This window comes from Lithobates pipiens, unplaced genomic scaffold (genome assembly GCF_037356315.1).
Source record: "Lithobates pipiens isolate NorthernLeopardFrog02 unplaced genomic scaffold, aLitPip1_a1.2 Scaffold_8, whole genome shotgun sequence".
Lineage (NCBI taxonomy): Eukaryota > Metazoa > Chordata > Amphibia > Anura > Ranidae > Lithobates > Lithobates pipiens.
The window spans coordinates 619743885-619801648 of NW_027507903.1; the positions used below are offsets into that span (position 1 = coordinate 619743885).

Sequence of the window (57764 nt, forward strand, 5' to 3'; positions counted from 1 at the left end):
TTTGATATAAGCGCTAGAAGCTTCTTGGATGCAGTAATACCGCTTTACTTTCATGGACAAATATATTACATGTCTTATGCGTGTACACACGAGCATTTTTCCGTCGGAATAAACGGTTGTTCCGACGGAGTTCTGCTGAAACGGTCTTGCTTACACATGATCACACCAAAGTCTGACCATCTAGAACATGGTGACGTATGACAGGACTAGAAAAAGAAGTTCAATAGCCAGTAGCAATAGCTACCCATGCGTAGTTTTTGGTCCGTCAGAACAGCATACAGGCGAATGGCTTTCCCGATAGGAATTGATTCCATCCTAAAGATTTAAAACATGTTCTATTTCTAGGTCCGTCAGAATTTTCGAGAAAAAAAAAGTCCATTGCAGCACACACATGATCAGAATATCCGATGAAATGATTCCGTCTGACTTTTTCTGCCGGAAAGTCCAACCGTCTGTACACGGCATTACAGCATGGAGAAACATGAACAGGAAAAAGGATACAAGTATAAACAGAATGTACATCCTGTGACTACATTACCATAGAATAACACACTTTAACACTGCAGTGCCACCTGCTTCTTTCAACAATTGGCATCTGATCTGGAACACTGAATTTTAATTTCATAGATTTAACGTTATGGTAAATAGAGGGGTGGACTTACTTTTTCCATATGACATGACTAGTGTAGTCTGAATGTTCCCCTTATATTATTCCTTACCCATACCTTCCCCTATTAGAAACGAGACCACACCATAGGTTGGAGTAAACTGGCCACAACAGCCTTTATTAAACATAACTCAAAATTCACTCCAATAACTTGTAAATATGAAAATATCTAAATATATATAGATATATAAATATAAATAACTTTATTACCATTAAACCACATTAAATAACATTAGCTGCCCATTCTGGTGATCTCTGACGGTGACCCCACTTAAGCCAATACCAAATCACTGCGGTACACCTGACCAACTTCCCAAAGGCCTCCACCTGTGACCGGTCGGAGACAACTTCCGCCAGTGAACATAACCGTATTCCCTCCAACGTTCAGGAATACCCAGAGGGGCCGATCGTTAGATGAGCCCCCCACACCCTCAGATCCCTTCTGAGTACCTGTCTACCGTCAGAAACCACCAGAAAACACACCGCCAACACAGGAAAACCTTCAGCTGCCGTGACAACCGACGAAACCTGCAAAAGAAGAAAAGACCAGCAACAAACGACACAACAAAACAAACACATAACATTAGGGCGGGAGGGCGGGAAAAACTGCCTCCTCTGTGTCACGCTGGGATCCGAATGATCCCCTAAAGCCACACCCCTCCCTTTTATATGACCCCTCCCCTACACTGAACTTGCTTCCTGCAAACCTTTTTCCTCAGCTCCACCCATAAAGCTTAACCCTCTGTGTCCCTCATCCACACTGTCATGTCCAGCACTCCTTATATCATTGCATTCTTAATCCGTGCTTCTCTTGACTAGTGTAGTCTGAATGTTCCCCTTATATTATTCCTTACCCATACCTTCCCCTATTAGAAACGAGACCACACCATAGGTTGGAGTAAACTGGCCACAACAGCCTTTATTAAACATAACTCAAAATTCACTCCAATAACTTGTAAATATGAAAATATCTAAATATATATAGATATATAAATATAAATAACTTTATTACCATTAAACCACATTAAATAACATTAGCTGCCCATTCTGGTGATCTCTGACGGTGACCCCACTTAAGCCAATACCAAATCACTGCGGTACACCTGACCAACTTCCCAAAGGCCTCCACCTGTGACCGGTCGGAGACAACTTCCGCCAGTGAACATAACCGTATTCCCTCCAACGTTCAGGAATACCCAGAGGGGCCGATCGTTAGATGAGCCCCCCACACCCTCAGATCCCTTCTGAGTACCTGTCTACCGTCAGAAACCACCAGAAAACACACCGCCACAGCCCGAAAGGGTGACCCCCTCAACCTTGAGGGCCACCCCACACCCTAAGAGCTTTTTTGTATACCCTCCTGCAGACCCAATGACCAAAGGTCAATACCCACGTCCGACCCCCATCCTGGTTTTGTTGATGCTTACCATGGACCTAGCCCACCTCCACACCGATCTGCCCACAATGTCCGACCAAACCAAGATGGTACCCGGGAAGCGGACTCGTAAGCGCAAAACATCCGCCCTAACATCAGCTAAGATGTCCCTTTCCTTCCGTATGCCCAGGTCGTTGCCCCCTGCGTAAATGACCAACACATCCGGGGGCCTGTCCCTCATTGCAAAGCGCTCAACTTCCTTCATCACACGCTCCCACCGCATGCCCGGGAATCCCAACCACATCAACCTAGCCTCCCGCCCGGGAATTCCCAATGGCCTGCCTGCCGGCCGAGCATCACCTCTCCCGGCCCCCAAGCACACGTCCGAGTGCCCTAGGATCCAAACGAGGCGTGAGGAACCTCCATCTGGAATGAAAAAACATAACACAGAACATATAACAACCAACCAACGTAATATACCATAACACCTGTAACTCCCAACCCCATACTGCAAAACACTCCCAGCCGCGCCCAAGCTCACCCCAGGATCAACTGCGGCCGGACATACGAACGGAACCTCTTAGATTCCCAACGACCGATCCGGCGAACAATCGACTCAGCCAGCCCACATCGGGCAGCCTCAGTGGCCGCCCCAATACGGAAGGAGTGCGACGAGTACTCCCGGTCGTCCAAACCCACAGTCCGCAGGCACCGTTGAAAACTGACACGAATTGCAACCTAGAGAGAAAAGAGCCCCCCGCATGCAGCCAGAAAGGCCCCCCCCTCCAGCCGCACCGCCCGAAAGGCCCTTACCGCCTCCACAGGGCACACTGCCGAGCCCGGCAAGGCAAACAGTATAATCACCACTCCCCTGCCCAGCTGGTCAGGCTTGGACCTCCGCCACCGTATACTCACCCGATCAGCAGCCACCTGTACATCCTGATCCAACAGCCCCTCAGCAACCCGTTTAGACCGACACACCAACTCCCCAGTCCCAAACGCCCCATAAAACGCCAACGAAAAAGCCGCTGTGAACAGGATGGCCTTGTAAGCGGAAGAACAAACTTCCACAAGCCGGGAACAAATCGCCACCAAGTTATCATACTTCACCAGCCTGCGCGCATCCCGACCTTTCCGTTCCCTCCTATACCCCTTCAAGGTTTGCCGCACCCAAAAATCCGCATTCCCGTCCGGCTCTCCCCACAGCTTAAACAAAAATGCCAACCCCGCCAATTTCCGATCAATCGACGCAGGTGCCAATCCCATCTCAATGTTCCGTGCCACCCAATACAGCACCAACCAGCGCTGGTCGGAGCCCCGACCAACCGCTCCAACCCAACCATTCTGACCACACCCTAGAATAGGCCGCCCACGTGGACTCACTCAAAGACCCCTGAATCCAACCTGCGGCGACTACAAGGGCATCCCCCACATCCACCCAGGGCAAGACGCCCTCGACTCCTCCGTTCTCGGCGCCAGATCCCGGAACTCGTCCCACTGAAAACGAGAGAGCGAGTTAGCCAAAGAATTCTCCACCCCAGGTATGTGCACTGCCGAAACGTAAACATTGAGCCGTAAGCACCGAAACACCAGCTGCCGTAGCAGCCAAATGGTTGAGGACCTGAACCACCCCCATGCCGTCTCAACTAATGCGCAACTTCATATTACGGAACTCCTCCCCCCACAGCTCCAATGCCAACACCACCGGGAATAGTTCAAGCAGAACCAGGTTGCCCAACAACCCCGCCACCTCTCAAGATTGCGGCCAAGGGTCAGCACTCCACCGTCCCCGAAAATACGCCCCATAACCCGCCGACCCAGCCGCGGCAGCGACCAATTCCACATCGAAATTGCTCACTGGCCCCGACATCCACATGTCCCGCCCGTTACAAGAGGCTAGGAATTCAAGCCACGCCCGCAAGTCTTCCCTGTGTTCCTTCCCGCAGACGCACAATATGGTTAGGCACACTCACCCCGGCCGAGGCTGCCGACAGCCGTCTGCAGAACACCCGCCCCCATAGGGATGATCCGGCAAGCAAAATTTAGCTAGCCCAACAGAGACTGCAGGGCCCTCAACCGGACCTTCTACTATCCTTGCATCTCCGCCAATTCCATTTTCAGATCAAGTAATTTATTCTCGGGCAATCGACACTCCATTGCCCTCGAATCGATCACTATCCCCAAAAAACTCAAGTCCGTAACTGGTCCCTCTGTTTTATCCCCCGCCAAAGGTACCCCGAACTTACCTGCAATGTGCTGCAACGTAGACAGAAAAATCGCACCCACACTGGAGGCAGGCGGGGCCCACGCACAGAAAGTCGTCCAAATAGTGGATGACCGACTCCAGGCCCGAAACGTCACTCACCACCCACTCCAAAATGAGCTAAACGCCTCAAAGTAGGCGCAGGAAATGGAACAACCCATGGGCAGGCACTTACTCATATAGAACTGGCCCCGCCAATGGCACCCCACATCTGCCTTGACCATAAGAGCCCCCGCATCCCGAAAGCCTGACCCACCTCACCGCCGCATCAAAAGACGTGTATGAGACCGTACACGCATCAGGGCCGATGAAGTCATTGACCGACCCCCCTTTAGGAAAGGACAAGTGATGAATCAAGCGAAATTTCCCAGGCTCTTTCTCAGGAACTACACCCAGCGGGGACACCACCAGGTCGCCCCACGGTTGCACTTCGAAAGGCCCACCCATCCGGCCCAACGCCACTTCCTTGCCCAAGTTTTCGCCTACCACCCCCAGGGTGTACCAAAGCCGATCGCAAGTTCCGGGCCACTGGGGGCACCTCCGCCAATGAACAAGGAATCCTGAAACCGTCCCGAAAACTCCGAAATCAACCCCCGCGCCGCCTCACCATCCGGATACTTACTTAGGAAAGGAAGTATCCTTTCCAGGGTTACCGGCGTCATCCCTTTCGTGAGCAACATCGCCGGAACGCTTTCCTTTCCTGAAACAGCGGGACAGTGCGAGGGTGCCGCCGCAGCCGGAGCACTCGTGCTTAAATCGGCACGCTCTCCCGAATTTACAAGCCCCCCGTTAAAGGGCCAGCACACACCCCACTTTTTCCCGGCCGGCAGCCCTGAGGACAACACACTCCCGCCCCCCCCTGAAGAAACGGAGCAGGAGTCCGAGCCGCAGACATAAGCCTCATCCAGAGGCTGATGTCCTTGTGGTCCCAGCGTAGTTCTGGCCGCACCGCTTACCGCTGCCTGAACTGTTCGTCATAACGCAGCCATGCCACCCCCCCATACACCCGATAAGCCTCTCCAGTCGCGTCCATATAGCAGAACAACGCCGAGCAATGCTCGGGGTTCTTCTCCCCAATCACGCTAGCTAAGCCAGCGAACGCCTGAAGCCAATTGGAGAAAGTGCGCAGAATCAGCCGATACCTACGCTGCTCCTCGTCGTCCTTTTGGAACTGTCCGGCTTGACCCTATCCAAGTTGAACTTCTCAAGGGGGAGCAAAGAGAAAATCTCCACATACTCACCCATGCCAATATTCTCCCGCACCTCCTGCTTCAGGCACGCCCCCACCGGGCCCTCGAATCAACATATACTTCGCACCGGGCAGCATCCGCAATCCTGACCACATCGGTCCACGCCCCATGTTCCGTGACCACTGGGGGGACCCCCGTGCCCCCAGGCCCCATGTCTACCACCCCCCCAGAAGCCGCAGTGGTCGGGGGGTCCACCACCGGCGTGGCCCCGGACCCCCCTCCCCCCGACCCTGGGCCCGCAGCCATCCAGGGACCCACTTGCGGCGCCCCCGAACCCCCGGCAAACTTACCCACCAGGGCCCGCAGCCCCTCCAAGAAGGTCCTGCAGCTGTCCGTGGGCCCCCCCAGGGCGACATGCCCCACCCCCGCCGACTGGCCCTCTGCCCCCATCCCCTTGCCGTTATGGGATACCGGGTCCCCCAGCAAATCCCCCAAGGCTTCCGTCAGAACCAAAAGATCACGTGACTTACCTGGCCGCACCGGGGCCTTGCCGACAGTCATGGTTTCGTGCGCTGCATGTGAAAATTCCTCCTCCTGCGACAGCTCACCCTCGGACTTGTCCTCCGCGGTGCGCGCTGGGGGCGCCGCCATCCCCCTGGGCGAATCGCAGACCTCCTGGTCAGCGCGTTCAGGCGCATCCCGCAGTGCCTGTGGCCCCCGACCACCCCCGGCATGCTGGTGTCCAAGACCAGCCCTGCCAGGCACCTCGGTGGCTCCCTTCCTCCCACCCGCCCCATCCCGGGAGCTGCGCCCCCCCGTGCCAACCCTGCCCCCCCACCGCGCGTGTCCCCATGCTGGAACCCCCAGTCCGAGGATCCCCCCCTTCCGCTGCACCCCCAAGGCGGCTGGACCCAGAGCCCCCCGCCCGTTCCCCCCCCCCCCCCCCGTTCCCGGGTGCCGGCCCGACCCGGAGCCGGCACCATTTTGCCGCGAGGCCCCGCCCCCCTCCGGTCGGCGGCGCAATGACCACCCGGACCAGGGAGAGCCAGGCACCTTCCTCTTCGCCGGGGGGACCGAGCGGTCGGCCCCCGGGCTCCGACAGTCACGAGGTGGACGAGGTGTAGGCCCTGGGGAAAAAACGCGCCGGAGGCCAAGACCTCCGCGCACGCAGCGGTGCCTCACCTGCATCACCGACATCCTCCGCGGCGTCCTCCAGGTCCCCGCTCGGTCCCGCAGCCACTCCGCTCCGCACGCCTCCGCCGCCCGTCTCAGCCTCTTGAAAATCCCATCCAGGTCGGCCATTACAGAGGAGCAGAGAAAAACTGCCTCCTCTGTGTCACGCTGGGATCCGAATGATCCCCTAAAGCCACACCCCTCCCTTTTATATGACCCCTCCCCTACACTGAACTTGCTTCCTGCAAACCTTTTTCCTCAGCTCCACCCATAAAGCTTAACCCTCTGTGTCCCTCATCCACACTGTCATGTCCAGCACTCCTTATATCATTGCATTCTTAATCCGTGCTTCTCTAATCTGCAATTTGGTGAAATCGGAGTTCCAGGAAAAAAGACAACTCGGTCTCAAACAATTGACCACCCCTTTTGTTTTTGGATTTTTTTTATAGTCCTTTTGGTACCTTTTCTGCATTTTTTTCATCTGGACTTCTGTCCTATGTGGCCGCGGCGAGGTACGTCACTTCTCTTTTCACATTAGAGTCCATCTTTGCACATCAGAGCACCCCCCATGTACACTGAAGCCCTTCCTTGTACATCAGAGATCCCCCTTCCCCTTCAAATCAGAGTCCCTCCTTGAACATCAGATCTCCTCCATGTACATCAGTGACCTCCTTGCTTACAGGAGCCCCCTTCAAGCACACAGTCCTCAGTCCCCTTCTTTACCACAGTAGCAGCATAGCGCAAGGCTGGAGGCCGAGCAGGTCTGGACGGAAGGCAGGAGGTGGAGCAGGTCCTCTACTGATGGCTAGGGCTGCCTTGGATCAGAACCAGAACCATGGCAATGGATGATGCTGTGTGCCCTGGCTGTTCAGCATTATTGGTTTGTGGAAACACATGATACTGTTTACCTGTTCAAGTTTCCATGAGGCACACTTACTTTTTCACATGACTGTATATACCAAAAGACAGTCTGATGGCACGTACACACGACCTTCCAGCAGACTAGCTCCGACGGTCTTCCCGACTGACTTTCGGCTGAGTTCCGATGGACTTTCTGAACGAACAGACTTGGCCACACATGAACGGACTAAGTCCATTCGTTTTGAACGTGATGATGTAAACAGGACTAAAAAAGGAAGTTCAATAGCCAGTAGCCAATAGCTTCCCTTGCGTCGTATTTGGTCCGTCGGACCAGCACACAGACGAACGGTTGTCCCGATTTAAGTCCGTCAGAATTGAGTCCGTCGGATAGGTTTGAAACATGTTCTATTTCTAGGTCCCTCTGATTTTTGTTTCGAAAAAAGATCGGACTAGGCCACACATGATCGTATTGTCCGACGGACTAATCCCTTCGGACCTAGTCAGCCGGAAAGTCCGGTCGTGTGTACGTGGCATTAGGCAGTGATGGCAAACCTTGCACCCCAGATGTTTTGGAACTACATTTTCCATGACGCTCAACTACACTGCAGAGTGCATGAGCATCATGGGAAATGTTGTCCCAAAACATTTGGGGTGCCAAGGTTCGCCATCACTGATCTAAGGGAATGCTGTATACAAAACAGTTCATTTATTAGAAATTCAGAAATATATCAGGTGTAGAATAGAGCTTGCCATATAATGGTATGGTATATCCTGGTCTCAGTGTCCACCCTCCATATGTACAAGGTGAATGACACTCAGATCAATGCCTACTGATTGTTATCTAGGATTTTGTTTCCTGCATGGAATAGTTCTGATTTTGCTGTAAAAAGGTGAAAAGAGAAAAAGAAAAAAACATAAACCTTGTTACCAATACAAGGATGAATGTTGCTTGATCTGGATGATTTGGGGCGGATTACGCTACCACTATGTCTGTGGGCACCTGTGCGCAAATTTGGATAAGAGATCTCAGGAAAAAAAGACAGAATACCTAGTCATTGTACCCATATCTGTATGTCCAATTTTCCTGTCCCTGTCTACCAGTTGTGGGTGCTCCTGCCCTTCCCCCGCCCCACCCACACTTTGTTTTTCGTGTTCCATTTCCTATAAAAATACATTTTAAAAAATGTATGATTAAGTCACCTTCTATATGCATAGGTGTGCAGTCTATTGCATTAGGTAGGGTGTGCACCAGGCATGTACTGGTCATTGGGACTACCGGGAGTTTCCCGGTGGGCCGATGGCTCAGTGGGCCACTCTGATGTAAGGGGGCTGGTTATGGGACACTCTGATGTAAGGGGGCTGCTGATGGGACACTCTGATGTAAGGGGGCTGCTGATGGGACACTCTGATCTAAGGGGGCTGCTGATGGGACACTCTGATGTAAGGGGGTGCTGATGGGACACTCTGATGTAAAGGGGCTGCTGATGGGACACTGATGTAAGGGGGTGCTGATTGGACACTCTGATGTAAGGGGGTGCTGACGGGACACTCTTATGTAAGGGGGCTGGTAATGGGACACTCTGTTGTAAGGGGGCTGGTGATGGGACACTCTGATGCAAGGGAGTGCTGATGGGACACTCAAAATGTAAGTGGGCCGGTCTGGATGAAGTCCAGGGCCAAATTTCTGTCCCAGTCCAGCCCTGGTGTGCACGCTGAAGCATAGTAAACTGTGTTTACAATGCTTTGGTTTTTGAATGAACACAGTGAGTGAGTGTGTTCACTGTATTTATTTACAAAAGGAAGGGGCCGGTTAATGTCATATCTACTAGCCCTTTCCCCCACTATCCATCCTGAAACATCCCCATACCTCCCAAGTTTTTGAGATGGGAACGAGGGACGCCTATTAGCAAATATATGTAGGCATAGGACACACCCCTGCCACGCCCCCTAAAAGGAGAATTCTACATAAAAAAAGATTAGTTAACCCACAAGTGCTTTTTTTAACTACTATTATTCCTTTATACTGGTGTAGCACGGGGCTCCTGAAGAGTTAATGTTTTTTGTCAATTTCATTTTTCCCAAGACCATAGTTGGGTTTTATGGTTAATTTAGTAAATTATGGTCTCGGCACCAGTTTGGCTGGATTGTACTATGTTCTGCCTGGTCATAGGTGTAGGTGTCACTTTTGGCAGTCAATGGAAAGCAGTCTGGTTGGACGCATTGGGTACCAATCTCTCTGAGCCAATCAGTGGGTACGTTGTTTCGCTGTGTATTCCGGGGGAGGGTACTTAAGGTGCTGAGGTCACGTGGTTCTGGGTTCCGGTCCAGAAGTATGTTCTGACTCCATGGTCCTGGTCCTCCTGACCACCCCTCATGGCCTGGGGTGCAGATCCATCCATTTCCGAGTCTTGGGGCTGGATAGCCAGAGGCGCAGTAACTGGAAGGAGGGTTCCAAGGTGGTTCGGTGCTGTCTCAGGTTTGGAGAGGCCCAGCAACTAAAAACGCAACCAGGGGAGGACTCCTCGGAAGAGGGCCACGCACGAGGCTGGCTACTTGGTAGGAGCCTGGAAGCTAAGCTGAAAGGACACCAAGTGAATCCGCGTTCTTACGGTATCACCGGACCGGCTGCAAGATACTGGTACCGTAAGAAAGTTCCTAATTTTATCCTTCAGTTACAACTAAGTTCCTGTGAGAGACTTTCTGTTCTATTCTAAAGTTCTACAACCAAGTCTGTGGCAGAGACTTTGCTATGCTTAAATCACCTGTTAGTTGCTAAATTCACAAAAGGGGATTTATCCGATAGTTGAAACATCCAGTTGCGAATGGCTATTCCCTGGATTACCTAGAAAGAGACATTTCAAGTGTCAGCAGTTCCAAGAGTACCTGAGCTTTACTACCCATACCCTCTATTCCCAACTGAGAGACTGAGCTCTGTTCAACGTTTCTTATGCAAATAAAAATTCCCAAAGGGATTCAAGTGTCGTTCTCTACAGTTTATTGGGCCATCAACCTCGGGAACTCCTAGACAAGAACGAGGTGAAGAAGGCAACGGTAAGCTCAGCAAAACCAGCCGCTCCTTCGGGGGTCAGTGCTACACTGGTTTTGAAATTTACAAATGTAGCAGTTACTTTTTGAAAGATAAAAAGTACATTTTATATACAACTATATAGATCAGACCAAAATGTGAAACAAATGAGGAGGAAAAAGGGACAGATGGACATTGTTGCGAATCAGGGACAGTCCCTCGAAATCAGGGACAGTTGGGAACTATGCATCCCCTCTGCAGCAGCTGATGAGGGGAGAGGAGAGAAGAGGAGGGAAGCCAGCAGCGCTGCAAGTGGGGGGGCAACATGGGGGGGAAAGCCCGGGCAGAAGGGGGAGTCAGCACCACACAGAGTGATTAGGGTGTGCTCAGGCACACCCGACACACTGCCTGCGCATGCCTATGTCTCCATGGATGGCGAGCAAGAGCTGAAGCCATCTTTCACCCATTTAATTCACATTTATGTTGCAGACACCATCTGAAATGCAGTCTTTTACATTCATAAATTCCCAGCTCCCTTACTAGCTAGCGTGTAACAAAACAAAATGAACCCTGTCTAAGGGATTTAGTTTGCACGCATTTGCAAATATATGTGTAAGGCATAGTGGCCATGTCAAGGCACCCAAGTGTACTGCAATTCCTAACTCTATCATTTTGAGAGTCTCCACGTTGGAGCACACATAAAGCATGTGTTTCCATGTACTCCTTGCTGTAAAAGTCTAGTTATAGGTTGGGGTAATTGCCATTTGGTTGTGTAATTGGTGAATTGGTGAGGGGACACACTAGATACCTTGGCTGTCATTGTGCTTTTGCTAGGTGTCCAGTGTCTCCCTATACCTTTAAGAAGAGACGAGCTCCTTTCAGGCAAACATGCCCTTGATCTATCCATTATTATATCTGTGTTCCAATTCATGAGACTCTCAAAATCATAGAGTTAGCAGTACACTGGGGTGATTTTATTATTTATTTATTTTTTACATGCATTGCCCTTCCATGTGCTCCTTGCTATAAAGGACAGTTCTAGGTTGGGGTGGTTGCCATTTGGTTGTTCTTTAACATGCTGCAGCTGGAGGTTTCTCTAGTAGGGGGTGGTGTTGGACGAACTGTTCAGGTTGAGCAAAAGTTGGGCCCAAATTTAGCCTGTTTCTGTTCACCCGCTGAATGCACAGTCAATATGTTGTTAAGGACAGGAGCCAAGAAGCCGGCCGCCAAGTCCTTAACAACAGATGAGTCATCAGATGTCCCCTCTGACATCTGAAAGAAAAGAAACAAATGCTGGTAAAATAAAAAAAAACAAAGCGGCATGGGGTCCCCTCCATTCCATATCAGACCCTTATCTGAGCATGCAGGAAAGGGGGGACGAGTGAGCACCTCCCCCTCCTGAACCATACCAGGCTACATGCCTGGAACATGGGGGGTAGGTGCTTTGGGGCAGGGGAACTCTGCTCACCCCAAAGCATCTTGTCCCCATGTTGATGGGAACAAGGGCTCTTCCCGACAACCCTGGGCGGTGGTTGTGGCAGTGGCGGCCCGTCCACACGGGTTCAAGAGGCACCGTCCCCCTAATCCATGTGCCTGAGCCCCTGGGCACCCTGGATGCATGGATTTCACCGTTTTTTTTGTAGAAGCGCATGCCCAAGGCTCTAATAGACTTTAAAAAAGGGTGGGCTTGGGGCTGTGGGTGCATTGTTTGCCACCCCCCCCCAAAAAAAATACCCTCAGCTGAGTACTTTAGTAAAAAAATTAAAAATAATAAAAAAACAATGTCCCCAATGTAGATCTATCATCAATCATGATGCACACCGCTCCGCTGGACCCAGAAAAAAAGCTCCACTGACAACAAAGGCTGACTGCCAAATGCCTCCTCCGCCAGATGACAGATCTTAAATAGGTAAGGGGAGGCCCACCTGGTGATATCACCTGGTGGCCCCATCCCCTTGTAACATCACAGACCGGTGCATGCTGGGTCGGTGATGCCACATGGGGCGGGGGCACCAGATGACGTCACCAGATGACCCCGTTCCTTACCTATTTAGGAATTGTCACCTGGTGGAGGAGGCATTCGGTGGTCAGCTGTCAACAAGTGCAGAGCATTTTTTTTTTTGAGTGAGGCGGTGGATCTACATCGGGGGACATTGTTTTTTTTTTTTTTTTTAATAAAAGACTTTTAAAAACGTGTCTATTTTTTTTATTTATTTTTGACGTTTTTTTGGTGAATAATTAGGGGTACAATGCACCCCATACTCATTCACATAGTGGGACGGGATCTAGGGGTCCCCTTGTTAAAACTTGTTAAAAGGGGCTTCCAGATTCCAATAAGCCCCTTGCCCACAGACCCCCACAACCACCAGCCAGGATTGTAGGGAAGAGGCCCTTGTTCCCATCAACATGGGGACAAGATGCTTTGGGGTGGAGGGGCAGAGTCCCCCCCGCCCCAAAGCACTCACCCCATGTTGAGGGCATGTGGTCTGGTATGGTTCAGGAGGGAGGGGGCCACTCACGCACCCCCTTCCCTGCATGCTCAGATAAGGGTCTTGTATGAATTTTGGGGGGGACCCCATGCCGCTTGTGACAGACCTAGCCGGGACAGAGGCTTTTGGAGAGGACTGAATGCTAGCATCTTGCTTACTGATTATGGGCCCTGGATTTTAAGGAAACTATACTCTTTCCAAGGTGAATGAGAAATCCAGTCTGATCTGTACTAATCTGACTCAATCTTGTATATATGTATATATTGTCATTTTATTGTGGACTCTTTGCTGTAATCGTTTGGGGTGTGTCTGTCTGCCTTGGATATTATTGTTGAGGGCATGTGGTCTGGTATGGTTCCAAAAATGTGTCAAAAATGTCCGATGGGTCCCCCACAATGTCGCATTCACAATAAAAATCGCTGATCGCCGCCATTACTAGTAAAAAAAAAAAAAAAAAAATTATGAATAAAAATGCTATAAAACTATCCCTATTTTGTAAACGCTATAACTTTTGCGCAAACCAATCAATAATCGCTTACAAAAATATGTAGAAAAATACGTATCGGCCTAAACTGAGGGAAAAAAATGTTTTTTATATATTTTTGGGGGATATTTATTATAACAAAAAGTAAAAAATAATGCGTTTTTTTCAAAATTGTCGCTCTATTTTTGTTTATAGAGCAAAAAATAAAAACCACAGGGGCGATCAAATACCACCAAAAGAAAGCTCTATTTGTGGGAAAAAAAGGACGTCAATTTTGTTTGGGAGCCACGTCGCACGACCGCGCAATTGTCAGTTAAAGTGACGCAGTGCCGAATCGCAAAAAGTGGTCTGGTCTTTGACCAGCAAAATGGTCCGGTCTGAAAGTGGTTAAGGACCGCCGCATGGCAATGTACGTCGGCACAATGGCACCAACAGGCACAAGCACATACATGTACGTGCTTGTCTTCCAGCGGGTGGGGGGTCCGATCGGACCCCCTCCCGCTGGCTGCGGTGGTCTGTTTCGCTTCAGGAGCGATCCGGGATGAGGGGATGGCCGTTGGTTTCTGGCCATCCCCTCTCGAGCGCTCCTGGTGAATGAGAAGCTTCTCCCGCCTGTGTAGTGTAAACACAGGCAGGGAGGAAGTGATGTCATTCTCCTTGGGGCGGTCTTTTTGACTGGACTGCGAGGAGAACAGAGAAAGTAAGTGCACCAAAACTACACTGACATGTAGGTACACATAGGCACACAAATCACCCCCCGATCAACCCCCCCCCCCCAGTCACAGTGTCACTGATTGCAGTGATCATTTATTTACTGATCACTGCATTTAGTGTCAGTTGTGACAGTAAAACTCTCAGAGCAGTTAGTGTTAGGTCCAGGATAGCCCCCTACCCCCCCATAAAGGTTTAACCCCCTGATTGCCCCTAGAGTTAACCCTTTCACCCCCTTTTGCCAGTGTCACTAAGCGATCGTTTTTCTGATCGCTGCATTAGTGTCACTGGTGCCGAAGGTAGTTAGTTATTTTTTTAGGTTCACCGCCAGTTTTTTATAGCGTTAGGTACCCCTATATACTACCTAATAAAGATTTTAACCCCCTGATTGAGTTAACTCTTTCACCAGTGATCACCGTATAAGTGTTACGGGTGACTCTGGTTAGTTAGTTTGCTTTTTATAGCATCAGGGCACCCACCATTTATTACCCAATAAAGGTTTAACCCCCTGATCACCCGGCGGGAGATATCAATTAGGTTTTAGGGTCAGGGTCTGCGACGCCCCAGGCAGCGCTAGGTTAGTGCCCGCACTGCTAACACCCACGCGCAAAGCATAACCTCCCGTAGTGGTATAGTATCTGAACAGATCAAAATCTGATCTGATCAGATCTATACTAGCGTCCCCAGCAGTTTAGGATTCCAAAAAAACGCATTGTTAGCGGGATCAGCCCAGATACCTACTAGCACCTGCACTTTGCCCCTCCACCCAGCCCGTCCAAGTGCAGTATCGATCGATCACTGTCACTTACAAAACACTAAACACATAACTGCTGTGTTTGTAGAGTCAGGCCTGATCCCTGCGATCGCTAACAGTTTTTTTGGGTAGCGTTTTATATTTAAATCCGGAAGGCAGTGCTTGATTTTCGGGGTCCCGTACCCGGCTAGGCTCCCAAAAAGTCCCCCACATGTGGTATCCCCGTACTCGGGAGAAGTAGTTTAGTTTAGGGTGTAATTTGACTTATGCCCATAGCATGTGTGAGCAATATATCATTTAGTGACAACTTTGTGCAAAATATAAAATATTTAATGGACTCAACATGCCTCTCGGTAAATAGCTTGGGGTGCCTACTTTCCAAAATGGGGTCATTTGGGGGTTTTATGTTATTTTGGCATTTTATGGCCTTTGAAACTGTGATAGGTAGTGAGGAATGACATCAAAAGTTTGCACCCTTAGAAATCCTGAAGGCAGTGATTGGTTTTCGGGGTGCCGTATGCGACTAGGCTCCCAAAAAGTCACACATATGTGGTATCCCCGTACTCAGGAGAAGCAGCAGAATATATTTTGGGGTGCAATTCCACATATAACTATGGCATGTGTGAGCAATATATCATTTAGTGACAACTTTTTGTAAACTTTTTTTTTTTTGTGTCATTATTCAATCACTTGGGACAAAAAAAAAATATTCAATGGGCTCAACATGCCCCTCAGCAATTTCCTTGGGGTATCTACTTTCCAAAATGGGGTCATTGGCCCCTGCTGCACGGCGATGGGCATTAACACGGTGAGTTCTCTGACTATACCACATGTATGGAGCCATGTATTGGCCCCAGGAAAGTAACATTTTAAGTTTCTTGATACCATTTTAATATTTTTTTGTCTTTTACATACTTCAGTATTTGGTAGTTTTCAGTATTTGCAGTTCATTGTTTTTAATTAGCATTAATTTAAATTGTCTTTTTCAAGAACTAATACTTTGGACTATCGTGACTTTAAGTCATATAAAATCATATGGTCTCATCAAGACTTTTCTGCATAATTTCAAATGATATCCTGATGATTGGGATGCTTTAGATTTGTATACAATATATAATTGTGGACCTTACATTTATCCTTTTATGTTTATTTTAATGCCTTTATATTTGTATATCATGTAGCCCCAATGAAGGGGTCAAAGTGTGAACTCCCCACCCCACCGAAACACATTGGTCTTTTAAGTTTGGAATTAAACCTCTTTTTGGATTTCAGCATTTTGGTGTGGCACTCTCGAGGTTTCCATGTACGGTGTATGGAAGCAATGCACATATCGTCCAAATTGCCCCATTGGGATATTATCAGTTTACCGTAGTTTTGAAAATATCAATTGCATAAACCAAGCAACATCTACTGAAGGTTCCAGCGCCATCATATTCACTAGCTCAATCCCTCTCGACTCTATCCTAAATTAAAATAAATAAATAAAAATGTTTTACCTTTAATTATACCTTAAATGGATAAGACTTGGGGAAAGGTCCATGTATTGCAGAAATGTTGCATATACATAAAATCTCAGACAGTAAACCTTTGGTTGACAGTCCCCAGCTTTTATTTACATTTACAGTAATAGCCGTGTTCGTATTTGCTCCAGGCAATTAAACCTTTTAGTAAACCTTTAACAATTCCAGTAAGTACCCACTCAATACCCTTTGGCTGACATTGTATCAGTGCTATAAATATGGGAATTCTGTAGAATAGTCTCAGAATATCTGGTCTACTCTGAGGAACCATAGTGAGGAAGATGCTGCCTAGCTGGATTGTCACCTTGATCCTCCTCCACACCACGCTGACCCATGGCAAAGATATTTATGTACGCAACGGTGGTTATTGGGTGACTGGGGATGGATGGATATGTGCCCACCTGGAACAGTAGCAACAGGCTTTGAATTGAAGGTAAGCCATCTCCAAATTTTCCATTTGACTGAAAGAGAACCCTGCCCCAAAATCTGAAGGTCCAATTTTAAAAGAGATGTTTGGGGGTTTTTTTCGTTTTTTTCTGGAATCATACTGTGTATAATTTCTATATACATTTTTTTGGTTTACACTTTGATTGGTGTTGTGCTGGCTGCTATTTGATTAGTTGGTCAGAGCGATATATACCAATTCTCCATGCGCACTGAAGCAATGGCTCTTTTGCGCCATTGCTTCAGCTAGTGTGCCCTTACCGCGTGCATGCGCCGGAGCCCACAATATCCGTAAGTAACTCCGAGAGCGATGTCGCCAGCTAGAGCTGTGCACTGGGACCACTGTGGGAGCTTCGATCTAAGGTAAGTATTTATAATGAGCTAGTATGTTATGCATACTAGCTCATTATGTCTTTGTCTTGCAGGTTTCTTTTTGTGGGTTTACAACCACTTTAACCACTACCATATTTTAGCTGTAGAGGCAGCAGCTGGGCATATTCACATGCTGCAGCTGCAATTATACCCCATGTTGCTTTCAGCAGGATTATGTCAGGGCTGGGCTCATCCGCTCCTTCTCAAAACTGGCCGCTCAGGTAATTGCAAGCTAATTTCTCTCCACAGTGACTCACCTGTTGATGATATCCTTCACTGAGCATAGACAGAATGTATATCCCGAGACTACATTACCATAGAATAACACACTTTAACACTGCAGTGCCACCTGCTGGATAGAAAGGTATAATGCATATATATAATTCACATTATTGAAAGCTACTTGCTGTTGCTTCTTTCAACAATTGGCATCTGATCTGGAACACTGAATTATAATTTCATAGATTTAAAGTTATGGTAAATGGACTTACTTTTTCCAAATGACAAATCTGCAATTTGCTGAAATCAAATTTCCAGGAAAAAAGAAAACTCAGTCTCAAACAATTGACCACCCCTTTTGTTTTTGGAATTTTTTTTAATTGTCCTTTGGGTACCTTTTCTGCATTTTTTCATCGGGACTTCTGTCCTATGTGGCCGCAGCGAGGTACGTCAATTCCGTGATTGCATCCGTCCCTCCTCCTTCCCCCTTCTGGGACCTGTGTGTCCCAAAAGACAATGGGACCATTCAGAAAGCGGCACGAGACTCACGCATGCGCAGTAGGAAACCGGCAGTGAAGCATGAAGGCTTAACTGCCGGTTTCCCTTACTTGCCATGCCGGCGCCTGCACCTGAAGCCGATGGATGGATTGGCTTGGGGTACTGACATGGTGGGCTCCCTGGATGGGTCTGAAGTGCCGGTACTCCTGAAGAGTACACGCTATGTTTGTAAATTTTGTTTTTCCTAAGACTATAGTTGGGTCTTGGGGTTAATTTCACTAAATTGTGATTCTGGCATCAGTTTGGCTGGACTGCACTATGTTCTGCCTGGTCATAGGTGCATGTATCATCTCTGATAGGCATTGGAATGCAGTCTGGTTGGACGCATTGGGTACCAATCTCTCTCTCTCTCTCTGAGCCAATCAGTGAGTGTGCTGTCTCACTGTGTATTCCGAGAGAGGGTACTTAAGGTGCTGAGGTCACGTGGTTCTGGGTTTTGGTCCAGAAGTAAGTTCTGACTCCATGGCCCTGGTCCTCCTGACCAGCCCCCAGAGGCCCTCATGGCCTGGGGTGTGGATCCATCTGTTTCCGAGTCTCGAGACTGGCTAGTCCGAGGCACAGTAACTGGAAGGAGGGTTCCAAGGTGGTCCGGTGCCGTTTCGGGTTTGGAGAGGCCCAGCAACTCAAATCGCAACCAGGGGAGGACTCTTCAGAAGAGGGCCATGCTCGAGGCTGGCTGCTCGTTAAGAGCCTGGAAGCTGAGCTGAAAGGACCCCAAGTAAATCCGCATTCTTACAGTATCGCCGAACCGGCTGCAATATTCTGGTACTGTAAGAAAGTTCCTAATTTCATCCTTCGGTTACACCTAAGTTCCTATGAGAGATTTTGTGTTCATCTAAAGTTTTACAACCAAGTCTGTGGCAGAGACTTTGCTAAGTTTGAATCACTTGTCGGCTGCTAAATCCACGAATCAGGATTTATCCGACAGTCGAGGTATCCAATTGCGAGTGGCTACTCCCTGGATCATCTAGAGAGAGACATTTCAAGTGTCAGCAGTTTTCCATGTGAGCTTTACTACCCATACCCTCTATTCCCTACTGAGAGACTGTGTTCTGTTCAACGTTTTATGCAAACAAAAATTCCTCAAAAGTGATTTAAGTGTACGCGGCATTAGGCAGTGATGGCAAACCTTGGCACCCCAGATGTTTTGTAACTACATTTTCCATGACGCTCAACTACATTGCAGAGTGCAATGAGCATCATGGGAAATGTTGTCCCAAAACATTTGGGGTGCCAAGGTTCTCCATCACTGGTCTAAGGGAATGCTGTATACAAAACAGTTCATTTATTTAGAAATTCAGAAATATATCAGGTGTAGAATAGAGCTTGCCATATAATGGTATGGTATATCCTGGTCTCAGTGTCCACGCTCCATATGTACAAGGTGAATGACACTCAGATCAATGCCTACTGATTGTTATCTAGGATTTTGTGTAAAAAGGTGAAACGAGAAAAAGAAAAAATATAAACCTTGTTACCAATACAAGGATGAATGTTGCTTGATCTGGATGATTTGGGGTGGATTACGCTACCACTATGTCTGTGGGCACCTGTGCACAAATTTAGATAAGAGATCTCAGGAAAAAAAGACAGAATACCTAGTCATTGTACTCATATCTGTATGTCCAATTTACCTGTCCCTTTCTACCAGTTTTGGGTGCTCCTGGCCTCCCCCGCCCCACCCCCACCCACATCTTGTTTTTCTTCTTCTTCAGCTGAGGGGAGAGGACAGAAGAGGAGGGAAGCCAGCCCCGCTGCAAGGGGGGGGGCAACACGGGGGGGGGAGCCCGGGCAGAAGGGGGAGTCAGCACCACACAGAGTGATTAGGGTGTGCCTGACACACTGCCTGCGCACGCCTATGTCTCTATGGATGGCAGGCATGTACTGGCCATCGGGACTACAGGGAGTTTCCCGGTGGGCCGATGGCTCAGTGGGCCACTCTGATGTAAGGGGGTTGGTGATGGGACACTCTGATGTAAGGGGGCTGGTGATGGGACACTCTGATGTAAGGGGGCGCTGATGGGACACTCTGATGTAAGGGGGCGCCGATGGGACACTCTGATGTAAGGGGGTGCCGATGGGACACTCTGATGTAAGGGGGTGCTGATGGGACACTCTGATGTAAGGGGGTGCTGATGGGACACTCTGATGTAAGGGGGCGCTGATGGGACAATCTGATGTAAGGGGGCGCTATTGGGACACTCTGATGTAAGGGGGTGCTGATGGGACAATGATGTAAGGGGGTGCTGATGGGACACTCTGATGTAAGGGGGCGCTGATGGGACACTCTGATGTAAGGGGGTGCTGATGGGACACTGATGTAAGGGGGCTGCTCATGGGACACTCAAAATGTAAGTGGGCCGGTCTGGATGAAGTCCAGGGCCAAATTTCTTTCCCAGTCCAGCCCTGATGGATGGCAAGCAGGAGCTGAAGCCATCTTTCACCCATTTAATTCACATTTATGTAACAGAAACCATCTGAAATGCAGTCTTTTACATTCATAAATTCCCAGCTCGCTTACTAGCTAGCGTGTAACAAAAAAAATTAACCCTGTCTAAGGGGTTTAGTTTGCATGCATTTGCAAATATATGTGTAAGGCATAGTGGCCATGTCAAGGCACCCAAGTGTACTGCAATTCCTAACTCTATCATTTTGAGAGTCTCCAAGTTGGAGCACACATAAAGCATGTGTTTCCATGTACTCCTTGCTGTAAAAGGCTAGTAGGTTGCGGTGGTTGCCATTTGGTTGTATATGAATTGGTGAGGGGACGCACTGGATACCTTGGCTGTCATTGTGCTTTTGCTAGGTGTCCAGTTTATCCCTATACCGTTAAGAAGGGATGAGCTCCTTTCAGGCAAACATGCCCTTGATCTATCCGTTATTATATATGTGTTCCAATTCATGAGGCTCTCAAAATCATAGAGTTAGCAGTACACTGGAGTGATTTTATTTATTTTTTACATGCATTGCCCTTTCATGTGCTCCTTGCTATAAAGGACAGTTCTAGGTTGGGGTGGTTGCCATTTGGTTGTTTTTTTACATGCATACGTGCTGCAGCTGGTGGTTTCTCTAGTAGGGGGTGGTGTTGGACGGATGATTCAGGCCAAGCAAAAGTTGGGCCCAAACTTACCCCTTTTCTGTCCACCCGCTGAATGCACAGTCAATATGTTGTTAAAGAACGGGGCCTAGAAGCCGGCCGCCAAGTCCTTAACAACAGATGAGTCATCAGCTGTCCCCTCTGACAGCTGAAAGAAAAGAAAAAAGTCCTGGTAAAATAAAAAAGAACAAATCGGCATGGGGTCCCCTCCATTCCATATCAGACCCTATGGGTCTGGTATGGATTCTAAGGGGAATCCCACACCAAAATAAAATAAAAAAACATGTGGGCCCCCCCCCCCAAAATCCATACCAGACCCTTATCCGAGCATGCAGGAAAGGGGAGACGAGTGAGCAGCTCCCCCCCTCCTGAACCATACCAGGCTACATGCCTGGAACATGGGGGGTAGGTGCTTTTTGGCTTTTTGATCCCCATGTTGATGGGGACAAGGGCTCTTCCCGACACCCCTGGACAGTGGTTGTGGTAGTGGCAGCCCGTCCATACTGGGACAAGAGGCAGTCCCCCCTAATCCATGTGCCTGAACCCCTGGGGGCCCTGGATGCATGGATTCCACAGTTTTTTTCTTTTAGAAGCAAATGCCTAAGGCTCTAATAGGCTTTAAAAAAGGGTGGGCTAAGGGCTTGTTTGCCACCCCCCCAAAAAATATACCCCCAGCCGCCTCTGGGTACTTTAGATAATGACGGAGCGATCACTTGTAAACAAACCGGCGTCATGATGATGCCGGTTCCTCTCTCCCCTCTGTGTACAGATCTGTACAGTGGAGGGGAGAGATCAGATGGCAGCAGCGCTGTGGGCTGCTCTGTGACAAGTGTAGTCACAGCCATCCCTCCATACCCTGCCATACCCTGCCGCCAATACTCTTCCATGCCCTGCCGCCAATACTCTGCCATACCCTGCTGCCAATACTCTGCCATACCCTGCTGCGAAGACTCTGCCATACCCTGCCAATACTCTGCCATACCCTGCCATACCCTGCCAATACTCTTCCATACCCTGCCAATACCCTGCCAATACTTTCTATGGTAATGGTCACTCTGCATTTTCTATGGTAATGGTCACTCTGCATTTCATGGGCACTGGACAATATTTTAGTACACCATTTGGTTCAGAATATTTTTTTGGGGATTTCACCCTCTAAAACCTAGGTGTGTCTTATGGTCAGGTGCGTCTTATGGAGCGAAAAATATGGTAACTGTACTCCTGTCTCAGTCTGATTCCTGGTTTATGACAGTAGGTGAAGGCCATGAATGCAGAAGATGTAGTCAACCCACTTGTTGGTAATATTTGATAATATTTTTTCCAGATTGGATGAGCAGGATCACCACATGGATCAGTTTCTACATGTGTACATGATCATTTGAGTTACATATGTCCGTGATCACACAAACCAATTATTATACACTTAACGAAATTATTTTTACCAAAAACTTGTAGCAGAATACATTTTGGCTTAAATGTATGCCAACATTTGATTTTATTGGATTTCTTTTAAAGTAGAAAGAAGAAAATATTGTTTTGTTTTTTTTCAAAATTTCCACTCTTTTTTTGCTTATATCGCAAAAAAATTAAAATGGAGTCGTGAATAAATACCACCAAAAGAAAGCTCTATTTGTGTGAACAAAATGATAAAAATGTCATGACCGCGCAATTGTTATTGAAAGTGCGAGAGCGCTGAAAGCTGAAAATTGGTCTGGAAAGGAAGGGGGCGAAAGTGCCCAGTATTGTAGTGGTTAAAGTGAAAAAATAAAAATTAAATATTCCTTTAAATATTGTGCCTGGGGGTCAGAGGCTTACCTAGGGTCTCCAGCACCCTTGGCAAAAATTTGTATCAGTGCCCCCCTGGCACCCCCCCCCCCCCCCATTAAACAGTTAGAATTTCAGTTTGTTTTTATACATCAATTTAATTTAATTTTTAATTTTCTGCATATCCATTAAAGATAATGTTTAAGCTATACAGTTAGCTTGGCTCTCTAAAATTTCACCACCATATTGTCATTAATCATGCAGCACCCACCATATTGCCATGAATCATGCAGCACCCACCATATTGCCATGAATCATGCAGCACCCACCATCTTGCCATGAATCATGCAGCACCCACCATCTTGCCATGAATGCAGCACCCACCATATTGCCATGAATGCAGCACCCACCATATTGCCATGAATCATGCAGCACCCACCATATTGCCATGAATCTTGCAGCACCCACCATCTTGCCATGAATGCAGCACCCACCATCTTGCCATGAATGCAGCACCCACCATCTTGCCATGAATGCAGCACGCACCATATTGCCATGAATGCAGCACCCACCGTATTGCCATGAATGCAGCACCCACCATATTGCCATGAATCATGCAGCACCCACCATCTTGCCATGAATGCAGCACCCACCATCTTGCCATGAATGCAGCACCCACCATATTGCCATGAATGCAGCACCCACCATATTGCCATGAATGCAGCACCCACCTTATTGCCATGAATGCAGCACCCACCATATGCCACGAATGCAGCATCCACCATATTGACATGAATGCAGCACGCACCGTATTGCCATGAAGGCAGCACCCACCGTATTGCCATGAAGGCAGCACCCACCGTATTGCCATGAATGCAGCACCCACCGTATTGCCATGAATGCAGCACCCCCCATATTGCTATGAATGCAGCACCCACTGTATTTCCATGAATGCAGCACCTGACCCACCATATTGCCATCAATCATGCAGCACCCACCATATTGCCATGAATGCAGCACCCTCCATATTGCCATGAATCATGCAGCACCCACCATATTGCCATGAATGCAGCACTCACCATTAGGGATGAGCCGTACACCCCCCGGTTTGGTTCGCACCAAAACCTGCGAATGGACCGAAAATTTGCGCAGACTTTAGAACCCCATTAAAGTCTATGGGACTCGAACGTTCAAAATCAAATGTGGTAATTTTAAAGGCTAATATGCAAGTTATTGCCCTAAAAAGGGTTTGAGAACCTGGCTCCTGCCCCAAGGGACATGTATCAATGCAAAAAAAAGGTTTAAAAACTTCCTTTTTTTCGGGAGCACTGATTTTAATGATGCTTAAAGTGAAAAAAAAGTGAAATATTCCTTTAAGTATCGCGCCTGGGGGGTATCAATAGTATGTCTGTGAAGTGGTGCATGTTTCCCCGTGTTTAGAACAGTCCCTGCACAAAATGACATTTCTAACAGAAAAAAAAGTAATTTAAAACTGCTTGCGGTTTTAGTGTAATGTCTGGTTCCGGCAATATGGATGAAAATCATTGAGAAAAATTATATGGGTAGCCCCCCTGCCCATTACCAGTCCCATTGGGTCTTGTACGGATATTAAGGGGAACCCCACACCCAAATTTAAAAATGGAAAGGCGTGGGGCCCCCAGGCCCTATATACTCAGAACAGCACTATACAGGGGGTACAAAACGACAGGGACTGTGTAGGTTTGTTGTTAAGTAGAATCTGTTTGTAATTTTGAACTGGTACATTTTTAAAGTGTAGCTCCAGTCAAAAAATCTATTTTTAAGCTTTTTGGAAAACATAGGGAAGGGTTATCACCCCTGTAACATTTTTGTCCCGTCTGTGCACCTCTTCAGAAGATTTCACCTCACTTTCTCACCTTTGGTGGTGGTGGTGGTGGTGCTGGTGCCACAACACTGTAAGACCTCACAGTTACTCTTGGTGGGCGCTGGAATGGGCCCTGCTGTGAAATATTATATCAAGAATTGTAATTACATGCACCTGTTAAACAGGGGCTGAAAAATTGGGCCTTAGGTACTGGAGCCACAACACTACAACACCTCACAGAAACTCTAGTTGGAGAGCAGGAATGAGCCCTGCTGCAAAGTATTGCATCAAAAATTGTAATCGCATGCCCCTGTTTAATAGAGATTGAGAAATTGGGTCTTAGCCACTGGTGCTGGTGCCACGACACTGCAACCTCTCACAGATACTCTAGTTGGAGCGCAGGAATGAGCCCTTCTGCAAAGTATCACATCAAAAATTTTAATTACATGCCCCTGTTAAACATGGGCTGAAAAATTGGGCCTTAGCCACTGGTGGCGGAGCCCAGAACCAAAAATGTTCTTCCAATCAGCAGAATCATTGAGGAGGAAGAGGATAGTCAGTCACCATAACAGGATAGTCACTCAGCATCAGCATAGGCAGTCTTGAAGGGATGTGACATTTAAAAAAAAAATATTAGGTTACATCAGCTTCAGGTGCTTGGTAGCTGGTGGTGGTCCAAGACTGATTCATCTTTATGAAGGTCAGTCTATCAACCGAGTCGGTGGACACAAAGCCTCCAGCAGTACTAAATGTGCGTTCCGAAAGAACGCTGGATGCAGGACAGGCCAATAGCTCAATTGCATACTGTGCAAGCTCTGGCTAGTGATCCATCCTCAAGACCCAGTGACCCAGAGGATTTTCAGTGGGAAAGGTGTCCAAGTCTGATCTTGCCCCTAGGTATTCCTGCACCATGTAAATCAGATGCTGGTGATGGTTGCTGGAACCGATCATACCTTGGGGCTGCGGACTAAAAAATTGTCTGAACGCATCGGTCAGATGGCCACCTTCTCCACCGCTCCTTCTGTAAATGACGAAGCCTCAGCAACATGTTGTCCAGGACCAGGAATTTGTAACCTCCCAGTCTCTGGGAACACGTTGCACAGACCTTTCTGCAAGGCCTCCCAAAGAGGCCTCATCCTCTGCTCCCTCTGCCACTGCAAAATAAGGTCTGCAACCATACCCTTGTACCGTGGATCAAGGAGAGTTGCCAGCCAGAAATGATCCCTCTCATTGATCCACTGAATATGAGGATCAGGGAGGCCATGCAGCGTAGGTTAGCTGAGGCAGTCGGTCCGCAGTCCTCTGGGTCACTAAGGACGACATGATCCACAGCCACCTCCTCCCAGCCACATACAAGTCTACGGGTTTCTTGGGACTGTAAATCATCCCTAAAAGACTGCTGCTGAGTGCCAGGCTCCACCTCCATGCTGACACAATCCTCCTCCTCCTCTTCCTGTGTGATCGGCGGGCCAGCAGGAACACCGTATGGATAAAGGGGGCCTTAGGACGCAAGGAAGTCCTCCTCTTCCTGCCTCTGTTCTGCTTCAAGTGCCATGTCCATTATTCCATGCAGCGTGTGCTCCAACAGGTGGACAAGAGGTACAGTGTCACTGATGCATGCACTGTCACTGCTCACCATCCTCGTGGCCTCCTCAAATGGTGACAGGACAGTGCATGCATCCCTCATCATGGCCCACTGGCGTGGGGAAAAAAACGAGCTCCCCTGACCCTGTGCAGGTGCCGTAGTCGCACAGATACTCATTGATGGCCCTCTGCTGCGTGTGCAGCTACTGCAGCATGGCCAATGTTGAGTTCCACCTGGTGGGCATGTCACAGATTAGGCGGTTCTTGGGCAGGTTAAATTCCTTTTGGAGGTCAGCCAGCCGAGCACTAGCATTATATGACCGGCAGAAATGCACACAGACTTTCTTGGCCTGCCTCAGGACATCCTGTAAGCCCGGGGTACCTGCCCAAGAACCGCTGCACCACCACGTTAAGGACGCGAGCTACATAGGCCACATGAATCAGTTGTCCCTGTCGGAGGGCGGAGAGGAGGTTGGTGCCATTGCCACAAACCACCATTCCTGGCTTAAGCTGGTGTGGCGTCAACCGCCTCTCAGCCTGTCACTGCAGAGCTGACAGAATATCTGCCCCAGTGTGGCTCCTGTCCCCCAAGTACGGCATGGCATATTTTTGCCTGCGTACTTGCGTAGCCCCTTGAACACCTACGGAGCACCGCTGGTTCCGAGGACAAAGCACAGGAAGAGGCCATGGAGAAAGAAGAAGAGGAGGGAGTGGAGGAGAGAGGTTTGTCACAATCACCAGTAGTAGCATTTTGGAGGCATGGTGGCGGAACAACCTCCAACACTACTGCACCTTGTCCTGCATCCTTCCCAGCTGCCAAAAGAGTCACCCAATGCTCCGTGAAAGATAGGTAACGTCCCTGTCCATGCCTGCTGGACCATGAGTCAGCGGTAATATGCACCTTACCGCTGACTGCCCTGTGCAGCGAGGCATGGACATTGCCTTCCACATGCCGGTAGAGAGCCAGAATCGCCTTCCATGAGAAAAAGTGGCGTTTGGGAACCTGCTACTGAGGAACCGCACATTGCACAAACTCACGGAAGGGGGCCGAGTCTACCAACTGAAAAGGCAGCAGTTGAAGTGCTAGCAATTTAGCCAAGCTAGAATTCAACCGCTGGGCATGTGGATGGCTAGGAGTGAACTTCTTTCGATGGTCCAGCAGCTGGGGCAGGGAAATTTGCCTGGTACAATCAGATGTCGGTGTACCACTAGCAGATTGCCTGCAAGTACTTGGCTGTGACACACCTAATTCTACAACTTCATTCCTCTCAGTGCAGGTTTCGGAGAGGACTGAAGGTATAGTGGGGTTGGAGATCCCAGCTAATTAGGAGCAAGGAGAGGTCCGCTTTGTTCTTTGGTGTGGGTCTTTAAGGTACGCTTGCCAACGAACTGCATGGCAGGTCAACACATAGTCTGGTCAAGCATGTAGTGTGGTGCCCAAGTGGCTGATGTTTTGGCCACGCGAGATACGCTTGAGACATATGTTGTAAATAGCAGCGGTGTTATCTGATGCACTTGTCTCAAAAAAGGCCCACACCCAATAACTTTTGGAATAATGCACAGAGGCAGTGCCCTGCACAGGCGGAGCTCTGCGGTGTGATTCAGTCGGTGCGCTGCCCTTAAGCTAGCCCCTGGAGGGCATCCTGCCTTGTTGGAGATGTGCCTCCTCCTCTCTCCTATCAGGCACCCATGTGGAGTCAGTGACCTCATCATCCCCTCCCTCCTCATCACTGGAGCAAACCTGGCAGTATGCTGCAGCTGGTGGAACATGACTGCCAGATTGCTGTCCTTCTTGGGCATCCCCTCTCTCTGGGCTCACGCTACTGCCTTCCTCTAGCTGGGTATCATCATCAGAGCCTTAAAAACGCTGGGCATCCTCCTGGAACATGTTCCCACTGTGCTCAAACAGTTCGGGGGACTCCTAGGGAGGACATGGTGGGTCTAGGGAAGGAGTGACTGATGCCATTGAGACACGGCAAAAGGCCGCGTTGGCAGCTGCTTTGCCAGTACCCTGAGCCTGGGTGAGAGAGGATGAGGAGGCTGAGGAGGGATTGGTGATCCACTCTACCAAGTCTTCAGCATATTGCAGCTCAACACGTCCATCTGCCGAAAATAAGGACAAGCGTGTCCCATGGCCACGTGCTGATGAGGATGCACTCCATGACCAGCACTGTTGCCTCTAGACATAGCACCTGCTTGCCCTCTTTTATTGGCTCGTGGCTGTCTGCCTCTCCTTGTTGGCCTTCCAGACATACTAATGGCCTGCAGGGAGTTGAGAAAACCAGCAATTGGGGTAGCTTTAGGTGCACACTGAGCAGATGACACAGTACACCGACTGTAATTACTGCAGCTGCCTGCCTGTGGTATAGGATCTGAAGAACACCAGCAATTGGGGTATCTTTAGATGCACACTGTGCAGATGACCCAATACACCAATTGTAATTACTGGAGCTGCCTGCGGTATAGAATCAGCAGAACACAAGCAATTGGGGTCGCTTTAGGTGCACACTGTGCAGATGACACAGAACATCAACTGTAATTACTGGAGCTGCCTGCACCCCTTATGCACAGGCCAGCGCTGCTCAGACCCTATTATCGTCTAATCCAATAACAAAACCATGGAAGAGTAGGCACAAAAAGGAAAGGTTTCAATAATCTTTCTAAATAAACTCACGCTCTAAACACGCCATATTTTCATTTTCATTGCAAAGTCTATATCATTAAAAATAATTCTCCAAACACATTATCACAAATAAAGAGCTGACCCCTTTTCACATTTTACACACCAAATTGAATGTACCCGCACATGCACATTATAGGTATGTTTAAATTACGCATGCCTATAGGTGTCAGTTCCTGGGCCAGCCAGTTGAGTTATCATACTCAGAACTTGAATCTACCCTTCGGGTGAAGGACTTGGAGAAGCCCACGTCCCAGCTCTATGGGTCCCTGCTTGTTGCTGCCAGTCCCGAATTGTCCTCCCTCCATAGGAAATGGGTGGGTGACATCCCAAAACTGGATGATGATGACTGGAGGGAGATTTGGGACTTTCCCTTCTCCCATCTAGTTTCAACAAGAGATAAACTAGTCCAGTACAAAATTCTGCAAAGAGCTCACTACATGCCCCACAGGCTCCATAGGATGTTTGCAGCATACTCTCTGTTGTGTTGGCGTTGCTCACACCAACCCGGAGAGCTTTTCAACACTTTTTGGAGCTGCCCTGCAATTCAGCATTCCTGGCAGGAGGTTATTCAGGTGATTGTAAAGGTCGCCAAGAGCCACGTTCCTTATGATCCTAAATACTGTCTGCTGGGGTTGGTTGAACAAATGCCAGTGATTAAAGCGTGAAAAATACTTATATCCCTACTACTGTATTAGGCTCGTAAAGTCATCACGATAACCTGGAAACAATCATCCCCTCCAACCTGCTAGATTAAGGAAAAGCCTGATAAATGCCAGCTTACCCTTATACAGGGCCACCTATTCGAACAGGGGTTGCCCACAAAAGTTTGATAAAGCGTGGACATGTTGGCTAGACGATGACACCACAGCAAATGAAGAAGTAAGAAAGACGTAGCTTAGACCTATATTTCAAGTGAATGAACCCAGATATTCTTTCATTTAAATATCCTGCTAACACCAGTTTGAGCACAGATCCCCCCTGAGCTGGAGCCTCTCCCCACCTTGGGGTAGTAGTTTTAGTTGTTTACGTTAAGTTATATCAATGTTAAGTCATGTTGCTGTGACATGAGAATTGCCCCTCTTGAGCAAATAATGTTTGGCCGCTAGTGGGCTAGTTTTGTTTTGAATGAAACTGAAAACTTAATAAAAAAGATTTTTCAAAAAAAGAAAAAAAAAATTCTCCAAGAAGTTAACAAAAAAATATTTTCATAAAACTTTTGTGTCTGTTTAAGGTGGAGCCACCTCAAGGAGATGGAGATGACACGGCGCTAAATGCGATCAAACTGTTATGTACAAGACCTGGGAACAGAGACATTCATGTAGAATTAACATCGTACGCTGGAAGGTATGCCCATACACTTAACTTTTTTACCTTATGCAAAACCCAACAATAAAATAACTCCATCTTGAGACTCACAAACTCCCCGCAGTTCTCAGAAGGATATACAGTACTAGATCCAAATATACAAACAAGAAAGGGCTTGCATCCTTCACCGATTAAGATATGTTTTTATTATCCTAAAAACAACTTTAAAAAGTGCAGAAAGGATCACAATCTATTCCAACAGCTGGTTCACATACATGTGTGATTTTCTGACATAGTAAAGCTGGTTACACGTTACAATCTGATTGTACAATTTCCTTTAACTATAGAGTACAAAGGCCTGTCTGGTTGGAAATATATTGAATAGATTATACAGTAAAACCTTGGATTGCGAGCATTCGTTCCAGAAACAATTGTAATGTAATCCAAAGCACTTGTAGTTCAAAGAAAATTTCCCCATAAGAAATAATGCAAACTCAAATGATTTGTTCCACAACCATTTATTCATAGGTCCTTCAGTTTACAGTCCATATAAAAAGATTCTAGCAACGTGACCAGATTGTGTAAGCATAAAATGTCCATCCACAAATGGAAGCCTCTACAAGATAATTAGAAGCAAAATCCAGCAGGAGCTACAGAGTATAAAATAGAAGAGAGGCACCTCTAAGTGTAGCAATATGTTGCTAAATGTTGTACCTTTATTAAATGTAACCATATTGCTACACTAAGGGCCGGTTCACACTGCGAGCCGCAGCGAGGCGTCTCCGACTTCCTCGCCGCGACTTGCAGGGGGGGTCAGCGGCGACTTGCAGAGGACTTCTGCATAGAAGTCAATGCAAGTCGCCCCCGAAGTCGCCCCGAAGTAGTACAGGAACCTTTTTTCTGAGTCGGAGCGACTCGAGTCGCTCCTCTCAGAACGGTTCCATTGTACTCAATGGGGACGACTTGCGGGAGCGAGGCGAGGCGAGCCGTGTCGCCTCGCCTCGCGCCGCAGTGTGAACCGGCCCTTAGAGGCACCTCTCTTCTCTTTTATACTCATTTGGGACATGACCCTACTTGTACATCAAGACATTGCTTGTATATTAAGTCAAAATGTATTTAAAAGTTTTGCTTGTCTTGCAAAATGCTCTCAAGCCAAGTTACTCTCAGATCAAGGTTTTACTGCATAGGTAAACCCTTAGATTTTTGTTAACTCTAAAGGAGATTGAACTGAGGTTGTAGAACCCTATTGTAAAGTATATGGCTAGCCTAACTACTTGCAGCCAGCCCACAGTAGATTCACTGCGGACGGGTGGCACAGGCAGGCCGGACAATGTACTCATATGAGCACGCCCCCACCAAACCGTGCTGTGATTGGACACAGCATGAGCTTGACAACAGAATTTAGCCAATGATTCTGGCTGAAATCAGCTGATCGGCTGTGTCCAATCACACACAGAGTTCTGAAAAATAATGTGAAGGAATCTACAAACCCCTCCCGCCTGCGCACCCTGGAAATATTTTATATATATATATATATATATATATATATATATATATATATATATATATATATATGGAAGCACCCCCTACTTTTATAGCTATGCGTGAGATCTCACTTAAAGTACTCAGTCTTTAGTCTTCTTGTCTTCGCTAGCAATGATAATTCCTTATAATTTGTAATCCAAGGGTTAAAGTAATTAAAGTTGAGTTAAGGATGATCCTAGTGTTGCTTCTGTAAATATAATACAGTGCTTGAGATGTGATAGTAAGTACGCCTTATGCCTGCCTAGTGTCAGTTGCTATACTCCTCCTCCGTGGGACTATGGATCCCAGCGAGGCCTGTATATAAGTCTGACTAAGTGCAAAGTTTGGAAAACTGTGGGCCGCAACCCGCTCACCAGCTGGATCGGAAACGCAGTATTGTAACTTTATATATATATATAATTATAATCAGCAGGTAGTAAAGCTGAAAGCCTCAAATGTGTAAAGAAATTAGTGATTCCATACCCTGCTAACACATAAGTATGATGAATGTGAAATTATACAGTATTATTACAGTATTAAAAGTCCAATAACCACCACCAAACTGTCCCCACAAAGTGCTAGTGCAGTCTGCTGATCATCAAACAAATTTTATTGTGATATCTTCAAATGTGTAAATCCTTCCACCGACTTTTAGGTAAGTATCCTACTCACCAGATGGGATTCACACCCATCATAGGTAGTCAACAACAGCAAACAGGTACTCTCCAAATAACAGCAGCTCAGGAATAACACGACCGCCAGATGAATGGTATGTATATATAAGGAATAAAGAATAAAACTCCTCATGGCATAGTATCGTTAAAAGATTTATTATTAAACAACAGAATTACACTTGCAAGACAGTAGATAAGATCACGCTCATAAACAAAGCAAACCTGCATTCCAAACGGTGGAACTGACGTGACAGGTATCACGGGAACCTATGCGTTTCGTCAGTAGAGTCTGATGTCGTCAGGGATCATGTGATAGAGCCCGTCACCTCCTTGTTATATACACCAAAACTGTGAGTGGGTATACCTAACTAAAATAAAGCTAGGATATGTGGCGCTACATATCCTATCTTTATTTAAGTTAGGTATACACACTCACAGTTTTGATTTATTAAGTGGCGGCTGTAGATAGAATTTTTTACACTTGTTCATAAAGCGCAGTGGGGTACACAAGGAGGGGCGTTTTATTTGTGCACCATCAGTTTGGTTCTTATATACACCGCCATAAAAAAGGATAACAAATCCGTTGTTATCTTCACAGCCAGTAAGCATTACGGAGTCATTTACATTTATAAGTAGACTTCCTAAACTAAGGGATATGTTTATTATTAGTTGGAAAAAGTTTATTAAAAAATATATGAATAAATAAAAATAAAATAGTAATTCCAATGGGGGGTTAAGAAATAACTGCCCCTAGAGCCTAATAATTATATTGCCCTTAGGAAACTGGCCTTCACATGCCATCTAGTGGAAAATAATTATATTACAAACCAATATTGACAAAAAATATATAATTGATGTAAATCAAGATATATACTAACAATAAGACCACTAAAATAATAGGATAAAAAATAATAGGATAAAAAAGGATTGGAACACCATCACAATCAACATTTAATTAGAAATGAAACAATTTAAATCAATATCAATGTTCATACCTTGAACTACCTTGAACCTTGAAATATCTTTATCTGCTGATTGTTAAACTTTCTAGAATACACATGTTTCTATTGTTGTGTAGGATCTGGGCCTGCTGTCCCTCCATCCCTCTCTCCCTCTGCCTCCATCCCTCGTTCATCTCAGACACTAACCACACCACCTTAGAGCCACGCCCACTATTTTGCTGAAACCATGCCCATTTTTTTTGCCAAGTGGGGTGGGTCAAAAAGCAAGGGCGGAGTCTGGCACCCCCCATCCTAAATCTTCACCAGCCGCCACTGCCACCACCCTATCACAGTCCCACTATAAGTAGATGATTAACACCATTAGTGTATAGCGTCTATAGCTGTGTAAATTTCAGTATAAATCCCATAGTTTGTAGAGACTAAATATAACAGATGGGACATATGCTGGATTGTAGTGTCTCTATGCTTGGTAATATATGCTAGGGGACTCTGAAGGCTGCTGTTCATTGTAATATTTACTCTGTTGGATTTTGTGAATGTTTTTTCAATGTTTTGTCTGTTGCAAGTATCTTGTGAACTTTTTTTTCTGTGCTGTGACTTAATAAATACATCTCTCCGGATGAACCGATTGCTGCAGGAATTAACTTGAATTATAATAATTAATATTCATCCTGCTACAACTACATCACTACAATGATTACAGTGGGTCATATAAAAATGGTGAGCTGCTTTCCATAGGTGATGGATTTGAATGCACAGATTTGTAATTTATGACTTGAGCCTCGGTGAAGCAAGATTAAATTGACTTTTATTAGCATATTGTGACGAAACGCGTCAGCGGAGCGAGGAGCCAACGTCACTGCGTACGCAATTCCCGGAAGGACGGGTTGCTATTCAAAGCTGGCTGGCTCGTATATATTATGCGTGTTTGAAAGTTAATTTTGTAAGTGTAATCTTTTTTGAAAATTATTTTTTATTTAGTTTTATACAATACATGTTATAACAAGCCACACATTGTGGGCAACAACTGGCCACAAACTTACCGGTACAGAAAACAGTACAACATAAAAGGTATCACATAAACTTGTGATGTATCCCCCCCAACTTTGCCCAGATAGGTACACAAACATTCCTACCTCCTGCTGGAAGGAGTCTACCATAACACAAGGATACAGTTCCACAACTTTCCATATGATATAGCAGATATCATCCATGCGCCCCACCCCCATGGTTCGATTAAGGAGAGTTGCCCATCCCCAAATATGCAGTGCGCCAGTTCTTCGACCACTCACTAATTTCTAGCCCTTCAAATCAATCTCCTCACCGAGTTACTATGCCTACCAAAGATCCTGGGCTGTGTTCTAATGTGTGTAATCTGATGCTGTGTCCATTCAAAACAGTCCATGTAAAGTCATAGAAGTCTGGGCAACAAGACATCTAAGTATTGCTTGTACCACTCCGCTGGGAGCCCATCTGGTCCCAGCGATTTCCCATTAGGAAAGGATGCAATAGCTATCGCCAATTCTTTGTCCGTGAAGGGGGCCTCAAGGCTGGCCACCACCTCATCGAGCAACATCGGAATCTGGAGGGGGCCCAGGAGGTCAGTCAGTACCTGTTGGTCATACGGTGGTATAGCAAAATAAAGGTCCACGTAGTATGCTTCAAAAGCCTGCATGATACCCTCCCTATCACTCACTTTGTTACCCACACAAGGTATAGCCACATGTGTCTGTGTTTCTGCAGTCAGGTACGACAACAGCTTCCCATTTTTATCCCCTTTCTCAAATAGTTCCTCAGCCCTGTTTCTGCAATTACATTGAGTGAGGTTTTGGAAGTGTACTAATAGGGCCCTTCTAGCCATCTGCAATTCAGTTAGGGAGGATGTGGAGAGTGTCTTAGCATGTCCCTTAGCACACTGTGTTTCACGAGCCTGGAGTTCATCGGACTTGGAGTTTTTCTCGACCCGTGCAGCTTTAATGGCTGACACATATGCCCCTCTAGTGGATGCTTTGAACGCGTCCCACACTACAGGTCCCCTTGTCCAGCCCTCATTGTGTTCCCAATATTCCTGTAAATGAGGGGAAACCAGGGCCTCAACCGAGGGCTCACTTACCCATCCAGGGTGCAATCTACAGGACCCGCTGCGGCCACCTGCAGCAAGAGTCAATTTCACCTGTAAAGGGGTGTGGTCAGACAGACCCCAATCCAGGTAACTGACCTCTGAGATATGGGGCAACAACATAGGACATAGACAACATAGACAGGCAGTTCAGTGCATACGAGACAGAACCAGAACTTCCGCATCTACCGGATTGGTGTACTTGGATTGCATGGCACATTCCCCACATCCGATAAGGCAGTCACTGCAGGAGGGAAAGGTATTGACGGATGGCCTTGACATCAGGTAATATTACTTCCAAACAGTCCATTCATACTACATCTCAGGTATTAGTCACATCATATACAGTGGTGTGAAAAAGTGTTTGCCCCCTTCCTCATTTCCTGTTCCTTTGCATGTTTGTCACACTTAAGTGTTTCCGAACATCAAACCAATTTAAACAATAGTCAAGGACAACACAAGTAAACACAAAATGCAATTTGTAAATGAAGGTGTTTATTATTAAAGGTGAAAAAAAATCCAGACCATCATGGCCCTGTGTGAAAAAGTGATTGCCCCCTAAACCTAATAACTGGTTGGGCCACCCTTAGCAGCAACAACTGCAACCAAGCGTTTGCGATAATGTGCAATGAGGCTTTTACAGCGTCCTGGAGGAATTTTGGCCCACTCATCTTTGCAGAATTGTCCTAATTCAGTTACATTAGAGGGTTTTCGAGCATGAACGGCCTTTTTAAGGTCATACCACAACATCTCAATAGGATTCAGGTCAGGACTTTGGCTAGGCCACTCCAAAGTCTTCATTTTGTTTTTCTTCAGCCATTCGGTGGTGGACTTGCTGGTGTGTTTAGGATCATTGTCCTGCTGCAGAACCCAAGTTCGTTTCAGCTTGAGTACACGAACAGATGGTCGGACATTCTCCTTCAGGATCTCTTGGTAGACAGCAGAATTCATAGTTCCTTTTATCACGGCAAGTCTTCCAGGTGCTGAAGCAGCAAAACAGCCCCAGACCATCACACTACCACCACCATATTTTACTGTTGGTATAATGTTCTTTTTATGAAATGCAGTGTTCCTTCTACGCCAGATATACTTGGACACACACCTTCCAAAGAGTTCCACTTTTGTCTCATCGGTCCACAGAATGTTGTCCCAAAAGTCTTGGGGATCATCAAGATGTGTTGTGGAGAAATTGAGACGAGCTTTGATGTTCTTTTTCCTCAGCAGTGGTTTTCTCCTTGGAACTCTGCCATGCAGGCCATTTTTGCCCAGTCTTTTCCTGATGGTGGAGGCATGAACGCTGACCTTAACTGAGGCAAGTGAGGCCTGCAGTTCCTTGGACGTTGTTGTGGGGTCTTTTGTGACCTCTTGGATGAGTCGTCGCTGCGCTCTTGGGGTAATTTTGGGCGGCCGGCCGCTCCTGGGAAGGTTCACCACTGTTCCATGTCTTCGCCATTTGTGGATAATGGCTCTCACTGTGGTTCGCTGGATTCCCAAAGCTTTGGAAATGGCTTTATAACCCTTTCCAGACTGATAGATCTCAATTACTTTCTTTCTCAATTGTTCCTGAATTTCTTTGGGTCTCGGCATGATGTGTAGCTTTTAAGGATCTTCTGGTGGACCTTACTGTGTCAAGCAGCTCCTATTTAAGTGATGCCTTGATTGTGAACAGGTGTGGCAATAATCAGGCCTGGGTGTGGCTAGAGAAATTGAACTCAGGTGTGGACAACCACAGTTATAGTATGTTTTAACAAGGGGGGCAATCACTTTTTCACACAGGGCCATGATGGTTTGGATTTTTTTTCACCTTTAATAATAAACACCTTCATTTACAAATTGCATTTTGTGTTTACTTGTGTTGTCCTTGACTATTGTTTAAATTGGTTTGATGTTCCGAAACACTTAAGTGTGACAAACATGCAAAGGAACAGGAAATGAGGAAGGGGGCAAACACTTTTTCACACCACTGTATGTATATATATATACAGTGGTGTGAAAAAGTGTTTGCCCCCTTCCTCATTTCCTGTTCCTTTGCATGTTTGTCACACTTAAGTGTTTCGGAACATCAAAACCTCACTTGCCTCAGTTAAGGTCAGCATTCATGCCTCCACCATCAGGAAAAGACTGGGCAAAAATGGCCTGCATGGCAGAGTTCCAAGGAGAAAACCACTGCTCAGCAAAAAGAACATCAAAGCTCGTCTCAATTTCTCCACAACACATCTTGATGATCCCCAAGACTTTTGGGACAACATTCTGTGGACCGATGAGACAAAAGTGGAACTCTTTGGAAGGTGTGTGCCCAAGTATATCTGGCGTAGAAGGAACACTGCATTTCATAAAAAGAACATTATACCAACAGTAAAATATGGTGGTGGTAGTGTGATGGTCTGGGGCTGTTTTGCTGCTTCAGGACCTGGAAGACTTGCCGTGATAAAAGGAACTATGAATTCTGCTGTCTACCAAGAGATCCTGAAGGAGAATGTCCGACCATCTGTTCGTGTACTCAAGCTGAAACGAACTTGGGTTCTGCAGCAGGACAATGATCCTAAACACACCAGCAAGTCCACCACCGAATGGCTGAAGAAAAACAAAATGAAGACTTTGGAGTGGCCTAGCCAAAGTCCTGACCTGAATCCTATTGAGATGTTGTGGTATGACCTTAAAAAGGCCGTTCATGCTCGAAAACCCTCTAATGTAACTGAATTAGGACAATTCTGCAAAGATGAGTGGGCCAAAATTCCTCCAGGACGCTGTAAAAGCCTCATTGCACGTTATCGCAAACGCTTGGTTGCAGTTGTTGCTGCTAAGGGTGACCCAACCAGTTATTAGGTTTAGGGGGCAATCACTTTTTCACACAGGGCCATGATGGTTTGGATTTTTTTTCACCTTTAATAATAAACACCTTCATTTACAAATTGCATTTTGTGTTTACTTGTGTTGTCCTTGACTATTGTTTAAATTGGTTTGATGTTCCGAAACACTTAAGTGTGACAAACATGCAAAGGAACAGGAAATGAGGAAGGGGGCAAACACTTTTTCACACCACTGTATATATCTAACCCGCTGGAAACAAAAGTGAGTACACCCCTAAGTGAAAAAAAATTCCAAATTGGGACCAATTAGCCATTTTCCCTCCCAGTGTCATGTGGATCGTTAATGTAAGGTCTCAGGTGTGAATGGGGAGCAGGTGTGTTAAATTTGGTGTTATCGCTCTTTCTCTCTCATACTGGTCACTGGAAGTTCAACATGGCACCTCATGGCAAAGAACTCTCTGAGGATCTGAATAAAATAATTGTTGTTCTACATACAGATGGCCTAGGCTATAAGAATATTGGCAAGACCTTGAAGCGGAGCTGCACCACGGTGACCAAGACCATACAGAGGTTTAACAGGTCAGTTTCCACTCAGAACAGGCCTTGCCATGGTCAACCAAATAAGTTGAGTGCACGTGCTCAGCATCATATCAAGAGGTTGTCTTTGGAAAATAGACGTATGAGTGCTGCCAGCATTACTGCAGAGGTTGTAGGGGTGGGGGGTCAGCCTGTCAGTGCTCAGACCATACACCGCACACTGCATCAAATTGATCTGCATGGCTGTAGTCCCAGAAGGAAGCCTCTTCTAAAGATGATGCACAAGAAAACCTGCAAACAGTTTGCTGAAGACAAGCAGACTAAGGACATAAATTACTGGAATCATGTCCTGTGGTCTGATGAGACCAAAATAAACGTATTTGGTTCAGATGGTGTCAAGAGTTTGTGGCGGTAAACAGGTGAGGAGTACAAAGACAAGTGTGTCTTGCCTACAGTCAAGCATGGTGGTGGGAGTATCATGGTCTGGGGCTGCATGAGTGCTGCCGGCACTGGGGAGCTACAGATCATTGAGGGAACCATGAATGCCAACATGTACTGTCACATACTGAAGCAGAACATGATCCCCTCCCTTCAGAGACTGGGCTGCAGGGCAGTATTCCAACAGGATACTGACCCCAAACACACCTCCAAGACGACCACTGCCTTGCTAAAGAAGCTGAGGGTAAAGGTGATGGACTGGCCAAGCATGTCTCCAGACCTAAACCCTATTGAGCATCTGTGGGACATCCTCAAACGGAAGGTGGAGGAGTGCCAGGTCTCTAACATCCACCAGCTATGTGATGTCATGGAGGAGTGGAAGAGGACTCCAGTGGCAACCTGTAAAGCTCTGGAGAACTCCATGCCCAAGAGGGTTAAGGCAGAGCTGGAAAATAATGGTGGTCACATAAAATATTGACACTTTGGGCCCAATTTTCACTTAGGGGTGTACTCACTTTTGTTGCCAGCGGTTTAGACATTAATGGCTGTGTGTTGAGTTATTTTGAGTGGACAGCAAATTTACTCTGTTATACAAGCTGTACACTCACTACTTTACATTGTAGCCAAGTGTCATTTCTGCAGGGTTGTCGCATGAAAGGATAGAATAAAATATTTACAAAAATGTGAGGGGTGTACTCACTTTTGTGAGATACTGTATATATATATATATATATATAGAAAGGCCAGTATGGTGGCCTGAAATTATGGGAGGAGCCCGGTGGAATATATAACCAGCCGTCCGCCCGTCTTCCTCGTCGGTTCCGGTGCGCGATACCTGATACGTCAGATATCAAGGGCCGACTATCCTAGACCAGACGCAGTGAGCCCGTTCGTGAGTTCCCGCGTTGTTCGTCTCCGTCTTGATCGTCTTCCCGTTCATCAGCGTCCGTGGGTTTCGCCGTCGGAGTGTCGTCTTACCCATCGAATTTGTCGTTACACGTCGGGCCGGCTGTTGCAGGTAGGGCTTCGGCACCCCCTTTTGGGTTCATGTATTACGATGTCCCATCAACATCCCCTGAACTCACGAACCGCTCGGATGTTTTACTGTGGCTCTCGTACTCATGTCACTGTTTCTACTTTCGATGTAGTCGTTATCACCTTCGGTCGATCACGCCACGTCAGGCGATTCATTCGCAGGTACGACATTCGAAACCGTTCGACTCCCCGAGCATTTCGATTAGTATCGGTCGAATCGTTCGACTCACAGCCGACTGCTTGTTACGACAAAGCAAGCAGTCCGCACGTATCGGTTGGTCTGCTCCAGTTCGAATATATCTCATCATTCATGCAGTTGTGTTATGTATCTCATGTCATCTCATTTTCAATCATTTCAGTCCCACTCATTTCTACCGTTGCAAATCATTTCTGTCACTAGCCGCGCTCCGGAGCGAATCCTGTCGCACCGCTGGTGCACCGATTCGCTTTGAAGTGCCCCAGGGTTCGGCCTCATTTCTGTACATGCTCCAGAGACTGAGTCACTCGCAGGTTCACGCACGGTCCCTGATTCTTGTCTTTGTCATGGCATACCATTTCTGTCACTTATTACGCTCCAATTCGAATCCTGTCGCATTTTTCTATGCACCGATTCGTCCTGGTGTGCCCAGCTGCTACGCCTCATTTCGGTACATGCTCCAGAGACGGATTCTTTTTTCGTAACCTGCAGTCCAGTCGTTGAATCCGGTCTCTGTCATGGGATATCATTTCTGTCACTTATTACACTCCAATTCGAATCCTGTCGCATTCTTTTATGCACCGATTCGTTCTGGTGTGCCCAGCTGCTACGCCTCATTTCAGTACATGCTCCAGAGACGGATTCTTTGTTGTAACCATCAGTCCAGTCGTTGAATCTTGTCTCTGTCATGGCATATCATTTCTGTCACTTATTACGCTCCAATTCGAATCCTGTCGCATTCCTTATGCACCGATTCGTTCTGGTGTGCCCAGCTGCTACGCCTCATTTCAGTACATGCTCCAAAGACAGGATTCATCTGTTTGGTTCAAGGGCTCGTCCTCTGATTCTTGTCTTTGTCATGGGTTTTTCATTTCATTTCACCTATCACGTTCCGGTACGAATAGTCACATCTGTGTACCAAATTCGTCTCGGTGTGCCCCAGGAATGGCCTCATTTCAGTACATGCTCCAGAATCCGTTTCGTGCTCGGTCGCAAGTTGTGGCATGGCGATCCGGATCTCTGTCATGGCAGGTTCTCTCATTTCACTGTCACATACCGCTTCCCGGCTCGGGTCCAGTTAATTCTTCAATGTTTGGATGCCTGCCGGGGGCCTTGCTCCTCGGCCTCATTTCATTATAGATTGCCTCAAAAGGGAAAACACAGCTTTGTTTAGGCGTGTTTCGCTGTTTTCTCCACATACAAGCGTAGACTTCTTGCAATCGTTGCAAACACACATCCAAGCGTAGACTTCTCGCAATCGTTGCAAGCACGCATCCAGACATAGACTTCTCGCAATCATTACAAGTACGCATTCGAGCATAGACCTCTTGCACTTATTACTAGCACGCATTCGAGCATAGACCTCTTGCAATCGTTGCAAGCACGCATTCGAGCATAGACCTCTTGCAATCATTGCAAGCACGCATTCGAGCATAGATCTCTTGCACTCATTACAAGCACGCATTCGGGCATAGACCTCTTGCAATCGCTGCAAGCACGCATTCGAGCATAGACCTCTCGCGATCATTACAAGCACGCATTCGAGCATAGACCTCTTGCAATCGTTGCATGCACGCATTCGAGCATAGACCTCTGGCGATCATTGCAAGCACGCATTCGAGCATAGACCTCTTGCACTCATTACGAGCACGCATTCGAGCATAGTCCTCTTGCAATCATGGCAAGCACGCATTCGAGCATAGACCTCTTGCAATCGTTGCAAGCAGGTGTCCAGGCACAACTTGTTGCAATCATTGCTGGCAGGCACTTCTGGCTTGCTCAATAGATTGCTTTAGGGAAAACCTGGATACCTTCCTAAATGTACGTTGTATTACGGGGTACTTATATTTATAGGTATAGTTGATCCAGGGAAAAAATCCGATTGCCTCTCGAGGGGTCAGGAAGGAATTTTTTCCCCGGCTGTAGCAAATTGGCCTATGCTCTGTTGGGGTTTTTTTTGCCTTCCTCTGGATCAGCTGCGGGCGTGGAATTGGGTCGGGTTGTGTGATACCTTATTTATTTTGATTTGGTTGGACCGGATGGACTTCTGTCTTTTCCGGCCTGGCTACCCATGAAGCCTACCATAATTCCTTGCAGTCGTTGCAGGCACGAGTCCTGGCACAACTCCTTGCGTTAGTTGCAGGCACGCATCCTAGCATAACATCTTGCAGTCGTGGCAAGCACGCATCCTGGGTAACATCTTGCAATCATCGCAAGCACGCATCCAAACATGCATTCAAGCACAACTCCTGTAGTCTTCGCAGTGCACATGCGGTAACACGAATTGCTCACAGTCACTACGTATACATCTCCAGTGACAAACTCCCGGGCAATTGTCGCAAGCACATGTTTAAACACAACTTTTAGTCATGCCAAGGCTCGCGACTTAGCATAACTTCTTGCAATCATTCGTTGGCAAGCACGTTCTCAGTGGCGCACAAACTGGCTACACGTCATTTTCAGCAGCACTTAATTGGCCACTCGTCTCCTGTGGCTTTTCTTACAAACCACTCACTGTTGTCTGTCTATCCGTCTCTTCCTTAGGACAGTTGAGTTCAGCTTCCGTCCCGCACCAGGATCATGTTGTCACACGCAACTGGCTTCTTCCTGTAGCACGCCCAGGCTATTTCTAGCCAGCGTTCAGCATTTCTTATCCTTACAGTGCACGGAGAGCCATCTGTCGTTACGGCCCATACAGCAAGATCCCCACCACGAGGCATCCAGAGGCATCAGCCCATAGCTAACGGCAAACGCTCGCCATCACAACTGCCATCTTTAGGGGCATATTATATCCTCGCATATTCTCCAGTCTAGTCGTCCAAAGACACCTACAGTCCCTACACGGCATGTTGAGTTCGCTATGCGCATCATCCCTCAGGGTCGCGCCTTGTGTCACGCCTATTGGTCTTACTGTCCCTCTCACAGGGTCCAGAGCAAGTCCTCAGCCTGGATCCCACGGCAATAGCAGTCCTTGCTATGCGGGAGGAATTCCTATCGTCTGGGAATGGCGTCTCCCTGTTCATTCCCTCCGTGTCTTCCCTTTCGCCCCAGGTGATGACCGACGCAGCGGCCTCCACGGGCTTGCGGCAGTTTTTTTGGCCACCTCCGGCTCGCAGCTCCCTGGCCTCCCCAGTTACTGGCAATTCCTGGCTGCGCCAAGGCGTCCTCTCTGTTGATTATGTCCTTCCTACGTCAACTGGTCCAGCTCTTGTTGTTGTTTCAGTTCAACATCCATTGTTCCTTTATCCACGGTAAGTTCAATCAGGCAGCGGACGCCCTCTCCCGCTTTAACCTTGTCTCTTTTCCGATCAGGTACCCGGAGCCGGACCGACATCAGCAGCTATCCCGGACTGGTCTCAACTAACCCTGGATTAGCCCCTCACCTCCTAGCAGCTACCCAACTTGTCGATCACTCCCTTTCCCGCAATACCCTCAAGGCCTATCAGTCAGCCTGGAGGGCCTTTAACCGCTTCATCACGTATCACAGCACAGTGACGTCCCGTGTCAAGCAAGTCGTAGCCTTCATTTCCTACTGCCACTCGCAGTTGGTGTTATCCGTTAATACGATCCGGCTATACCTGACCGGTGTATAACATTTCACGTCCCTCCAGGACCCTACCGTACCCTCCTTATTTTCTTACCACACCGTTCGGGCTGTTATGCGCAGTGTCCAGAAGCGCCAGCCGATGGCTGGCACCAAACCACCGCCTTTCACAGGAGACGTTCTAGAGCTATGTCAGATATCCTGGCCACTTCACCTTTCGGTCTCCACATGAGTGGCATTTACAAGCAGCCATACACCTGGCCTTCTACGGCTTCTTACGGCCAAGCCAGTTTACTTGTAGTAGCCTCACAGCACGCATGCTGTACAAGCACCACCTGGTCCGATACGAAGGCCATTTCATCTTACACTTAGCAGTCTCCAAGACGCAGCAGCTTGGCTCGGGTATGGACATACACTTCTATAAAACCAACAACCGCTGGTGCCCGGTCACTGTTCTCATCCGCTTGTTGACCCTTTTGGCCAACCAACCAGGAACTGGCCCGCTTCTGCCTTTTCACACGAAATCTCTCAACGCAGCCCAGTTCATTGAGCATGTCAGGATACTCCTGGGCATCCTTCACCTCAATCCTGCTCACTACTCCGGACATTCATTCCGTATCGAAGCAGCTTCTACTGCCTCCCGCCAAGGGGTCCCGGTCCATGTTATCAAGAAATTGGGTAGATGGAAGTCCTCCTGTTTTGCCCGTTACATACCCAATCTGCAAATAGTGATGGCCCAGGCCTTTGTCAGACTCACCCAGTGGCAGTCTTGATTCAATAAAGTGCAACCCCTACCTGGATGTTTTGCCCCCTTATTTTGGCATACCGTACGTTAGACCAGGGCACACTTTCAGGTCCATTTCAAGTAAGCGAGTTTATGTTAACCTTGTTTGTCATCCTTATCCGTATCGGTCTGAGGGCTCTGGACCATAAATAGAAAGGCCAGTATGGTGGCCTGAAATTATGGGAGGAGCCCGGTGGAATATATAACCAGCCGTCCGCCCGTCTTCCTCGTCGGTTCCGGTGCGCGATACCCGCCCACCCATCCCCTTTGTCAGGGCATTTCTCTAAGCATACTCCTCAAGTGAGTACTCATTTCACCCATTTCATATTCATTTCATTTTTAAGGTATGCCCCCTTATTTTGGCATACCGTACGTTAGACCAGGGCACACTTTCAGGTCCATTTCAAGTAAGCGAGTTTATGTTAACCTTGTTTGTCATCCTTATCCGTATCGGTCTGAGGGCTCTGGACCATAAATATATATATATATATATATATATATATATATATATATATATATATATATATATATGGTTTTCCCAATGAACTGCCATAAGAAAAATCCAAATGAATGGGATTTTCAAACCCTTGAAGGAGACTGGATTTGTCTTCTTCTCGAACAATTAGATTGCAGAGAAATTCCTCCATCGCAACTGTAAGGTGAGAAGTGTATTGTGATACAAGCCTAGTTCATTGCTGTGCTAACACCAACCACAATCAGAATTGGTTTTGATTACAGTGTTTGGTGAAGTTGTCCTTTAACCCTTTCCCACTGACGATACACAGATATGCTGCCTCACATAAGTGGGCCTTTATCACATACCTGTGTACCTGTCTTTGTGCTGAGAGCGTGCCACACATCGGGCTCCCAGCACAGAGGCCAGGCTCTCACCAGGAGCCCCAGGTCCTATACTAACGATCAGGACCCTGGACTCCCGGTTCCCGGTCACCTGATCGCTGTGATAGCCTTTGATTGGCTATCACAGTGATCAGTCACTGGGAAGTCCACCCATGAGTTTACTTTTAGTTCTTAATGGAGATGAAGATGTAAATAAACACAAGTGTGTACAAAAAATAAAAATAAAAAATCAAGGTTTGATCTAGGTCAGTGCCAGGGTTAGTTAGGGTCAAGGTAAGGGTCAAAAGTCACGATCAGTATATTTTGGGTAGGATTTTTTTAATTGTTTAAATTAGTATCAGTTAGTGCCAGTGTGTTTTAAGCCTTGTACACACAATGAGAATTTCAGTCGAATGATCGTCTGTTTTTTTATTTTTTTTGTTTTATTTTTTGGTTTTTTTGCATGCTAGTCTCATATAAAGTGGTTACTAAACTTACTTCTCATACGACAAAAATACAACTTTGGAAGTGATGTAATGCGTTGTGTCGTATTGTAATGTATTCTTTCATTTCCGAACATGCACGGTCTTGCACTTCTGATTTTTTTTCGGACTAAAACTGTACTAATTAAAAGAAAATAGTTTGTTCGTACAAGAAAAATTTTCATGTTTGTCTTTTCGGATCATTTCCGATGAACTGTCATGATCACCTCTCAAAAGCTGTGTACTAATGATCCGATTATTATTATTATTATTATTATACAGGATTTATATACTTTACAACTTGAGCACAGACAGCAGTGGTGGCCTGTCCATTAGAGGCACATGAATGCAGCCCCCCCCATCCATGCGTCCAGCCCCCTAATCTATATGCAGGGTGCCAGATGCATGGATTCCAGACAGGTTTTTTTGTTTTTGTTTTTTGAAGCACGTGATTAGAGTTCTAATAGGCCTCAAAAAAGGGTGGGCTTGGGGCGCAGAGTACTGCGCCCGAAGCCCACCCAGTTATGTGACAACAGCAACGGCTATTATACCCGGCGACAATAGCGTCGGCGGGTGGATCAATTGCCCCCCCTACCAGCCGCCACTGGTAGTACAAATACAATACACTTTAATATTGAATCAGACGGCCCTGCTCATTAGAGCTTACAATCTAAGAATATCATACGATTGCTTCTAAAGTGGTGTTTTTTGTCCAATTTTCTGATCGTGGGTCCTAGGTTTTAGGAAGCATAAAAAAAAAATGTGCACCATTATTTCTGGGCTCTACTATGGGTGCAAACAACAAATAACATACATGTGTGCAGTATCGCTGCGATCGTCAGGAGTAGGAAACTTTATTTTGAGTTATTCTTTGGTGGAAAATGATGGTAATAGCAAGCATTATACAGTACAGCTAAATTTAAAAATAAAGGATTGTTTTACTATTTTGTTTGGTGGTTTCCCCCCTGCATCGTCTCCCAAGTCCCATCAGCCGCTTCTGCTCCTGGCCAAACGGGTCTTAGCAATCCCAGCCAATCAGGTCTCAGGACCCGCTTCCTGATTGGCTGGGAGGAGAAGCAGGAAGACATTAGCGAATATTAATTTGCTAATGTCACACAAGTGGGTGGGCTCCGGGCGCAGCCCTCTGTGCCCCAAGCCCACCCTTTTTGAAGACAATTAGAACCTCAGGCTCTAATCATGTGCTTCAAAAAAAAAAAAAAACCTAATTGAAATCCATGCATCCGGCGCCCAGCATGGAGATTAGGGGTCGGCGCATAGATTAGGGGAGCAACTTCCCTGTGCCCCTTATGAGCGGCTACCACTGCCTTTGATAATAAAAAAAATTCAGGAGATATCCAAAACAATTTTTCCACACAAAAAACAAAACAAAACAATGTACAGTTTAATCCACCTGGATACACAAAGCAGTTATGAACTGAAGATATATACAGTTTTACTAACACATGTCAAAGCTGCAAAATTGTGTTCAGGCGTTAGTATTTGTGTTACCCTCAGTCACTCAGGGGGCTAATAAATTCCCTCACCCCATTGAGTGCAGTTTACCCAATACCGTGCTCACCTTTAGCCCTAATATAGTCATTTTTGCTGTATAGTCCTGACCGGCATCATACAGCCTCCAGAAAGAATACTGTGATGGAACCTGTCCCCCCACACTACACTTAAGTGTTTCCATCAGTATACCTCTTCCTAAGTCCTGGAACACGAGTCCAATGGATCTGGCTATAGGGACCCCCAAGATCCAGACAACACCAGTCTTGGAGTACATCAAGAATAGTCTTTTATTTGAGATCTCACACAAATATATACAGCAGTATGACTAAAACCTAACCTAATTGGCACAAGCTAATTATTTAATCATTGATCCAGACTAGTTGACTGAGAGATAAGACTTTACGTCTCCTAGCTCACTGACTATTCAATACACATTACCATAAACATCAACACAGGGTTAATTAGCACAAACAACAATATGTGGAATACTCTTGCAAGCCAGACTAGACTCATTTACACAACAGACAGGTGGCTGGAGTTCATGACATTAGCATCTAACAGTTTGTGTCCCAACAGTGTGATTCAGTCTATTGCTAACATGGCATATACATATCCAGAGTCTATGTGTCTTGGGGGGGGGGGGCATGGACCTGAATCCAAGTAACACCACCTCAGGGGTCCCCAGGCATACAGCTCACAAAGAGCACCGTTCCCCCAAATGCCAGGGCCCATAATGGGTCGGCAAGGGGCTGACATTCAATCCCCTCCAAAAGCCTCTGTCCCAGCTAGGTCTGTCACAAATACCAGCTGGCTCCTATTCACACTTTGCATGTGACCACAACCACACTCATTCCCATGGGTTAGCTGTATTGATGGTGGCCTCCAGTGTTTCTGTAGAGCACAACTGTCCCATAAGCGTGAATAGGGGCGCAGTGCTCATGCTTAGTATGAACTAAAGACAGTCAGAGGCTTTCTATTTGAAGACCGTTTGGCACCAGAGTTGGCCACACAGTGAACATCGCTATATTAGACCTGAAGGTTTGTATATTACCAGATGAGCTACTCTCAAGTGAGTGGAAGCATTGATTAAAGGATAACTTCACCAAAGGTCTGGTTGTCTTTAAAAGCGAACTTGTGATTTTCCCATGCAAGACAGTCCTTATGCCCCGTACACACGAGAGGACTTATGTCCGACAGACTTCCAAAGGAGTTCCGCCGGAGTTCCGCCGGAGTTCCGACGGAGTTCCGACGGAGTTCTGACAGACTTTTCGGCCGAACGGACTTGGACACACACGATCACACTAAACTCCGACGGATTCGAACGTGATGACGTACGACCCGACTCGAATAAGGAAGTTCATAGCCAGTAGCCAATAGCTGCCCTAGCGTCGGTTTTAGTCCGTCGGAGTAGCACACACACGAGCGGAGTTTTCGAAGGGGACCGGGTCCGGCGGAGTTCCTTCGGGAAAATTTGAAGCATGCTTCATTTCTAAAGTCCGTCAGACTTTGGCGAATCAAAAGTCCGTTGCAGCCCACACACGATCGGATAGTCTGACGGACTCGGTCCTTCGGACTTTGGATGTTGAAAAGTCCGCTCGTGTGTACGGGGCATTAGATTGACTTGAAGTTTACTTCAGTGTTCTCCTTTTCAGAACAGTGAAAGGGGAGGTGTTTATAAGCAGTGGCTGTAAGCATTTAGGTGCATGGTCAACATTCAAATGTAACTTGAATGTAAAGCCAATTGCCTATTATTGCTGCAGTGCAAAATAAGCAGATCTCCATAGACCAGCAATGAAATTATTTTTGTTTTTCTCTACAGATGGGGAAGTTGGACTGGTATTCGGTGGTGTCCCTCAGGGTTTCTCATCAGTTTTGCACTGCAAGTTGAGCGGCCCATTGGCGATGGTGACGATACTGCAGCCAACAACATCATGTTCCAATGCTCTGATAATAATGTCCTGACAGGTAATGGTGGAAGATGGGGAACTTTTAGTGACTGGAGTGAGAGATGCCAATCTGGAATTTGTGGCATCATAACCAGAGTGGAGCCTGCCCAAGGAAGAGGAGATGACACGGCCCTGAATGATGTCAAGTTCAGATGCTGTTAAAATCAGTATTACAATCAGAAACAAAAAAAGAGTAATATGAAGATTTACTTGAAATAAAATGATGCATGCTATTGTTTTAAATAAATAATACTTTAATAAATAAATCAAATGAGATGGTCAATGTGTTGTGTTTTTAATATGATAAATGTGTCATGATACATTACGATAAATAAGTATCAAATAGCAAAAAGAGAACTTAAAGGATATGAATGAAAGTTTAATCTAAATATAACATTGGGTATGGAATATCCTTACTGATATAATGCCTAAGTTCTAATGCCCCGTACACACGAGCGGCATTTCCCTCAGAAAAAGTCAGATGAGAGCTTTTGGTCGGAAATTGCGACCGTGTGTATCCTCCATCAAACTTTTGTTGGCAGTATTCCAGCCAGCAAAGGATTGAGCGCAGGTTCTCTATTTTTCGGTCGGAAAAAGTTCCTATCCGAAAATGCGTTTGTCTGTATGCAATTCGGATGCACAAAAAAATCACACATGCTCGGAAATATCAGTGCCCAGCAATGCCACCTATCAGTGCCCAGCAATGCCGCCTATCAGTGTCACCCATAAATACTCATCAGTGTAGCCTTTCAGTGCCTGGTGTCGTCTATCAGTGCCCATCAGTGTCCACCATGAGTGCATATCAGTGCCACCCATCAGTGTCGTATATCAGTGCCACCTATCAGTGCCCATTGTCAGTGCTTAATCAGTGCCCACCTTATCAGTGCACATCAATGGAGGAGAAAACGTACTTATTTACAAAATTTTCCAAAATTTTATAACAGAAACAAAAGAAAAACTTTTTATTTTTTTCAAAATTTTAGGTCTTTTTTTTAATTTGTTTAGCAGAGTTGATCAAATACCACCAAAAGAAAGCTCTATTTGTGGGAACAAAATGCTAAAAGTTTTGTTTGGGTACAGTGTTGCACGACTGTGCAATTGTCATTTAAACAGCGACAGTGCTGAAAGCTAAAAATTGGCCTGGGCAGGAAGGGGGTGTAAGTGCCCGGCATTGAAGTAAAGAGCAAGCAAGGAGTTGGGGACCATCTTTTCTCAAAACATGGTAATGTGTTCCCGAATACAAAAAGATTGCAAGAGGCCTTGAGACAAGCGGCCATATTCTTCCAAATAAGAAAAAAGAGCACATTTTTCAACTAAATGGACTTTAACATATATTGAACAATATCAAGGGAGTATAAAAATAGAAAGATATTTATTTAATTTACCATAATAAAAAAAAAAAAAATATATATATATATATATATATATATATATATATATATATAATAATAATAGATATAACACATATATAGAAATGAAACAATGATTAACTGAGCACAGTCAACTGGTATCACTATATGAACCACATGTGATGGAGCCTCCTTACACCCAACGTGTTTCAGGATTTATTCTTCAAGGGTGCAGGGAAAGGAGGAATTCATCTAAAGTATAAAATATGTAATCAATCCACTTTACATAGGACATTTATGCATATATACAATTTGCGTAATGGGTTTGAATAATATTTACTTACATAATAGTAAGAGGTGAACAGATTTTCAACGTTTCATTCATTAACATTAAAAATTGCAGACAAAGCAGCATGTGACAGGTATGCCGGTGGAGCTTTTAATTCAAGATAGGCAAGGCAGACACAGAAGAGTGTGATAAAGAAAAAACTGCAAATTGGTGTCTCCAAAGAGGTACTGTAAGTCAGTTAACTCCCATACCATGAGCACCAGGCCGATCCCATGGACATACTGAAGCCTGGTGAGGAGATCCCTATATCGATAATAATAATAAAGTATTGCATATACTTTATTATTATCGTTATAGGGATCTCCTCGCCAGTTAACTGACTTACCTCTTTGGAAACAGTGGCTAGGAAATGAACTGTATAAAATTCTCACAAGTGCAACAGCACAATAATGCTAGCACCTGATCTCCTGTTTAAATCTTTTAAAGCCGTAATGTACTGTCGTTTTGACACCATTTCCTGGCCAATTTTATGTTTCAGTGTAGACACTTTTTCCCATGAAAACTCGAATGCCCCGTACACAGGGTCGGAAATTCAGACGGAAAAAATCCGATCGGATTATGTTGCCGGAAAATCCGATCGTGTGTACGCTCTATCGGACTTTTTCTGTCTGGATTTCCGACGGAAAAAGCTTGAGAGCTGGATCTAAAATTTTCCCACAACAGAATCCGATCTGACTTTTCCTGATCGAGTGTAGAGGATTCTGAAGCGCAAAGTGCCACGCATGCTAAGAAAAATTTGGAGATGAAAGCTATTGGCTACTGGCCTCTATGTAGTCCCGTCGTACGTGTATAATGTCACCTCGTTCAGAACGATCGGACAACTTTGTGCCACTGTGACTAGTTTCGGCCAAAATCTGTCAGAAAAAAATCTGAAAAATGTTGTGGTTGGAATGTCTGACCGTGTGTACAGGGCATTACAGGAGAGAATTTTCCTTCCTAGGGGTAGATTTCCTCTCCCTTCCTGTTGCCTCCCTCTGTTTGTAAGTATGAGTCGGATGTAAGTCGGATGTACGTAATTTGGGGACTGCCTGTAGATAATACAGTGACAACTCTGTTCAAATTGTGAATCTACGTTGTCACCTTGCCATATGCAACCAAGGTGGAGAATACAAGTGGCTGCACCGATAGACATTGCGCAGGCCTCATCCACCATTGACACCATCAGGAAATCAGTTCAGAGCAATGATGTGCAGTTGATCCTGGAGTAGAAGCCTGGAGGAGATCAATAGCAATGAGATGGGTAAAAAAAGTTGAGCACAACATTTCATAATTAGGAGAAGATTGCAATTGTTTATGATGCACGGCACTTTCACAAACTAAAGGACATACATTTATGGTTTAGATCTATTAAGGTCCTTTGGTGATGGGACTTGCCAATGAATTGTGATTGATCTCAGAAGTATCTGAAACTGATATCAAATGTAAGTAGAATGCACAAGCCCAAAGTACAGACTCTGCCCTGCCACCATGTGGTCATTTACATAACTACTATTACATCAAGAGATATTGTCATAGTGGTTCAATCGCCAGGTTGTGACCCCGCTCCTGGGCCATGGCTTTCTTCTAGGGTTGCCACTTGTACGGGAATGACCTTGACAGTCCGGGTTTTGACACTTGTGCCCAGGTTTCTGTCCTCCTGAAACCCGGACACAGCAGCATACATCCAGTCCTAACCTTCAGGTATTTGCCCTGGGGATGGATAACTGAAGCCAATATGAGAACTGGGGGGTATCCCTCAATGCAGTGATAAATTGCTGTCAGCTGTCACTGCTGTGCACTCTCTCCCTCCCCCCCCCCCCCCCCGCACGGCCACCGCCAGCCTGGGAATGCTCTCTCCCTCCCCCTCCTGGCTGCTTGGTGTATCTCGCTACTCCACTGGGCTCACCCTGGCGGCAGGCGCCCCTGCCCTGGCTTCCGAGTATGGTGAATGCCCCCAGGTGTTCCTGGCTCCTCCCCAGTGCTTACCCCGTCCTGCTCTCGAATATGAAAAACACCTTTAGGTGTTCTTGGCTCCTCCTGGCTGGAGGTATGCTCTCTCCCAGCAGTACATCTGACCCGCTGTCCCCATCTCCCCGTCCTCCCATCCAGGGAAGGATGCTGGGGATGTGATGGCCAATGAAGCCCCTCCAGGACCTGTCCTTCCTCTCCAGTACTAAGGATCGTCCTCCCCCGGGGTACAGCACTGTGGAGCAGATGGGGAAGGACCAGGAACTGCTCCAGGCTGTCAAGGCTGAGGATGGGAGGTATGTGGTAGAGGAAGAAGAGAATTTGCACTGGAAGATCTAGTGGGGAGATTTGTCTCCCACCATCATCTTCTCCTGGTGCTGTCTCACCTGCCGCCATCTTCTGTCGCCGTCCCTTCCGCCACCGACTTCTTCTGCCGCTGCTGTGTTCTTCCTCGCCACCGTGTTCTTCCTCACTGCCGTCTTCCTCCGTTGTATTGTCACCCTCTGGCTTCTCTTACACAGCCATGGGGTGTGACCATCCGTTATAGTCACACGGAAAGCCCACCCCCTTTTTTCCCCCGCTTTTTCCTCCATCTTCCTCCGGTCTTCCGCCAGTTTTCTCCTTCTTCCTCCAGCTGCTTCTTCCTCCATCTCCCTCCGCTTCTTCCACCATCTTCTCCATCTTCCTCAAGCTTCTTCTTCCCCCGCTTTAACCTCTGGTCTTTCTTCTCCGCTGCTCCCACCACCGACCCGCTGAACATAAAAACAATGACCCTCCTCCGACGCTGCAGCCAGACGATCTGTCCGCTTCCATAGCACACATTTCATATATAACTGTGGGGTATGGCCGCAGGATGATGTCAGCACTGACATGTCATGTGACATCACTGACATGTCATGCCCCGGGCGGTGAAGTCAAAAGGGGCGCGGTCTCAGAGTGACGTCATGCGCCCCATTGCAGCATCGGAGGAGGTTCGTTTTTTGAATGTTCAGTGGGAGCGGTGGGAGGAGAAATACCAGAGGAGCAATCGGGGGAAGCCGGAGGAAGATGGAAAAGACCAGAGGAAGAAGTGGTGGGAGATGGAGGAAGAAGCAGGGGAAGAAGCAGCTGGAGGAAGAAGGAGAAAACCAAAGGAAGACCGGAGGAAGATGGAGGAAGAAGCGGGGGGAAAGAAGAAGACATTCACTGCTTTTTTAGGTGAATGGGTCGTGGTATAATGTACCCCATACCCATTCACATAGGGGGGCGGTATTGTTAAAGGGGGCTTCCAGATTCCGATAAGTCCCCTGCCCACAGACCCCTACAACCACCGAGCAAGGGTTGTGGGGATGAGGCCCTTGTCCCCATCAACATGGGGAAAAGGTGTTTTTGGGGGGACCCCAAAACACCCTCCCCATGTTGTGGCCATGTGGCCTGGTATGGTTCAGGAGGGAGGGGTGCTTCCCCCCCCTTTCCTGACCTGCTAGGTTGCGTGCTCAGAAAAGGGTCTGGTAGAGTTCCCCTTAATAGCCATACGTTGTCCGCTTTGATTTTTACGCTATGTTGCTGGTAACTGGCAATTCATTACAGCCGCAAGCAATTTTAAATTACATTTTTTCTTTTAGAAATGTCACTATACTGTGGTACAGTAATAAACACGGGAAATATGCGCTACTTTACAGGCATACTAAGGACACCACCCAGGCACAATTTTTAAAGGAATTTTTTATTGTTTAATTTTAATCATTATTAAAATCACTGCTCTTGAAAAAACGTCAGTTTTAAAAACATTTTTTCCAATTGATTCATGTACCCTGGGGAAGGACCCAGGTCCCCATACACTTTTTATGGCAAAGAACTTGCATTGAAGTCTTCAGTGAGCACTTTTTGCAGGTTTGAGCCCCATTGACTTCCACTAATCCCACGTATGTCATCTGACAGGCATGTTCGCTGGCAAAAGCGCTGCTTTCAATTTGCATTAGCGCTCAGTTTGTCAGAGTTGGTGTCTTAATTGGCCTTAATTGGGCAGAATTTTCCATGACTAGTGTAGTCTGAATGTTCCCCTTATATTATCCCTTACCCATACCTTCCCCTATTAGAAACGAGACCACACCATAGGTTGGAGTAAACTGGCCACAACAGCCTTTATTAAACATAACTCAAAATTCACTCCAATAACTTGTAAATATGAAAATATATAAATATATATAAATATATAAATATAAATAACTTTATTAACATTAAACCACATTAAATAACATTAACTGCCCATTCTGGTGATCTCTGACGGTGACCCCACTTAAGCCAATACCAAATCACTGCGGTACACCTGACCAACTTCCCAAATGCCTCCACCTGTGACCGGTCGGAGACAACTTCCGCCAGTGAACATAACCGTATTCCCTCCAACGTTCAGGAATACCCAGAGGGGCCGATCGTTAGATGAGCCCCCCACACCCTCAGATCCCTTCTGAGTACCTGTCTACCGTCAGAAACCACCAGAAAACACACCGCCAACACAGGAAAACCTTCCGCTACCGTGACAACCTGCAAAAGAAGAAAAAACCAGCAACAAACGACACAACAAAACAAACACATAACATTAGGGCGGGAGGGCGGGAAAAACTGCCTCCTTTGTGTCACGCTGGGATCCGAATGATCCTCTAAAGCCACACCCCTCCCTTTTATATGAGCCCTCCCCTACACTGAACTTGCTTCCTGCAAACCTTTTTCCTCAGCTCCACCCATAAAGCTTAACCCTCTGTGTCCCTCATCCACACTGTCATGTCCAGCACTCCTTATATCATTGCATTCTTAATCCGTGCTTCTCTGGACTGCAGGATCATTTATTGGCGCTATAGTAAATGACCCCCTATATGATCATGAATCCTTCAAGGGGTATGAATACTTTTTCAAGGCACTGTATGTTTATAAACAGCACTGCATAAATATACATCTGGGTGGGGCTTTGGTTTTTTATATTTTTTTATTTAACCACTTCTGGAAGGTTTTTTTGCTATTTAGCACTGTGCTACTTTACCTGATAATTGCGCGGTCATGCAACGCTGTACACAAATACTTTTTTTTTTTTTTTTAACAAATAGTGCTTTCTTTTGGTAGCATTTGTTCACTACTGGGTATTTATTTTTTATTCTATAAATTAAAAAAAATTGAAAAAGTAAACATTATTTTTTATTTTCTGCTATAAACAATATTAACCACTTCCCGCCCGCTATATAACAGAATGACGTGCGCAAAGTGGTTCATTTATCCTGACTGGTCATCTTATGACGTCAAGCAGGATAAGCCACAATCATGTGCAGCGCGGCGATCGGTGGTGTACTATGTCACTCTGACACGCCGCAACTCTGATCGTGATAAAGAGTCTATGACATAGGCTCTTTACCACGTGATCAACTATGACCAATCACAGCTCATCACAGCATGTAACCCGGAAGTGCCAGTAAATGGCTTTCCTCGGTTCGCAATGACAGGAGAGCTGATCGGCGGCTCTCCAGTCGGGGGGGGGGGGTTCTGCTCTGATAATCAGCACATTTATTATCAGCTCTGCCCGCGACAGAGCTGCCCACCACATCTGCCAATCACTGCCCATCAGCTGCCAGTCAGTGCCCCCAAAAGTGCAAGTCAGTGTCCACTAAAGTGCCAATCAGTGCCCATCTGAATTCCAATCAGTGCCCATCAGTAACACCTGTCAGCGCCCTTCACAGATGCCAATCAGTGCCCATCAGTAATGACTGTCAGTACCTCATCATTAGTGCTGCCAATAGGGGCCATCTATTAGTGCCCATCAGTGCCGCCTGTCAGAGCCTATCAGTGCCCATCAGTGCCCATCAGTGACGGAGAAAGTAAAAATTTTCTTTAGCAAAAAATAAAAACCCCAGAGGTACCACCAAAAGAAATCTCTAATGGTGGGAAGAAAATGATAAAAATGTTGTTTGGGTACAGCGTAGCACGACCGCGCAATTGTCATTAAAAGTGTGACAGAGCTGAAAGCTGAGAATTTTCCTGGGCAGGAAGGGGGGAAGTGCCCGGTATTGAAGTGGTTAAAAAAAGAAATAAATAAAATTTCTCTACAAATGTTGGCAAAAATGTATTCTGCTACAAGTCTTCTGCTACAAATCCCAATAACAAGTGTATATTAACTGGTTTGGGTGAATGTGATAGCCTTTACAAACTATGGTTTATACAGTGCCCTGATGACCTGTCTGGGTGTCCCCTGTGAGGAGATGCCGCTGATCGGCTCTCCTCGCCACACACGCTATCAGTGTGAGGCAAGGAGAGCCGATTATCGAAACTTCCGCATTTACATGTGACCGGCTTTGATTGAACGCAGCCAAT

General features: G+C 46.6%; 1 protein-coding gene across 1 annotated transcript; it reads left to right on the forward strand.

The window, feature by feature from the left end:
• Positions 1–16775: 16775 nt before the first annotated feature.
• Positions 16776–49949, forward strand: LOC143961449 (vitelline membrane outer layer protein 1-like; the record flags this gene model as incomplete). The annotated part of the gene is given in 4 exon segments (XM_077470742.1): positions 16776–16881; positions 16884–16945; positions 30308–30420; positions 49655–49949. Coding segments are annotated over 4 exon segments (570 nt in total), but the record flags the coding sequence as incomplete, so codon positions are not given.
• Between the last annotated feature and the right edge of the window lie 7815 nt (positions 49950–57764).